This window comes from Alosa pseudoharengus, unplaced genomic scaffold (assembly GCF_046254945.1).
Source record: "Alosa pseudoharengus isolate Yale_2024_CS ecotype anadromous, Long Island Sound unplaced genomic scaffold, YU_APseudo_1.1 YU_APseudo_1.1_scf_4, whole genome shotgun sequence".
Classification (NCBI taxonomy): domain Eukaryota; kingdom Metazoa; phylum Chordata; class Actinopteri; order Clupeiformes; family Clupeidae; genus Alosa; species Alosa pseudoharengus.
Genome location: NW_027468774.1, coordinates 27,439,177 through 27,511,265, shown reverse-complemented (window position 1 = coordinate 27,511,265; position 72,089 = coordinate 27,439,177). Strand labels below are relative to the sequence as shown.

The following is a 72,089-nucleotide window of genomic DNA, read 5'->3' as shown; positions in this document are numbered from 1 at the left end:
GCCTTCATGAAATGCGTTGCGAGACTGCTCATACACATTTTAACGGGCAAAGTTGAATAGCTACTGTCCGTTATTGTTTGTGCAAATAATATGCTGATTCATGTTCCCTTGCATTTTGCAACTAGGTCCATGGTTAAGCTCAATCTTTTGACGCAATCTTTTGATTTTCACCCAGCCTAGTCCATGGTAGGCGCCCGATAGAAATATTGTTTAATTTTGCGATTGAGATATCCACGCACTGGCGCCCCCCCTGCGACGTGTTCGCCCCCCGGTTTTAGAGCTATTCTAAATGCTAAAATGCATAGAGGGAGTTATGACAAAACCGTGACTGTTAACAAACTATAAGCTATATAAGGTAGGCCCTATGCTAGGCCTATTACACAAATTGTCACTAGGCTATGCTGGCGACCCAAATAAAATCTCCTTTGGAACCAATGGCTTACAGTAGGCTATCAAGCTGCCACCTCTTGGCGAAAAGTTAATAGTTTTGCATATCAGTAGTAATACATTTCAGGTAGCTGTGTGAATCACGGAAAGGGCGAATGAAGTGGACACTTCTAAATGGAACCCAACCCACTGTACAGTAGCTCAAGGTCTGTGGCTAAAGCAGCCATAATGAAAGCGTTATCATTGTTTGGATACTTCACACACACGTGCTTTTTAATCACATAGACTACAACTAAGCTGGAATCAAAGCACATCGACTCCCCTCTCACACCCTAAACACGCACTTCGAGCAAACAAAAAGCGCCTCAGTCTCACGGAATAGCCATAGGCAAAACTGTATCTGACCAGTGTAACGTTGGTACTAAATCATCCATCGCAAAGAATGATTTTTGTAGCACGTGCAACAAATATGTGTAGGTACAGCCCTGCCCTGAATACATCTCAACGTGCGCTCTAAAACATCTGGTTTAAATGGAGATGTAGATCATCACTACCCTGGAAATCCAGAGTTCTCGCGAGAGCACAATTTGAATTGTGCCCGCAAGATACTCTGGCCACGAGCAGAGCCATAGAGAGAAAGAGTTGCGACACTCTTTGATGTCACCGCCAGTGCAGTCACGTGGTTTGTGTAAACCGCTATAGTTCCAAAACATACGCTGGCTGTCATGTTCTTCTATGGGACAGACAGCAGCGATTGCGTTATTTAACGGTAAATATATATATATAAACATACACCCTACTACTTTTTCAGCTGTTATTGCATGATTACATATTTGTTAATGTCAGTTTTGCATTTTGAGAGGCAGGGTGACAATGAAAAAGCTGTATATTACTTAGATACGTTTTACATTTTTGGAGGGAAAAGCTTATGTTCATGTTCGCATGGACAGAAGTACAGGCTAGAACGGCTCTAACTTAAGTTTTCTTTTCCATATCATTCATGTGATGACAGATGTCTCATGATTTTCATTTTATCGCAACTGGGCTGTATTATTGATTACCGTGATTTTGCTTATAAATTCCGATTCAGCCAATAGCTTACCTTCGTGGTAGCGTTAGGTCTGCCGTGGTCCATTCAGCATTCGCCTAGCAGCTAGCTCACTTCTGATAAGTGGTCACCCCCAGACCACAACGTGAAACATGATCATGTTAAGACTAAGAATATAATTTTAAGATTAAGCCATTCACATATTATCAAAAGCATTATGCTTATATGTTTGGGTCTATAGGTAAGTGCAGAGCTATTAAGATTTTTCTCTACAGCTCTGGGTTAATGCAGAGTAAGAGTAAGGTTAGCTGCAGAGAGAGTGATAGAGAACAGTGACAGGTGACACTCCCATTGGACTCCGTTGTACCTTTTTGCTTTTTTGAAAAAGAACAGTCCATTCAGCATTTACACCCACTTCTTCTGATGAGGCAGGAGTTGACCACACAACCATGATAATTTTAATACTAAGCCATGCACAAAGAAACAAATATATTAAAGAATAACAACTCATTAAGCTTGGATGAATGAATCAAATATTGTTTAATAAAAAAAATACTGAGTGAGACAACAAGATGTGTGTGTGTATGTGTGTAAATGTGTGTATCTAACTGGAAAAACAAGAACAAAGTGAAGGAACAGGGAGGAATATTATAAGTGATTAATACATTAAAAAAAATCCTCCACATACATCAGGCTTCAGAGTGCATCAGGGCTGAAAGGAAGGACAACATTCATAATAAAGGTACCTGGCATAAGATAAAAATGAACAGTGTGGAACAAAAAAAAATGGGAACAAGCATGAACAAGGAACAAGCATGAATAATATCAACAAACATACGTACAGTGGCCACAACAACGATACTGGTGGTCCAGCAAGATCTGTTGAGACAGGGGCACAAATATATTCTAACAAGCCAGTTCACTCAGGACGGCCTAGAAAATACTTTCTCTTGCATACATCAGACTCACACCTGTGGAGTTCCACTATGCACTATGGCCAGTCACTGTAGGGCAGTTCCTCTCGACAACGCATACTAACATCCTCTTCATCTGTGTCCTGGACACTAAAAAGCAGATGAAGCGAAATAGGGCGACAATAGATTCAACAATGGACACAGCAGGTAACACTATATATAGGGCAAACCATTCACAACATATTATAACGTCGCAAATATACTATACTTTAACACACTTATAAAAGCCCTGAGCAAATTCAAAAGTGGTTGAGGAGAGAGAGGGAGGGAGGATCCTTGGATGTATTCGGCCTCTCCATTCCCGGCACACCGTCAGCAGTCGCCACCAGCAGCCACTACCTGCAGACACCACCAGCAGCCATGGCCAGCACCAGCCACCATTACCAGCAGCCGGCACCAGCAGCAGCAGCCGCCAGCAGCAGCCACCACCAGCAGCAGCCGCCAGCAGTAGCCGCCACCAGCAGCAGCCACCAGCAGCAGCCGCCACCAGCAGTAGCAGCTACCAGCAGCAGCCGCCACCTGCAGCAACAGCCACCATTACCTGCAGCCGCCACCATTACCAGCAGCAGCCGCCATCACCATCCTTCGCCAACACCAGCCAGCTCAAGCAGTCATCGCCTCCAGCAGCAGCCGCCTGCAGCAGCAGTGTTTGGGAAACAAATTAGTCACGCTACTGTCTGAGTAATAAACATTTTAAAGCTCATTATGGCTTATGATAATTTTTTGTGTAAAATAATTTGTATTCCTACATGCAATCCAACAGCCCTTTCAACAAACCTTATTTCTACTAGCATCAGATACACAGTACTCAATTTACAAAAGATTCACTGAACAAAAATGCTGATGTGGTACATGAAAATGCAGCTAAAAATGTGGAGAATGCAATGCAATCAAGCATTTTGGACGATATATTGTCACAAGCTGGTAGTATAGGCAACAGGCCGATGTGCGTTTTATTTGGAGACTGTTTTGCGAGACAGAGACTGAGTTTGCTGCTGATATTCTGGGGATAGGCTACAACATAGCCAATGTACGACTTTAGCCTTTTAATATATTTGCTGCATTGGATCAGTCTTCCTAGAACAGGCAAGGGCTTTCTAGCCTCACGTCAGCAGCGCTGCATCACCCATATACATAGGTGCCAACTCTCACGCATTGGCCGTGAGACACACGCATTTGATTAGTTTCACACGCTCACACGCCACACCCCCGATTTCTCACGCTGAAGTGTCAACCCGGTTGGTCAGATGCCTGAAAAATGAGTTTAGCCTATCTATAGATCTACCTGTTGAGCCACGGTTATGCTTTCAGAGACGGTGAGAGGGTTCAAGAGCACCCCCTGTCTGTGGAATTTTCAAAATGTTCTCTCATTTGCGATGCTACTTCAGAAGCCATCCCAGGCGCATCCCCCCCGCATTTCCCCGGCTTCAGGTATGCTTTGAGTATTATTGAGTATTTTTCACGCTGTGTCAACCTGGTAGGTCAAATACCTGGCAGATGAGGTTCAACTAAACTAAACCTATACATATGATATCACACATCATGTGAACGTGCGGAATCTAAGCTTTCCAATGATATCAGCGCCAAGTTGCTGTGATAAATGGTTCGCGAGAGAATTAACATTGAACCGACGTGCAATTTAGGCTAATCATATTTGCATTTACCCATTACTCTCGGTTTAATATTTCACTAACCCTTCACACAACACGTGGAAAACCCTATTTCACAATAAACAGCAAACCTACCGAATACGAGGATATAAAGCATGCCTCTGTGCAATAAGTGGTTCCTGAGTAATCCGGTTTTGAAATTGCAACACATTTCTACATAGCCTCATTGGGGCAAAATTATAATGTATTCTAATGTAAACTATTTGTCAGTAGGCCTACATACATTTTTGTAAATTGCTCAGCCATAGATTATCCCACTATCATGGTTCTTATATTGTCAGGTTCCAGCCAATCCCATTACAGATAAATTAATATATTTATATTGGCATGCTTCCTAGTGACATTAATACAAAAATATGAAGAAAATCAAATAACGAGACACAAATATTGATATAAAGCCTGACATAAGCCATATGCAAACATTCACATCATGCAGATATGGGTACATCCTGAAAAAGGAATAGCATGTAGGCTATAGGCTATGGCCATTACAATGACCAATATATTATCTTAAATAAACTAGCTGAATAACACAGGTGACCACTTCTGCATAATTTCATGGAGTGCTGAAATGTACACAAATTTTTGAACATTTCTGAACTGTGAAATGTAGCATATGTTTTTGTGGTTGTGAACTTATTACAATATCACTATAACTATTCCACCTGTGTGTGCATGGTTATAATTCTGAAGTGCAAAATAGCTTAGGCTACAGCACAAATATTTCCATAAAAATAAGCAAGTCTGACCTCTGAATTTATTTTGAAAGTGCACCTGATTGATGCATTTAAAAGTTAAAATATACAAACATTTCTTAAATTCTTACAAAACACCCACCCACTTTTTAAAATTGTTAGTTTGGACCCCCCCCCCCCCCACACACACACACACACACTTTTGCCGTGCGAAATACCAGTGCTGTTTTCAGCATCTGTTTAGTGCTTCATTGTCATTTTCATTGGATTCTCCCATTTGCGCGTAAATCGCTCATAAACTTTTTTTTTTTTTTTTTTACACGCATTCTCCCATTCCGCTTCGGTCACACACACAGTGACAAGCGCCAAATCCCCCGCAGTGTTGAAGAGATCAGTCGTCCCCCTCACTTTTGATAAGGTAAAAAGCCTTATAGGTACGCCAAATAAATAATAACCTATAGGTTTACACTAGGCTATGTAAAACTCCCCATTAACAGCATCACGTCACTAACCACAGCTAAGACTGCACAATCTCTATTCACTCTGTTTGATATCTGAAGCCAGTTTGTCTACTTAGATACAGTAAATCCTCAAATTATGGCCGGGGTCTTAAGACAAAGTACAGGCCTTTAGGGGCAGGATTGTATTCGAGACAGCCCTTTATTTCTTATGCGAGTTTTATTTTGAGACATGCGTTTCTTGGAGCGGCATACTGGTAGGCCTTCAAAAGCATGACATTTTCGGTTTAGTTTGATATTTAATTTACTTTTGGACTGTTTGATTATATTGTTAAATGTTGGGACTGATGGGCACTGAAATCTGGGGAGGTATTTGATGATCACTATTACGTTCCATGTAGTTGAAAGAGTGTCGGGATTTCAAACAAACCATCCGCTTTCATGCGTTCATTGAACGTCCGCGGTGCTGTAATGGAAACTTTATTGCGTACCCAAGTAGCCTATTGAGTTATTTTTAAATTATGCATGATTTACTTTTTATTAATTTCGTAGGCTGGCTTTATTTTGTTATATAGAAGTATCTAAATAACCTGTTAAAATGTACCAGAATTCAGGAAATTGCATCTAGTCCAAAAAAAAATTTCTGGGGGAGGACCCCCATACCCCCCGCTGAAATATCCAACCCACTTTCACAATGCCTCCGACGCCCATGGTCCTAGTAGTAGTCTAGATCGATCCCTTTGATACCAATGTTCATATAACTCTGGGACCCTGGTCCCAGGGATGGATTACTGCACGGGCCTTCCGGGCCCAGATCCAGGGGCCCAAGGTGTCAGGGGGGCCTGAAGCCCAAGCCTTTGCATGGAATCAGGATGTAGGCTATGAATCTGATTGAATTTAGTATTGCCCATCCCCAAAATGCACCAGAATACAGGAAATCACATTAAACAAATTTAAAAAAATCTGGGGGAGTACCCCCAAACCCCCCTTCCACATATGCGACAATTAGTGGGGAGCCCTTAAGGGGCCCGAAAGCTCATAATCCGTCCATGCCTGGTCCCTACACCTGAGAACCACTGATGTACGTTTTTTTTACTGTACGGTATAATGCTGAATGAACAAAACAAAAATTTACGCAGCAACATTTTGGTTGGCCCCACCAAATCTCACTCCAAGGTTTTTTGAAAAGTTGGCAGCCCTGCATATAGCCTACATTAAAACAACCAGCGGATGGTGGGCGGGTGCCGTTTAGAAGATTGGTCAAAAAACTTTGGTGTTGATGGATGGCTGATGGATGATAGTTTTGCTATGCAGTTATGGTTGAAATAATAGCCCATCAGCGCATCTCTAGTGTATGTGCCTCTCTCTCGCTCAGAGGCTGAGGGTCGATCCAGCATGGATTCTAAACTCTGTGGTGGATAGGATCTACAATTAGGTGTTAACAATACACTCTCAAAAAGGATGTGTTGGAAACAACACATTTTTAACACATCAATGTGTTTAGGTAAGGACAACACATTTTGTGTTATTTTTTGTGTTAAACCCATGTAACACAGTTACTGTGTTGATATTTTAACACACCTGTGTGTTATAGTTGACACAATTTGGTTATGGTTAACACAGTTACTGTGTTTATATTTTAACACACCTGTGTGTTATAGTTGACACAATTTGTGTCTATTTGGTTATTGTTACTTTCATTTGGTTATGGTTATGCTTTTTTCCGAAGCCACATACAAATACAAGACAATATAATACTTAAATTTAACAGGGAGCAAATTAAGATGTTGGTCAGACTATTAGAAGGATAATAGCAATAATAAACAACAATGTCAATTAAATCACAGCATAATGAAGTGCATGTTGTCGTTTTATTTATATTTTTAGTATATTTATGGATCTTAGCAGATAAGAAAATTATGAAATTATTTAAACCAAATAGTGTGTGCAATAAAGATGAATTCCTGACAGCCTAATGTGAAATTATGTATTATTTATTACAAATATTGTACACATAAACATTACACAAGTTCATAGCGAGGGTTTACAAAAATATCATTGTTAAAAAATATCAAATGTATTGGTCTAAAATCAATTAAATCTCTTATACTAATTAGTTTAAAGTCCTCTGTTCTCTGGACAGCAATTGCATGGAAATGGTTATGGAAAAACTTTGTAACAAGTATCCTTAAGAAAAACATTTTGATTTTCACTTTCTGGTGAAATGTGCATAACTTCTCAAACCGTTTTCCTTAAGAGTAATGGCAAGTTTGTCGTTTTCTGCAACAATGATGTATTGGGCGGAGGAGGAGGGATCTCCAATGCACACCAAGTGGGGCTGGCGATGTTCTACTGATCTATCAGGAGGATTGTTCAGCACACTGGAGATGCTGGTTCCAGTCTGTTATTTTAAAGAAAGAACAAGAACATAAACAAATCATTAGACATATGCAGGGTTTCAAGCAATTTACAAATTGACAATACTCATTTTACATTATACCAGATATAACATTGCACCATAAAACATACAATATAGGCGTTCCGTACTATAAGCACACAAAAGAAACATTTACTATAGGAGGGGCCTACCGGTTTTATATCCAAAAGGTAGCCCGAAGCTGACTTCACACTGCATTTGGTGTTCCCTTTGCCCCTGCCTGATGCAGTGGGGGGCAGCAGATGGACAAGCTTATGAAGAGCTCTGTAACATGAAACTATAAAAACAAACACAATTTAGTAAACTCTTACTTTCTTGTTAAAATCAATTGCATTCATTCACTGTAGCACAAAAGCTTAAGAGAGATAATTCCTCCTACCATCAATCATCCTCAGGAACTGGTGGCAAGGCAGCTGCAGGTTCACTTGTGGACATTCCCTCCCATTTTCGGATGAACAGCAGCTTTTCCAGGAAACATCTTTCCAAATTCTGTGTCAAAGTACATAAATGGACAAAATACAGTCATTTGAATAATTAGAATGATATCAGAGGGATTAAAGACAATTCATCCAACTTTCATTATTTTCATTGTCCCAAAACAATATGCACTCACCATATATGGCATGTCCACAAAGCGTGTAAACTCTGCAAAAACCTCCAACGTTGGATGTCTAGCAGCAATCCACAACCTTGTAGCTGCAACAAAATAGATTATTATAAATTTGATTTCACACCATATTGTGAACACATAACTTATTTCAACTTCCATACTGTTTATTTTTTGAATCATTCAGCATTTCCAAAATAAGAACACACAATCTGGGTGACTAACGTTAGCGAACTGGTCAGAAACGAAATGTTACTTTAGGTTATTATCAAAATGGCAGCATTGATTACTGTTTCATTTATGCGTCACATTATTGCTTAACCTGCACCCCAAAAAAGCAAACTACACACTCTATAAACTATAAAAGATCATCATAACATTGTGCATAGATGTAGAAGCTAGTTCAACACTGGGTCTACTAACTGCACGCAATATCGTTTCATCAAACCGTGTTCACTAACGTTAGTGTCGCGTTCGGAATGCAAATGTGTTTTCCCTTGGCAGCGTGGTAGCTTCTAAATGCATTAAGTTCATTCATCATCGTTAACTTGCTAGACTATTTGTGAACATGTTCTAATGTTATGTCGTGGAGCAGAAGAGATATAAGTGCATAGGCCTATAACAAAAACGACTACATTCACGTTACCTGGCCTTATGTCTATTATGGCTTGTAACGTTAACCACCGATTGTTCAGAATAAAACGGTCACCGTTATCTATGCAAGTAAAAGTGAATTAGCTGCTAAATAAATAACGGTGGTTATCATGATTTATAGTAGTTATAGTAAGTTAGATAGTGTTGTAACTTATCGTAATTTGTAACGTAGATAGTAGTTTGTAGTTTTGACATCCTGAGCCATAACGTTAGCATTTCATACCTTGTTAGTACTACAAGGTCATACCATTTCCCACAAACCTTGCTAACGTTAGCTGTCCATAGCTAAAACTTTAGCAGCTACCCAAAATGCGGATTTACCCACATAGTAATACGAGATGACGTAACGTTAGAATATTTTAGTTTCTACATGTATGCCAGTGTTTTTCAGAGTGTGTTAATGTAAGGTCAGGATTGACTTAACATGGACTAGCATAACGATTGCTAATCAATAACCTAACGTTAGCTAGCTACTTGGCTAACAATCGATGCTGGACTTTATTATCATTTAACCTTTACAATATTGCAAGTTGCAACAGTCTTTAAAATAAACATAACAAATACGTCTGAAGACATGGGTCTACCTTACCTTTTATTCAGACATTTAATTCCACTCTATGTGCCACTTGCAACTTCTTCCAGTGCGCCAAAATGAAGTGCTGAGAAAAGAACCTCTCCTCTCAGGGTAACGGCTCATCCAGGACACCAGGGATTGGCCAATAATTTAACACATTTTGTGTTGGGCAGTATATTCCAGTAATATAACACAGTAACAACACAAAATAACACAAATTGTGTTAAAATTGTGATAACACAAAAAATGTGTAATTATTTAACACATCATTTTTGAGAGTGTACTACTACGCTAGGTCGAAGTACTCCCAAGTGCTATTGCGCCACACATTGTAGTTCTCCGGTTTATTCGCTTGGAAAATCGCCACGTTTCATGTTGCGTGGCCGTAGCATTTCTATCAACTACTCGTGCAACTGTATTTAAGTCGGTAAAACGTGGATGTTTTTGATTACTTCTACGCTTAGTTGCCGTCAAAGCCCGCTAGCATAGCAACATGCTAACACAGTCCAGCCGCGCACCAGAGCGTTTGAGTGCACGTACGGACACGGGAGAGGTATGACTCAACTCGTGAAAGTTAAGGTAAGAACATATATTACTACTGACATTGGGTGGCGTGTTCCTTTAAGTTTTTCCCTTAAAACTGATTTAAGGGTCCCTTAAAATAAAAACGGTTGCACAAACACCCTTAAGTTTTCTCCTTAAGGGTTCCTCAACATTTTCCCTTAGTATTTAAGGGTTTGTCCTTATCTTGTAAGAAATCCCTTAAACTGTTGCACAAAAGACCTTAGTAGTCTAACTAAGGGGAAAACCCTAAGGGACATCTGACTCTACCTTAACCATATTATTAACTGAATTGATGCTGATAAATTAAGTTTATTAAGTACTTTTGATAAAATAAAACCTCTCTGTTAATATGCTTCCTCTGTCAAATAGAGAAACATGCCGTATTGTTATTGTTTGGTTTACGTAGGCTAACGTTAACAATTCACGTGGATGTCTTAGCCTATGAGCTTCGGTTCGGTTCGCTAGGCAAAACGTTGGTGCACTGATGACAGTCAGGATCATTTCTAACTTGCCAACTAGTATTGTTCAGTTCATGTTTTACATGAACATGTTTTACTTGCTACCTGGATAATTTCCGCTAATATTATTAAGGTAAGATGAATGATAAGATTGCACTGTGTTCGGTGGGTTAACTAACGGCATCGCGGCAAAGGAAGTTAGCTGTAGGCTACAGCTGTTGAACAATCTCCGTGGAAACTATAGAATTTTCATGCCGGAAAAACCCTTTCAGTGCAGTAAATCCCTTGACGTTTCTCCTTAACTAAGGAAACATTTTAAGGTGTTCTGTGCAACACCCTTAAGTAAATCCCTTACCTGAGGAGAAATTAAGTCTTACGGGTCATACTTAAGGGAAAAAACCTAAGGTGCTTTGTGCAACCGGCCACAGACCCTTAATCTGAAAGATTCCAGGGTCTGGTTTACCAGGCTAGATCATCACGGGTGCGTTAATAAATCTACATTGCGGCGAGTTGACACAAATTATTCACTTTGACGAATTGATGTAGTTTCAGTTACTTTACTTTGAGCCATGCTCTTCCTTACTTGAATCACCTTTGAAAATAGAGGATTGAAGTAGCCTATATGGGTGTTTGGGAATGAACGTTGACTGAGATGCTTTTTGAGACCTTGAGCAGAAATGTCCCAGCCCGTTGTTTAGGATGCATCATAGACATAGACATCTTTCAGGTAGCCTATATATTTTCCATTAAAAAACCATCACGTAGCGAACGTGTTGTGGCTAACTCACTTAGCTCCTGTTAGTAGCCTAGGTTATGGTCATAAGCAAATGAGATGACAGTCGAAAGATACAATTAGTGCTGTTATCGATTTGCTTGGTAGCCTATAAAGGCATTTATGGTTTTCTCGAATACATCAATAATCAAATTGGCCTCCATCACTCAACCATGCTAACGGTACACTGTAAAACCTAGGAAGTTAACTTAACTCAAATTATTTGAGGAAACCGGATGCCTTGAACCATTTGAGTTTGGTAACTCGTTTAAAATAAGTGTAAATAAGTCATTAATCTGAGTTATGAGTACATGTGTATTTTGTGTTGGGATAACTTACAGGAGTCAAGTAAACTATACTAATTTTATTCACCTAATTCAACTCGAGTGAAATATTTGCTTTCCACTCATTTCAATTAAGTAATTATGACAAGTAAGAATTACATAAGAATGACAGAAATTAACTATCTGAACACTACCTTTTCTGTTTGAGCAGTGGCTAATATCAATAGAGTGAATGTACTACTCAATCCATTTAACAAAACTGATTGCCTTAAACCAGGGGTCGGCAAATAGTGGCCCGCGGGCCAATTTTGGCCCGCCATCTATTCTATCTGGCCCGCGAGATGACGTTAATTTGCTGTTTAAATAATAAAAAAAAAAAAAATGAAATTTTTTTTAACCCCATGTTTTTAAAAAGAAAAAAAGGCCTACAGCAATCCCATCAATTTCAAAACATTTATTGAGGTATAGATGATAGTCCTACTAAAGTGACAAAACAACAGGTGGAACATCCTTGCAGTTATCCATGACGCACAGGTCGGAACGGTATTGGCACGCGAGTGCGCGTAATCTTGTGCAAAAAAAAAAAAAAAAAGTGTCCTGTCTCCCTCTTCCAGTGGGCAAGGTCAAAAATAGCCTATGTTTCGTTAAATTAATAGGCTTGGCATTAATAAATGCAGGCAGGCTCAACACATACCTCTGCTTCCATTCTTCTTTGTAGGTCCTGCATTCTGAATCAATTTTTCTTTTCAAGGCTTTTGACAACGACATTTTGCATCGATAACTAGCATATAGCAATGTTCAGCTAATCATTTACACGTCATCCAAAAGAATAATATTTGTACACATTAGTTACGGCAAGTTGCTAGGCAAGTCGCCTGTTTCATGAGAGACGACAGGAGATGCAGCAGGCGGCATAAAAACAGCGCACATAAGCAAATAAACGTTTTTAATGGAATTAAATTAAATGCATTTTAAAAGTTAGATGATGTTTATTTTAATATAATATAATAATTCATAATTTAAATAGTAGGCCTATAACCCCCCCCCCCCCCATTACAAAAGCTATGGCCCGCGATGCCATTGTCTGAAAAAAAATTGACCCGGGTCCAAACGTAATTGCCGACCCCTGCCTTAAACCATTTAATTTACTGTAACTCATAAAAAATATGTATCAGGAGACGGAAATATATTAAATCCATTTATTATTTGGATAATTTGCAATACAAAAACACAGTTGATGACAGATTCTGTATTTAACAACATTTTACATTTTCAATAAAAACAAATCACAAGTTGTTTGTTAGTAAAAGTGTTTCTTTACTCAGAATGAGGTAGGGATACAAGTGAACAGAGCAAAAAAGAAATGCAACTTTGTCTGCATCCTCCTTTGAGTGAGTGAATGAGAGTGTGTGTGCACACGCATGATGTCCTGTGTGTGTGTGTGTGTGCGCATGTGTGTGTACACGGATGTCGTCCTGTGTGTGTGCGCGCGCATGATGTCCAGTGTGTGTGCGCATGATGTCCTGTGTGTGTACACGCATGTCGTCCTGTGTGTGTGTGTGTGTGTGTGTGCGTGCATGATGTCCTGTGTGTTTGTGTGTGTGTGTGTACATGCATGTCATCCAGTGTGTGTGTGCGTGCGTGCGTGCGAATGATGTTGTGTGTGTGTGCGCGTGCGTGTGCATGATGTCCTGTGTGTGTGTGTGCGCATGATGTCCTGTGTGTGTGCGCATGTCATTATGTGTGTGTGTGTGTGCGTGCATGATGTCCTGTGTGTTTGTGTGTGTGTGTACATGCATGTCATCCAGTGTGTGTGTGCGTGCGTGCGAATGATGTCCTGTGTGTGTGCGCGTGCGAATGATGTCCTGTGTGTGTGCGCGTGCATGATGTCCTGTGTGTGCGCATGATGTCCTGTGTGTGTGCGCGCATGATGTCCTGTGTGTGTGCGCGCATGTCATCGTGTGTGTGTGTGTGCGCGCGCATGATGTCCTGTGTGTGTGTGAATGATGTGTGTGCGCGCGCATGATGTCCTGTGTGTGTGTGTGCGCGCATGTCCTCCTGTGGTTGTGTGTGTGTGTGTGTGTGTGCGCGCGCGCATGTCATCCTGTGTGTGTGTGCGTGCGCGCATGATGTCCTGTGTGTGTGTACACGCATGTAATCCTGTGTGTGTGTGCGCATGATGTCCTGTTGAGCACAGAAAGGAACAAGACCTGGTGTGTCCTCATCTGTGATTGCCAACAGCGCGACTGCTCCTCCTTGGTTCTCATTAAAGTCTTCTTCCTGAAAATGTTGCAAATACACATGTTGTACATAATTATCAAATACACTATTATTCAAGAAGTGTGAATGTGTGTGTGTGAGAATGAATTTGTATGTGAGAGGAGGTAGTGTCTGTCTAACGGTTCCTACACACAGTTGCGTTCCGTCAACGCATGCCAGCGGGTGTTCCCGACGGTAGCTATGCAATTGACTTGAAGTATAACCGTAATTTCGTAATTTGATTGGTTGGTGCTGTCAGTCGATTGGCTTGATTGGCCGGTGCAGCAACAGCTGAACTTCTCAACGCGAGCGGCGGGAGAAACGCGACACAACGGACCCACAATTCAGTTCGGCTGACGGGAGCCCATATAAAGTGAATGGGATGAGTCTCCGACAACGCAACGCACGCAGCTGTGTGTAGGAGCCGTAAGTTTATGTGTGTACATGAGACACTGTACGTGTGAGTGTTATGTTGTTTTGGGAGAGTGGCAGGAAAGGAATGCACAGGTGAAAATTAGTGGAAAGCAAGTGAGGTCTGAGGCCTTTGTAAAATCAGAGCTGAGAGATATAGGCCATACCTTGCAACTTCTGAATATCTCGGAAGAATCTTCCCGCATGTAGAGCGACAAACCGAATGGTACTGCTGTTCTTGCTGCCTGAATATAATTTTTATCCTGTTGGACAGAAAGGTTATTTTGTGAATTTGCACACAGTATGTAGTACATAAAATAGAACAGTGTAGATTAGTGCATACATATTCCATAAATTACAATTAAGTATGGGAAAGAGACATAAGAGAGAGGATGAGAGGGAAAACAACGTTTCTGTATCAGATAGACATATAGAGAGAGCTAGTGATGGGAGAGAAAAGAAGATGCTGTTTAAGATGGATGAACAGATAGATATAGGAGAGAGGAGAAAGAAGGAAAGACGTTTCTGATGGAGAAAGACAGATGTAAATGTTTCTACTAGATGGATAGATAAATGTATAGCAGCTAGATGGGAGAGAGAACAGAAGGGGGAGAAAGAAGCTTCTGTATCACAGATATATATAGAGTACGAGTGATGGAGAGAAAGGAAGATGTTTAGGTTAGATAGCTAATTAAAAGTATCTGCATAACAGTACAGTACAACCTACCATTCATCAACCCTTGCATAATGTTTACCTCCATACTGTAGTCAGACAGAAGTTCAGCAACCGCGAGACCGTTTCTGCTTTAACAGCCGTGGTGTATGTTTATCCAGCGACCCAAAAAACGAGAATGCCAGGTTCTGGTTGGTGATGCGATGAAACTCCTTGTATAGCTGTGTAAAAACAACAAACATCAAACAGATTAGACAACAATTCCAATAATTCATGACTATAATTCTAACAGATCATCAGCTCTTCACTTACTTGTCATCACTAAACAGGGCAAATGTGAAAATAAAAAATATTTAGTAATTGTTCTAATGTATAATGTTCTAATGTTTGACTATATAAATGTTCGCAATCTACCAAGCTAAGCGCTAGCCGAAGGTTGGCTCAACATGTGGCTTGCCCATTAGCTCAAGTTCATGTTGAGTGCTGGTTGCCAGCAACACGTGTCGAGTAGAAGCTAGCTTCTACAAGGAAAAGTTAGCCTCTCTGTTCCCTCCACTTTCACGCTGTGCCTAACGTTAACACGCTTTTCCAAAATAAGTGTGAACTACGGTCTCTGGGGGCTTATTGCTTAATTCGAACTCTAACAGGTTCGCCTGCTTATTATATGTTTTGTTATTCAACAGCGGGGGGGTTTTCCGTCGTGTTTGACTATATTAATGTTAACGTTAGCAATCTAGCTTCTACTAAGCTAAGCACTAGCAGAAGGTAGGCACAGCCATATACAGTACATAATGTCTATTATCTATTAATAATAATATATTATTTCTCTAGCATGTCTATGGGCTCATTATGTGGCTTACCCATTAACACAAGCACATGTTGAGGCTAGGTAATGAATATCGTTTTTCTCTCAGTTTCATACCGACATACCTTTACGGCAGGGGTCGGCAATTACGTTTGGACCCGGGCCAATTTTTTTTCAGACAATGGCATCGCGGGCCATAGCTTTTGTAATGGGGGGGGGGGGGGGGGGGGGGTTATAGGCCTACTATTTAAATTATGAATTATTATATTATATTAAAATAAACATCATCTAACTTTTAAAATGCATTTAATTTAATTCCATTAAAAACGTTTATTTGCTTATGTGCGCTGTTTTTATGCCGCCTGCTGCATCTCCTGTCGTCTCTCATGAAACAGGCGACTTGCCTAGCAACTTGCCGTAACTAATGTGTACAAATATTATTCTTTTGGATGACGTGTAAATGATTAGCTGAACATTGCTATATGCTAGTTATCGATGCAAAATGTCGTTGTCAAAAGCCTTGAAAAGAAAAATTGATTCAGAATGCAGGACCTACAAAGAAGAATGGAAGCAGAGGTATGTGTTGAGCCTGCCTGCATTTATTAATGCCAAGCCTATTAATTTAACGAAACATAGGCTATTTTTGACCTTGCCCACTGGAAGAGGGAGACAGGACACTTTTTTTTTTTTTTTTGCACAAGATTACGCGCACTCGCGTGCCAATACCGTTCCGACCTGTGCGTCATGGATAACTGCAAGGATGTTCCACCTGTTGTTTTGTCACTTTAGTAGGACTATCATCTATACCTCAATAAATGTTTTGAAATTGATGGGATTGCTGTAGGCCTTTTTTTCTTTTTAAAAACATGGGGTTAAAAAAAATTTCATTTTTTTTTTTTTTATTATTTAAACAGCAAATTAACGTCATCTCGCGGGCCAGATAGAATAGATGGCGGGCCAAAATTGGCCCGCGGGCCACTATTTGCCGACCCCTGCTTTACGGGAACAGGACAGTCTCTGGCATCTTCAGCGATGAACCAACGTTGATATCTCACGGGGATGGGGAGGGACTCTTCTTCACCGTACGGCCCAGCTCCAATCAGTGCAAAACCTCTACAACGTTTTAGATTGACAGCTGAACGCCAACACAATGGTATTAGTGAGCTGGGACCGGCTGGGACACACGTCGTAAAACTCGCCTCCTACAGACTTTACTGTAATATAATAACAGGATTTATGGACTATGCAATAGCGGTTTCTCATCTCATAAATAAAGTCTAATCGTAAAAAGCCGAACTTCAAATACTACACGAACATTATCATCTACCGTTGTTTTTCAAGATGGCCGCCATGTTGGAATATTTCTCCCTGTTGAAAGCTTTGGCATAGGCAATCTGATTGGTTGATGCACGGATCACGTATGCGTAGGCAGAAGAACTTCACTCATTTCAATCAATTGTTTCCTACTCAAATTTGAATGAAACAAAAATGTAAACTTTATTTGTTTAAGTTATTCTCACAACCAGTCCCCTAATGAGTTAAACATACTTTTAAGTCATTTCAAATTTCTGCTGTTTTTGATTACTCTTAACTTAGTTTGACTAGTAAGATACACTGTTAGGTTTTACAGTGTAACATTATTTTACCTACATTCTGCTATTGATAGGATTAACGTAGCCTACCTGCAGTAAAAAACAAGCATGTCCGATAAACATTCTCAGATTTATTTCGGCTTCAAGAGGAAATGGGAATTACATGTCATGCAGAAATCATCCTACCCTTAGACGTTCTCTGCGGTAAACTACTGTAGCCTACAGTCTTGTCCTTGTAGGAAGCGTAGTGTCTTTCCAACCCACTTTAGATTAATATAACTTCCAACAAAATTACGTCTCACTGCAACGATGCGCCATCTAGTGGACAAATGACTACTTATCGCCAATACTGGAAATGCAGCCATGATGATGATGAGAAATATTATTTTGGCTTTGTTTTAATCCTACTGAATTTGTAATTATGTATTGGCCGTTCTAATACCGATAGTATGTGGGTGCCTGTGTGTGTGTGTGCATGTGTATATGTGTGCACCACCCTCTACAGGCCAATGAGTGTACAGTCACTAAATGTACACATAACTTAATTTTTTAGACCCCCCCCATGGATGAAATTCTACGAAACTTGGCATACCCCCAGAGAATGTCAGGTTAATCATACACATAAAATTTGGTGCAGTTCTGAACGTCTTTACTGAAGAGTAGGGGTGTAACGGTTCATGTATTCGTATTGAACCGAAATGGTACGGGCGTCACGGTTCGGTGCATGAATTTACACGGAGAATACACGGTATAAAAATACATAAAACTCGTGTGCGGATTAATTAATGTCATGCGCGAGTTACGGGAGTTCTTTAGCGACACCTGTAGCCTCGCCTTAGCTCTGAAGCTCTGATTGGCCTATGTTTTTTTTGTCAGGTCGTCGGTCGAGTCCGTCAGTCATTAGCAGCACTAAGGTTAGCATCTAGACCCACAAGAGTTAGAGGATCCGCTGGTCTCTTTAAGATCGCAAGTTTGAGAACTTCAGTTACAGTAACGTTAGTACAGGCGAAAGAGTGGTGGATAAGATGAAACTGTGTGTCGGCGTTGTTCAGCAGTTGTTGGGTATGTGAGTGGAAAAAATGCTACACATATTCGAAGCCATCACCCAGATGATGTAGGCTACCAATCACTGAAACGAGGGGAAAAAACTTCCCCTGCGCTTCAGCAGCCTTTGGATACACATACAAAACCAAAACCTATGGCTTAAATTAAATGATTTCGTAATGACAGAAAGCTATGTAAATCGCGTGGTAATTACCTTTATGTTGGGGTAACTTGTAACTTCTCATATGAGGTTCTGGTAGTGTTAAGTGCGTAGACAGTAATATAAAGTGACAACGCTAACCAGGCTAATAAACAAACCATGCTACGGTGAGTTAACGTCAAAGGGCAAAGTCACGTGACTTCTAGTTGTAGTCTGTTTATGAAATGAAAGGAGCCATTTCGTTTTTTAAAAAAAAGGCAAAATAGTGTGATATTTTCACAGTTAGTAGGCTAGATTATTACTTTACACACAATAAAAAAAATATTGAGGCAAATTGTAGACCCTTCCATATACAACTAAACACAGATGTTTAAGGTCTTGCTTAAGTGGATTTTTAAAAATCATTTTTCTATGTAATTTGCACTTTCAGAATTAAGAGATGCTGTAGGCCTATTTTCAGTTTTATAGCTGATTGTCTTATTTTGTTTACAAGTTACAGATGGAGTCTGGGCACTTATTGTACTGTTTAGCCTACATCTTACACACTTCAGGCTGTTGCAGATAGCTCAAGGAAGAGACTGTATGACACTAGGTGGTAGCCTACAGCCTGAGACATGTACAAAAATGCTTTCTGCATTTCTGTTTTGCTTTTTCCTCCATTGTACCGAACTCATACCGAACCGTGATGTCCGAACCGAGGTATGAACCGAACCGTGACTTCTGTGTACCGTTACACCCCTACTGAAGAGAGGGGCGATTAAAGCAGAATGATATTGCATTTTCATTTTTTACCGGGGGGGTGCAAATCACAAATGAGTGATTATGGGCTAGGTTGATGTGGGCCCTTGAGACCAACATACCATAAAAATTTCTTCATCCTCGGTGCCACGGTTCAGGTAGTTATTTAGGAAAAACTGCATTTTTTGGGTTTCGGGGGGCCCAGCGCGGAGGGGGAGTGGCCCCCGGGGACCAAACGAAATTTTTCCGTAAAAGTCTAGTGGGGCTACATACCCACCAAATTTCATGTGCCCCGGTGTTTCGGTGCCCCGGGTATCGTTGACCAAAATTTCAGGAAGTAGATGACGGGGAAAAACAGGTAGTTATTTAGGAAAAACTGCATTTTTTGGGTTTCGGGGGGCCCAGCGCGGAGGGGGAGTGGCCCCCGGGGACCAAACAAAATTTTTCCGTAAAAGTCTAGTGGGGCTACATACCCACCAAATTTCATGTGCCCCGGTGTTTCGGTGCCCCGGGTATCGTTGACCAAAATTTCAGGAAGTAGATGACGGGGAAAAAAAAAAAAAAAAAAAAACTTTGACAATCCCTATATGACCGCTTCGCTAGCGGCGGTCATAATTATGTTATTGACCATTATTACATTATGTAAGGGATAATGTATAGAACGCCGGTCATTATTGGGAAAATAAGTCCCGACAGGGCGAACCCCGAACCGGACCCCGACGCGCAGCGGCCAATAATGACCGGCGTTCCATACATTAACCCGCTTATTACACGGCTACTTGCCAAAATGAAATAATAAACTCCCCACGATATGACTTTAGCCTACATAGCCTAGCCTATTTGTTACCGTTCATCGTGGCATTTGCTGAGAAACAAATAGTTCGCATCAACACACGCTGAACTTGAATCAAACATTCTTTAGAACACAGCTGATCAACCGTCTGCTTTCACTTTTGAATGTTCCAGTCCTTGCGTAGTGATATGAAAGACGTATCAGTAGCACAAAACCCGTTGCCATTGACAGCAGTAATTATATTGGCTGCTACATCTAGGGCCCATGTGTGTGTACATATGACAGATTGTCTATGAGTGTGCTGCCAGACTTAGTCCGGTGGACAGCCCATAGAGCCCCATTGTGGACCCAGAAATGTTGAGTACACCAAAGTTTTATGATGGAAATATATAGTATGGGTTCCCAGCATGCAGAAACTGCCGGATGCTAATTTGCATATGTTGGGCAATTTGTGTAATTGAGCTAATTAGCATAAATTAGCATAATAGCCTATATTGATCATATTATAAGAGCTGCTTGGCCAAAATGGACAATGTTAGTATGTTTTTAGGGGTTACTGGAGATGCTGAGTCCATATCTGACATTTTCAAGATTCAAAATCACTATTTAAACTTAGTTTGGTCACACTGAGTTTTTTGGTACAATTTAGACAGATTTTTGGAGGATAGGGCTGTAGCGATATACAGTAGGGCTGTAACGATACACCAACCTAACAATTCGATTCGTATCACGATTTTTGACCCATGGTTTGATACGAACCTCGATTTTTCTTTTTTTGGATGGGGGGGCTAGAGATTTCAATAGCCTACCTTAGAATACCAGAGGATTACAATGTAATATATCTGTATTATTTTATATCTTGATATAAAAAGAGAGAATACTGAATGTCTGATATTTATGACAGCACACTTTATGCAGATTAGCCTATAGCTTAGGCCTACTATTTCTATTACAACTCTACCACATTCAGCTGTCTGGTTGAAGCCTGGAAATATTGTAAACAAAGTAGCATAGTTGGCTAGCTTATCCTAGTCTACTGATTGGACTGTTCAGTTTCCTCATGTGTGTTTAAGGTAATACTGTTCTCCTTGGGACAAGCCTTTTGGGAACGTTGGTATTGAGATGATCATTCAGTTCTCCCAGAATCCCCAGCGCGAAACATCATGGGAATCTCAAGCACAGTCCAGCACGCTGGCATTGCACAGCTCCCCCAACAAGCCATTGCCATCCTCGGCGCGGGCGTTCCCACATTCAGTCCAGCAATTAGTCTCTGGCACTGCCACACAGCAGGTGGGGTGCACACACCGCAAGAGCCCTACTCACCCTGGGGAACCACAACCACCAGCGGCCCAATGTGGGGCGTGCTAGCAGTCACCTGGTCTGTCGCCTCTCGTCCCCAGCTCCCTTCAGAGAACGCCCTCAGGTCGCACTTTCGCAGTGTGCACCACTGCAACATTCCTCCAACACCTGGCGGTGCCTAGCCTCCACTGCCACAGACTCCCCGGAGCTGAGCACCGTAACTGGCACTGCACCTCCGATGCTCCACTCCGTCGTCTCACCAGTCGGGGTAGCAGACTCCAGTTCCATCACAGCCGGACCACGCTGCACACAGCTACAGCTACCGACGTTGGCGTCCCTCCTCTGCTGCCTTGTCGCAGAGCTATCCTCCGCTGTTCCGGCCACTCCACACCGCCACGATCGCGCCAAGGCCTAGACCTTCTCTGTGGCTCGTGCCATCGGATTTCACACAACAAACTTTTCCCCCCCTTATTTTTCTAAAGAGCACCGGCGAACAGGCCAACTCGAAAAGGCTCCGCCAACCGTCCGTCCTCAAGGCACCACCTCCTTGCCACTCCCCCTCTGCTCTGCTCCGCAGCCAGGGCCACCGCCAACTCCAGCCTAAAGCTGTCCGGCGGAGGCAGGGGCTCAAGGTCTTCTCTCGGTGAAGTCAGTGCCCAGGCCAGCGTCACTACCTTATTTTCCAAGGCCGCTTCCTCAGACCGCTCTCCTAGTAGCGTGAAGTCCTTCTCCGCCGTGGCCACTGCATCAAAACCCTCTTCAGGCAAGCATTTCTCCCGTAGCTCAGGCGACGGCTGGTCTCCTCCTGCGGCTTCTACTGAAGGCCTCTGTAAGCTTTTTAGTACCCCTTACAAGGGTTCTCTTCGGATCCTTTTGCTTGGGCCTCCACCTAGCGGTGAGCATGGACGGATTATGAACTTTCGGGCCCCTGGGCCCAGATGTATTAAGGGCCCCCCGTTAATTGTCGCATATGTGGAAGGGGGGTTTGGAGGTCCTTCCTCAGAAATATTTTAATTTGTTTGATGTGATTTCCTGTATTCTGGTGCATTTTGGGGATGGCCAATACTAAATTCAATCAGATTCATAGCCTACATTCTGATGTGTTGATATTGAGGCAATGATTTCATGCAAAGGCTTGGGCTTCAGGGCCCCCTGACCCCTTGGGCCCCTGGGCCGGGCCCGGTAGGCCCGTGCAGTAATTCATCCCTGGCACTCCCGGCTCCTCCAGCACTGAAGAACGCAACTTGCTCCTCCATGGAAAACGTGCCCATCTACAGGTGCTGCTTTGGAAAGCAGCAGACCGTCCTGATCCACCGGCTGTGGATATAACCGCGTTTGGAGGGAGTTAGAAGACAGGTTTGAAGAAAGGAGAGGAACTTGCCCACCCTCGATTCAAGTCCTGTTGCTCCTCCTGATTTGTTAGATGTTATCAGCTGTAACTGCAAAGCTGGGTTAAAACTGTGTATATGTATCTGGAAAGTGCAGCTGTGCAGCTGGCCCGTTAATAATACTATAATACTAATTATTGTTTCTGCAAAGGCAGTGATGTTACATGTGGCAATATATTTACACAGCAAAAATAGCAGAAGGACAGGGATGAAGAGTCTGGAGAAGATGGCGACAGAACAACGGATGAGGACAGTGAGGAGTAGTAGAGGCTAGTTCTTCCCTTTGTTACTCAATTGTGAGTCACAGCAGAGGGCCAGTGAATAGCTATTTCCAAAATGATTGTGGAATTCAGACTTCAAACTTGAGGATCCAAATTATTCCTAAACACTGAACATTTTTATCCTCCAAAAATCCGTCTAAATCGCCCCCAAAAACTCAGCAAAATCAGCTTAATGAGAGTAAAAACGTGACCAAACCAAGTTTAAATAGTGATTTTGAATCTTGAAAATGTCAGATATGGACTCAGCATCTCCAGTAACCCCTAAAAACATACTAACATGGTCCATTTTGGCCAAGCAGCTCTTATAATATGATCAATATAGGTGATTATGCTAATTTATGCTAATTAGCTCAATTACACAAATTGCCCAACATATGCAAATTAGCATCCGGCAGTTTCTGCATGCTGGGAACCCATACTATATATTTTCATCATAAAACTTTTACTCAACATTTCCGGGTTCACCTTTCTGTCCACTGGACTAACTCCATAGGCTTTTGCTTTAAAATGAAAAGCCGCTCTTATTGTGAAAAAGGAAGTGGAGACTTTACAGTTCTTACACCAATCAAGAAAAGGAGGCAGAGACACTAAAGAGCTGATTGAACTGCAAGCACATGTTGTGTGAGGGCCCATGCTGTCCAAGTTGGATGCAAATTGGGGACAGTTTGATTTACTGGCCATATCCAGGGATGTGTCTGGTGGGCAAATGGTTTTCTGTTATCAATTAATATTTTGTTGGCTAGGAATGACAATTATGTCAAGCTTATCTACAGTAGATAAGCACTCATGACATGCGCTGTATGTAAGCTTATATGCTGATTAGCTCATGCAACAGCATGCGAGTAGCTAAGTAGCTTCTGCTGCTGTGTTATTTAAATTAAGTTGGAAAAATAACTGTATGTGCTGCAGATGTTAACAAAATTGGAGGTAATTGCTGTATTTTGTGTTGTTATTTTATCTTTGTTTTGTAAATGGTTTGAACCTAAACTAAACTAACTTGAAAATACAAATGATCTTCAGTAAAACAAAAAGATGATGATTGTTTGAGTTGATTCATTGAACCCTGTAGTTGGCCAAAGCCTTTTTTCAAGTTTGGACAGAAGTCAAGTAAAACTCCTGATAACTTGACAGTTGAAAACCATTGCTGTGTCAATAAATGACCAAAAAGCAACAAATAAATTTGCATCAGAATAGGAATATGGACTGCTTCGTTAAGTTCAGGGACTTGTTGCAGAGGAGAGTTGCTGAACAGCAAGATCATTCCTGAGGCACCAGGAATTAGATTAGTTTGTCTGTCGACAAATACTGTAGATAAACTGAAAGATAAGAAATCTCACAGATCAAAATGGCAAAACATTGGATCAGTTAAAGAAAGAAAGGACAGTTGCTTCAAAGAGGTGCTTCCTCAAGCGGGCTAACTACCTCAGATGGAAAGCAAGTGGTTTCAGGCTGGTGCTAAAAGTGGTACCGCCAGACTCAGAGAATGGCTGGATGAACTGGAGAAAGGTAAAAATCAATTGTTTAACTCAAGGGGAGCTGGAAAATTAGTGTAATTCCCCAAATGGTGGAATATCCCTTTAACTGAGTTGGAGCTCAAAGATGAATTTGCAAAGCTCTCTGCCAATGTAAGGCGAATCATTGAAGGAAGTGATGATTTCAGGGCTGGGCTATTGGCAGATCTCGAAGCCAAGGCAGAAGATGGTGAAGAGGCTTCATAAGGAGCAGATCAGAAGGCATCCAGCGACTGTGACCAAAACTTTGAGGAGGTAAAAACTATTGTTCACACAAACCTTTGGACCAGGTATGGGCAAGAAGTGCTAGAGGCTGTTTTTGAGCAGAAAAGGCCTGTAGACATGCATACACAATACCTATGGAAAGCATCAATTGTGAAGGCTACAAAGTCCATCTAACAGTAGTGGTGGAACTAATCAAGGAATCCTCCAAAATGAATCAAGGAATCTTCAAAAGGGCTCTCAGCCAAGCAAGGACCTAAAAGTAGCCTACAATGACCTTGAGATGAGAAAAGCCTGTGTGAAGTGTGAAACCAGGTACGACTGGACAGATAACAGTAAAAATTAAGCCAATTATACTGTTGACATTTAGTGGCACAGTAAAAGAGATTTCCATTGCTGGAGGACAGACTGGGAAAGCCTTCAAAAGCAGCCAACCGGCTCACCAGAGAGGTCAAAAAGATCCAGCTTCTTGACAGCGTGGATGAGATGATTGCTAAAGACCTTAGACTGTCAACTAATTGTACAGCTGATGACATCCTTAGAGTGCTGGCAAACAGGTATGGTAATAAGTAAACCATTTATTTAGGAATTGCTGAAGAATTGGAGAAAATCCCACCTGTCAGAGTAAATCAGCCAAGGAAAGTAGCAGACTTAATCAACAAGGCTCTTGCTGATCTTACAGATTTAAGAAGTACCTGTGCAATTAAAAATCCATTGGTGGTATAATCCAAAACGAGCAAACTTTTTGAGTTTGTGAAGAATGTCTGGTTTGTGTTAATGGTGTAGCCCAGTAATTGGATCACACAACTCAACTATTTTTACATGCTTCTCACATTCATGAAAAAACAGGAGATCTTTGAGAGGCTGGAGCACCTATGGATCATCATTGACAAGTCTGAAAAGTCAAAATATGCATAAACTAAAACTATAAAGAAAGGGGATGCCAATGAAGGATGCATTATCTATGGAGATGAGAAGCCCAAAGACTAAGACTGCAAAAGGTTTAAAGGATTGAAGCTGTGCATGCAGAGCTGTGCTTGCAGAGAGTGCTTAGGGTACCATAAGTATGATAACTGCTGCAAAGACATTTACCTGTACTGAAATAAATACTGCAAGAAGGGTGGCTCCTCAGTGATCACCACGTCTTTTTTATGTCCAAGAGAAGTCAAAAGAAGTGACTTTAAGAAACCTCAGAGCAACAATTCATCCAAGGTAAACTGTCCAGCCAAGTCCCAGGTGTTCCTCCTGAGGTCAGGTGGACTAAGAGAATGTCCTGTTATCATGATGTTGCTTGAAGTTAGAGCAAATGCAGGGCAAAAAATAGGAACCCTGATGAACCTGGCTTCGGAAAGTAAAGGTCGTTCCATGAGGACAGCTGCTGTCAAATATTAGGAGATCCAAGCCGAGAACCCCTGAGAAACACCATGGTTAAGGCCAAGCATACAGCTGCTAGTCATTGTGACTTCCTGAAGTTGTGGAGGTGGGAGAGCATCGGTGCAGCCTGTGTGCAAAATGTGGTGGATGCCGTTGTGGGAATTACCAATCTGGAGGGAAAGAGATGACTTGAGCCGAAGAAGAGGAGCTTGAAATCATAAAGGGTGACCTCATGTCATAACAACATACTGGGATGCTAAGTACCTTTGGATTATGGATCCAGCTTGCCTTCCCAGAGTGCCTCACTGTTTATACAGCTCAAGTCGAAAAAGATAACTGATAACTGGAGAGGACCAGTATGGTACGTGAGCCATTTAGTAATAACACCAAATCTTGACTCTGTCACTATTCCAGTGCGCTAAATACTTATACCAATACTTAAAAAAAATGCCCGATTGGCCACTCAAAAATCCAAGATGGCCACTAAAAATTGACCCGAATAAAACATTTTTCTCATAGAAATGCATTTCCTCAACAGTAACAGACAGAGGAGGATCCAAGGATTCCAACAGTACCTAATTTTTGAAAGCTGGGCATACGAGTCAAAAGCCAAAAGGCATGTTTGCTGAATGCAGTGCCCCCTAGGTCAAAGAGCACCAAATTATATGTCCGTCCTCGCGATGAATTCACCAGTCCACGTACCAAGTTTGGCTTTGATACATGAAAGTGTTGCTGAGATATGACCTCACTTTCTGTTTGGCGGCATTGCAGCCACCTTCTGACTCTTTTTTTTTCAACTTTTCTTTCACTCACACATAAATTCACCAACCACCAAACGTTCTGCCCGTTTGCGATTGAGCATTAGAACTATCCTATCTAGAAACCCGAAATCCAAGAACGATGGTTCTAATTCCAAAGATTGCGACGGAGGTTAGCTACTTCCCTTTCTAGAAACGCACCCCTGGTCGTTGGGAATGAGGCCCATGAAGATGCGCTTCTTAGTGAAAGTAATTGTAGGTGAATAATTACTTAATATTGATCTTAGACTGGCGAACTTCAGGAAAAACTCAGGAATCAGGTTTATTATGTTACAAGCTGAGAGAGAGTACAAAAAAAGGTCTATGGTCTATGTAGGCCTAGCCCAGGCCTGAGGCCTAGGTTGGCCTGTAGCCAACTTATCCTCTCTTCCGCTACATCCTTAGTCCAAGTCTAGAAAATCTGATCTGACAAACATTGCAGTTTAGTTACTTTTAAATGCTTTAAACAAAGAACAAAAATGGCGCCAAGAACAATCCCACTATTGGTTCTCCAGTTGGCATCAGACACACCTACTCACACCTATGAATTCTTATCAGAATAGCATGAGGAGAGATATCTTATATATCAGAAATATCACTTATAGAATGTTCCAAACATTCTCACAATCACATCATTACAATCTTTGTAATGAGACTATCAAAATGATACCAGACATGAATACATTTACATTTCATGATACATGGATACATTATATCAAGGTAGCATCCTTTGTCTTGTGTAAGTGATAGGCCTTAAACCAGCACATTAGCATTCCATTGGGGGAGGGGATGGGGTCTTTGTTTAAAACCATGAAGGGTTACATGGCTAACTAAAAGTAGTCTTGAAGTTAAATTATTATAAATTTAACCATAAATTTATTGCTATCAATTCCCCCTTTTCAAGTCTGAATGACTTGAATTTTAAAATAAGATTCCATAACATGAGCCTTCTTGAACAATTTTACAAATTTTTTTTTTTTTTTTTTATAAAGTCCATAATCAGTCCATAATCAATGTAAGTGTGTGCGTGAGCAAGGAAAGCAGCGTTCAGCATACATCCCTTCTTGCGTTTCTCTTCCGTTGAAGAAGGGTCCTCTTATGAAACTTGAACGTGTCTGCATTGTTTCAGTGTAAGTGTATGCGAGTGCAAAGGGTGTGCATGCAGGCCGCGTTCGGCGTGCACCCTTGTGTCAGTCCAAATATGTCCACATGTATTGCGGGCAGTGAACAATGTGCCATGAGTGTCTTTGATGATGCGGGAGTGAAAGGCTGCTTTCGGCACCCCCTTTTGTTGCTTTCAGTCAGTACAGTTTTGTTGCTTCCAGAGTAGAGGGTGACACGGGAAGCAATTTTCACTCCCGTCCCATCCCGAGCCCGCACAAATACTCCCGTCATATCCCGTTCACGTGACAGCCCCCCCAAAAAAATTCTGTCCCGCAAAATCCCGAGAGAAAGACTCCCGAATCCCGTCCCGCTCCCTATGTTGATGTCTAAAGTTATCCGACTGTTAGGCTACAGTAGCGTGCGGTGATCATACATTTTGGTAGGGCAGAAAGCCTTGTCTAACTTTTCTTTAATAGCCGATCATTTTGGGCTACATTAAAATTACATATTTTACAGTACTTTGCTGTAGGCTATGCTTAAATAATTTCTTAGTTAGATCTCATCCCATCAGTTAAGTTTGCACCAAAGATTCTAGAACAGAGCTCTGTTCTAGAATCTTTGGTTTGCACCGTTCTCATCACGTTAAACCAGCGAAGCATAGCAACGTTGTTGCTATGAGTAAACAAAACTATTTTTTGCGTTCCGCCAGGTTATGCAATAGATAGGCTAAATATATTGAGGAATGCGATCGTCGAGGTGCCATGCCCCAACATTGCATGACACATTAAACTCAACGAGAATCGCTTTTCCCGGACAGCTCGTGCAATTGAATAGAGCCGTCCTTTGCTGACACTTTCGCCTGTAACTGTTTCTTTGCATCCATTTAGCCTCAGGGCCTATCTGAAGCTGATTGATTGTGAACAGGGCAGCTGCTTGTCTTGCTCTGATAGGCTACCAATCAACAACAAACGTATTGTGGGTTGTAATTGGTTATCTTTTCTAAAACGAAATGTCTCACGTCTTTGGGCGCACTCACTGCATTGCAGCGTCATTTTTTTAAGTTAATAGCCTAATTTTTGGCTTCCCGCCAGCTCCCGTTTATTATTTCCTGTCCCGTCCCAATCACGTTACCAACAGTGAAATTTACTCCCGTACTGCGGGAAACCCACGGGAATACCGTGACCCGCGGGAGTCCCGAAAAATTGTCACCCTCTATTCCAGAGTCATGGCAGTTGCTTCTGCCACAGGTTCCGTTGGACATGTGGTTCCTGAGTCTCGTCCAGTCTCGTCTCATGACTGGCCTGGCCCCCACCGCTGCTGCTGGCTGTACCTGAGCCCAGGGCAGAGTTGTTTGGTCCATCAATCTCGTCCAGTGGCATGGCCTGGTCCACACTGCTGCTCTGGGTTGTACTGGCGTGGTAGCTGAGGCTGGTTAGTGGAGCCATCCGCCATCTTGAAAGGATCTTCTTGAGATGTTTGCGTAGTGGTAGTCGAAGACAAAGGCATGTCACACCTCCCTTTGTCCCTTCTGGCATGAAAGAGATTCTGGAGAGACTGGAGAGTGGTTTCACAACAACTTGGGAGAGACATTAGCATGAGTGTAAACAGAGTCAAACAGTGTCTCGTGAATGCAGATTCACAAGTCAACAACAGTATGCTAATGTATTCAGTTTCTCAATTGGAGACAGTCACACCTTCTAACATAGCAGGGCTATTTACCTCCAAACAGACATTTGCATCTATTGGCAAAGGCCAATATGAAGAAAATAAATAAACTTTTGGTTAAGTTTAGATGTTTAAAAGGGAAAAAAAATCCACAGACTCACGTGGGTAGGGTACCCCTGCATGTCTTTTAAAGAGATTGTGCACTAGAAGTGAGGGTCAGTAAAACAAAACAGTAGGCATTTAAAAAATGACCATTTGAGCAATAAAACCAGTAAACTTAGATGGTATTTCAAGTCAATACCATCTATCTCCCCCTTTTTATAGTTTCTTAACTATAACAAAAAAATACAAACTAAAAACAAATAAAAGGTCATTTCAAACAGAAAGAAACCCAAGTTGTGGGTATGAATCCATTCATTTGAACATTTGCCCACATCAAACAAGGCGTAAACATGTAGCAAACATTTCCCATTGGCATACAAGCAAAAATAAAAAATATGTCTTAACATGTTAACCCCAAAAGATGTCCCTCAAATGAAAGAAAGAAAATGGTTGAAATCAACAATGGTTTCCCATTATCACTCCTCTTAGGTTCATATCTCCCCAGTGAAGTTGCTTTTGTGTCCATGGGGGAGAAGCTGGGGGGTTGGTTATAGTATACAGTGATGCTAGAACAAAGGCAGTGAGATAAGATAGCAAAAGGTGTGAAAACTTTTGACCCAAGAAAACAAAGAAGGACTTGAAACAAAAAATGGAAACAAACACATATAAAGAAATAAACAAATTTCACACACACAGGGCCGGCCCACACGCGCATTCATTCATACTGGACACACAGACACACACAGCTCCATGGAGCTGGAGGACAACTTTAAACGGGCTGCAGGAAGAATTTCCTGCTTAAAAGAACAAAAGAAGTTTAGTCAAGCCTTTTCAGTTAGCTCATATTAGCTCACAAAGACATCTAGACGCCCCTAGCGGCAGTTAGCTCAAGCGTACTTAAAAGAGGCCTAACCATGCTCTCTTGAGCTTATGCTGTTTGAGCTTATGCTGTTTGCACACTTGAAAAAGATTACGACAAAAATCCTGGATTCAGATGTAAAACAAAACACCACATCTATTCAAAAACAAAACAAGACTAGTGTTAGCTTAACACTTTGGATTCTAGCCGCTCATACGCTCTTGGTGATAAAAACAAAAACAGCAGCGCCAAGTTCTGTCTAATATTCTGTTTTGGTAGTGAAGGAATAACAATGTTCTGTAAACAAAGAGGGGCATAAGCTACGTAACTTCTTAGGACCTGTCGTCCCTAAAACCGCGAAAAATAGGTCGCTCACTATACCACAGTGATTAATATTGAGTTGCCTAGCACACTCGCTAACCTATTTACTCTTTATATCCAATAAAGAGGCTCTCTTATCTGGATTGGGTTTCAATCCAACACATATGTTCGACGCTTTACAAAATATGGATTAATTCGTCTTGTGCGGCGTTTTGCCAAAATCGGGGAGGCACAAATTTATGTCCACTATTAAATTACGGTTTTGCCAGAATATTGCCAAAATCGGGGAAGCACAAATTTGTGTCCACTATTAAATTACGGTTTTGCCAAAATGTCTACTCACTCAGAATGCCTTTTCCGATATCTTAACGCCCGTTCCAAACTGTGGTTAGCAGGAACCGCCCGGGTTTACAGATCCACCTTCGTTCATCACCAAAGAAGAAATGCAGATAAAAAGCGTCCATACCTGGGAGCTGACACCAAAGCGATGAGACAAAGAAAAAAAAACTGCGGCATCTTTAGAATCAGCGACAAAAGTATATTATCTCTGCGGTTGGAACCTCCATGAAAGTAATTGTAGGTGAATAATTACTTAATATTGATCTTAGACTGGCGAACTTCAGGAAAAACTCAGGAATCAGGTTTATTATGTTACAAGCTGAGAGAGAGTACAAAAAAAGGTCTATGGTCTATGTAGGCCTAGCCCAGGCCTGAGGCCTAGGTTGGCCTGTAGCCAACTTATCCTCTCTTCCGCTACATCCTTAGTCCAAGTCTAGAAAATCTGATCTGACAAACATTGCAGTTTAGTTACTTTTAAATGCTTTAAACAAAGAACAAAAATGGCGCCAAGAACAATCCCACTATTGGTTCTCCAGTTGGCATCAGACACACCTACTCACACCCACTTCACACCTATGAATTCTTATCAGAATAGCATGAGGAGAGATATCTTATATATCAGAAATATCACTTATAGAATGTTCCAAACATTCTCACAATCACATCATTACAATCCTTGTAATGAGACTATCAAAATGATACCAGACATGAATACATTTACATTTCATGATACATGGATACATTATATCAAGGTAGCATCCTTTGTCTTGTGTAAGTGATAGGCCTTAAACCAGCACATTAGCATTCCATTGGGGGAGGGGATGGGGTCTTTGTTTAAAACCATGAAGGGTTACATGGCTAACTAAAAGTAGTCTTGAAGTTAAATTATTATAAATTTAACCATAAATGTATTGCTATCATTAGAAGAGTAGAGCAGCATCAGGACTCACACCTCACATGGAAACGCTGTGGGGGAAATGCACACTATTCACATAAAAACTCAACTTTACCCTCTGTGTCTGGGACTTATATTGTTGAGGTGTTTAACTTGCTGGCTAGCTGAAACAGACATTCTGTGAGGCCAGTACAATGCAAAATACAGTCCACACGCATGCACACATAATCTAAATGTTTAGTGAGTATGCATAGCTTTGGATTCGACTTCTATGCATATGCATATGCATTACTATTGGGATTCATTGAGAAGCACCGATAAAATCCTTTCAGAAAATACCACTTGAACAACACAAGTGTATTTTAATGGTGCAGAAATCTGTAGAGGAAGTCTGAAAATGTACAGTGACATATCAAAAATGTCACACATAATGTGGAGTCTATCTGAAGCAATCTTGCTGAAGAAAAATATTCCCAAGCTACCTGTGTCAAAACTACAATAACCAATACCTATTCCTTTTCATTATTCTTAATCATGCTTAGTAAACCAAAACATGATCTATTTACTGTACCTGCAAGGAAGGATGTTCATTAAAATGTTCAGAAAGCAAGTTAAAGTAGCTAGTGGACCCGACCAGCCTAAATATTCCAAGTGTTTGGCCCATGAAATAGCAATACATTCAGTTCAACTATGTGGCTTAAAGGCCAATTAGCTTTGTCTTACGGTTCAGTACGGTTCAAACCACTGAACTGTAAATTGACAGCGTTGTAAACCGAATGTTTTAACTGTTTTGACACCATTATTTGTTCATTAACCTAAGTATACAGTTCAACAACATGGATTTATGCAACAATAGCGGTTATTTGAGATCATTTTTTCACCATCACAAATCTATCATCTTGACAGCCCTAATAGCTGCATAAAAATCTATGCAATTAAATCTGAACAGTTCTATATTTATAATCTGATTCTTTTGTAGATCCAGGACCCAGATTCATCTGACAAAAGCTTGTAATTTCAATCCCATATGCCATTCTCTGTATCAACAACGTATTTCACACGACATAATCCAAACCAGACCACAGATACACTAGAGCCTGTCAATTCTAAGCCTTTAAACCATATCCATTATGGAACTATCCTTGGTGATCTACTCCCCCTAATGGCACAGTGGGTTCACTGCAGAGTCCTGAAGTCACAGGAGTGCAGGCATTGCCGAAGCCCTCAACTCTTGTGGGGTCACTGCTGACTCTTGAAGTCAAAGGAGCGCAGGCATTGCTGTTGCCCTCAACTTTTGTGGGTGGAGGTCAACTGTGAAGCGAGTAGAAAACGTTCCCTACCTTTGGATTGTCCTTCATACTGGGCCACTGATCTTGAAAAAGGGATAAGTTGCATGAAAACCTTTGATCAAAACCATAAACTGTGCCCTCTTGTGACCACCTGAGGCAGTTGCAGCTTCATGTCTTCATGTAAACCAACTCAAAGCAAAGGCAACATGAAGATGAATGAGGCTCAACACATGTAAAACAAATGTCTCTAGAAAAGTTGTGCTCGCCATTTTGCAAAATGTGGTATTTATTGGTCTTTTGATGTGTACAATGGAAAACAGTGGTGTGTGTGTGTGTGTGTGTGTGTGTGTGTGTGTGTGTGTATGTATAGAAGGGCAACATTCTGTACTCACAAAGCCATAGGCCATAATGCGATAGAGGCCTTTCAGTGACTCCATGTCTTTGTTGGTGAACAGAGACTGCACCATAAACACGTTTCTAGCTCAGCATCGTCTTCGATGTGGAGAGAGTGTGATTGAGTGAGGATGATTAAAACGACTGTGTGAGAGCATCACTCCTGTAACACTGTGCAGTTAGCCCCAGGAAGAGTGTAGTAATGTAAACGCATTACAGTAGTGTCCTATTCAGAATATCAGCTGTTTTGTTATGAATTTAACTATACAATTGCAGCAATCCACTGCACACTACGGTGTTCAATTTAAGTATAAATAAGTATAAGTATATATACTCTTTTGATCCAGTGAGGGAAATTTGGTCTCTGCATTTAACCCAATCTGTGAATTAGTGAAACACACACAGCACACAGTGAACTGAAGCACACACTAATCCCGGCGCAGTGAGCAGCGGCGCTCGGGGAGCAGTGAGGGGTTAGGTGCCTTGCTCAAGGGCAATTCAGCCGTGGGCTCGAACCGGCAACCCTCCAGTTACAAGTCCAGAGTGCTAACCAGTGGGCCACGGCTGCCCACTTAATTTTCTCCAGTACCAAAACATGCAATGCAAAAGAATGAATACAGGGTGGCAAGTCGCTTCAGTATATCAAAGGTCTGTGGTTATTTCACTGTTACAAAGCTGGATAAAGTAATAAAAAAAACATTCTGTGAAATCTATGTGACCCCAATCCGATTAGGGTCAATTCTGTCCAACACAAACCCAGCATTCACTTGTTTACATAGTTTACAAATACACACCCTTATTATTATATCCTCTTCACTGCCATCCTATCTTCTTTATCAATCGTTATAAAGACAATTCCGTCTTTTGACCTAATGGAAGGAGTTAAAGGCTCCTGGTTAATGACAATGGCTTTGAAGTTCAAATGTATGGTCAGAAATCGTTATCTGCTTTTCTGTTATATGAACTTGATTTTTCTCGAGTAAGTAAATGAGTGTAAAGTGTACAGACATGGGTATACATGAAATGACATACTCTCAATGGAGAATGCTACAAAAACAATAAACACAGCTATTCACAGTAAAAAAGCCTGGTGTTTCTTTAAAAGCTACAAAAGCTTTAAATATTTTTCTTTACTATCATTAGTATTTCTTTTACCAGTAGCTGCTATGGGATGAGCTGCATGATCAGCTTCTGTGGCCACTGGTCAGTGTTTCTGGGAGGAAAAAAACAACAGAAGATAGCAGGTCACCTTGGGCATTGGCTATCAAATATTTGTCACACTGGCATCAGACAAGAGCAGGTGGTGATGTACTCACAGGTTTTCCCCCTGGTTGACTTGCACCTGGCAGGGCAGGGAGCGTGTGAGCTTAGTATTGGAGTCCATGGAGGCCTTGGGCTTCTACAGAGGGTGATACAGACATGTTAAAGCAAGGTGTCAAAAGGCATGAAGAAGTTAGCATTATAATACAAAGATGTGACCTCCGCACTGACCCCTGAGGTAGTTATGGACGTGTATGATTTATGCCTTAGTGAGGGGTTCCGGAACATGAGCAATCACCCTGGCAACAGCCAAGCACAGCATTCCAAGGGAGGTCGATAGAGTACAGCCTATGGGAAAATAAACTGACCTTTTCATCTTCTCCCCGTCAATGGTAAATTGATACTGGATCCATACCTGATTAAGCACACCAAGGAGGCAAAAGAAAATGGGCTTCCTCAAGAACAATATGGCCACTGAATTTATAGGAAGCATACCTTCATTAAAGAAACACATGAAGTGAAAGCAACATGTACAGCTTAGCATTTCCGAGCATTACTTACTTACAAAACACTTATTGGTAAACTGATGAATGAATAATGTAAATTTTCATCTTTCATCTCATCTCTCTTAATCAGTTTAGTCAGTGCTTGTCAGACTCTGGCCCATGATTATTTTTCAAAGTCAACTGTCTTTGTAAAACTGTTTTTGTATTTCATGTTCCAGTTAAATTACAGAGCAATTGTTTTAAGCTGAGCTGAGGTGAGCTCTCTAATGTTTACTCATTGTTGATATTGTTTGTAATTTGATTATAATTTCACATTAGATTATATTTGTTTCATTTCTTTGTATCATGTGCAGTCAGTTATGTCTTGAAAATGTGATTGTATTTCAATTGGATTCTTTAAAGATAATTTTCAGATTTTCCCTGATGTTTGGGAGGGCCACCATGCAATATTGGTCTGTCCAGATGAGTGTTTGTCCCCACACACAGCAGGTGTGGCCTGAGATGTCCTTGGGACTCTGCAACCCCAAATCAATGGATTCCCATGGCTCCTCCTGACATAAATCACTGGATAACCGCCTTAAGTCAATTAGCCAATCAGTTTTAGTGAACCTCCAACCCACGCCTCCTCTGAGGGCCAGGTCATATATCAGGAGGAACACACACAGAGACATCTTCCAACCAGCTTTTCCTTTCAAACTAATAATGCAGCTGGCAAGATTAATCAGACTCCAGTCAATCAAGGCCATTGACAGTAGGCCTATACAGAAGAATCTCTCACCCCCCTGCTCCAGGCAACAATCGTATTGGCTCATTGCAGCTGGCCAATAGGGCTGGCGCCAACCTGAGTCACAGCCACACCGGGCTGAACGAAAGAAAAACACAAATAGACAGAGGGGACAGGGGTGGAATGAGGCTAAAAGGATAGCTAGAATAGAATATAGATATAGAATAGGATAGATAGATAGAATAGCTAAAAGGGAGCTATAGGCCTAGGCTACCTGGAACAACCCAATTTTAATTATACTAAGCTAGGCTAACAGTTTCGAACCGGGTTATTAAATCCTCTTATCTAACTCTGAGGTAGACAGCAAATAAGCTAATATCCCAAAAAGTTGGCCTATCCCTAGCATGACATTGTCATACTCAATTCTAGTCTAGAATATGAGTCTGATACTGCTCCATTGGGATGTGATATTGGTGCGTGTTTCAACCAATACAGGGTAGCTTGGAAAGTAATGCTTGCCCAACACTGCCTGGGGCAAGATGGTCTGGCTGGAGGGGGGCAGTCTGACTCCGCCCACTGAAGGAAGCGTGGGCTGATTGCCAAAGGGGGGACCGTATTCATCATCCCAGGGATGAAGGGGGTTTCTGCAGGATTACAACAAGGCAGATTACAGATATGATCATATGCTGCAATGTCATAGAGAAGGTGGAAGAAAAATAATTTCTTCCATGTGACCTGGACAGAGAGAAAGTTGGAGTGTCTAAGAGTCAGAGTGTGTGTGTGTGTGTGTGTGTGAGAAAGAGAGAGAAGAGAGAATGTAGGAGCGCAATACCAAGATAATTAAAGAAGGAAAAAACTCTCAAGGGAAAGAATGGGGAGAGACAATTAAACAAAGAGATGGGAGTTGGCTGTCTACTCTGATCAAAAGTTTACCCTAAATGTTTGGCCTGATACACACCCTGGTTTAATTGGCTATTACGGGTAAGTTTCGACACCTGTGATATGCTTGATTGTACTTGTGCCTGTGTATATAAAGTTGTGCCTGTGTATATAAAGTCAATGAGTTTCGTATCGATAGCTCTTGTGAAACTTCTGCATATTCCACCCTAGGCTGCACTGACTTTGCTGGGTAAAAATATTTGTGAGAAAAGGTAGTGCTGTATAAATCAGAACAAAGATATACAAAGGTATAGTAGTGTTTTCAGTATATCAGAACTTCTACCGCTGCACCATCGAGAGCATCCTCACCAACTGTGTCACAGTATGGTATGGCAACTACTCTGCTTCCGACCGGAAAGTACTAGCCTCGTGAGACCATCCTGATCTCGCGAGCTTCAGGTTTTCACTCGCAGATCAGTCTGGCAACTTTCCCATAGAGAAAATTTGGAACAGTTCACCAAACGAACAGCCAATCAGCGTTGGTTTTGAGGCGGGTTTAGGTGTGACGCAATGAACCAACATGACGGCATCCACAGATGAGATGAGCATAGCTATCGCGCAAGTTTTATTCAAATTAGAAAGTATTCCCGGGTAAGCTGTGAAGCTATGAGTCTCAGCCATGCAGCTGGAAGGAATGAACGACACAGACATCCTCCACAGCCGATTACAGTTCATAATGGAGGAATATACTTTCTTCAGAAGTATAGGGCCTACCGTAAAAACTTGATGGGAATTGCCGTTGATTTCATTTAATTTAATTTCATATTTATTATACAGGAAAGTATTAAAAGTAACAAAGTTACAGTTTAAAACGGGCCTAAAACTGATTTCCAGCAGGTTCCTGTTCTGCAGCACAAATAACAAGTAACAGGGACAGGGCACATCACACATCATATTTACATACAACACAAAGCAAGATATAGACATCAGACTTAGCACAGACAGTGATAGATAGAGGTCAGCGTTTGCAAGTGTATGTATTGAGGAGTAGCAGTTTATAGTTTTTTTTTAATTGTGTGCTGGATTGTAATTCTCTGATGTGTTGAGGAATGCCGTTCCAGACTCTGGTAGCAGTAGCAGAAGGACCTCTGGCCAAAGCCATTGTTGTATGAGGGCACTTGGTGGAGGGCCATGGAAACTGACCTAGTGACACGCACTTGAGGCATGTTATGTGTTGATAAGAGAGAGATGAGTGTTCGTGAAGCGCTGTGTTGGGAGTTGAAAATAAAAAGAAATAGCATGACTGTAGATAACATTTTGAAAAGACAGAGCATGTGATTGAGTGAGCGCAGTGCAGTGGTGTGTCCATTTGGGAAGATTACTGTGGATTTTCAAAGCTCGGTAATATAACTGTGCGATGGGTTCAGTAACTTCCTTTGTGGTGAGGGACCATATTGGTAGACAGTATGAGATGGTTGAGAATATAATCGCTTGCAGACAGTAAAGAGACAGTAAAGGATAGGTATGATCTGATCTTTTTGTATACATATAGTTTCTGATTTAAAGGAACCGTATGTAAGAAATGTAATTCAATTAATCATAAAATGGCCCTGATTTATCACTAGACATTAGGAAATCATGCTAATTTCAAATACTTATATCACTGACAACAATAGTCCGGCCAGGATATCGTCATTTAAAAAAGTGAAGTTGCAGCCCTCAACTGATGTTGATGTTTACATATTTGTGTTTTAGCCTGATCCGCCACCCTCCACCTATCTAGTAATCACAAAGTCAGTAGTGTTTCGGCATCTGGGTTGCCAGCTCTGCTCTAGTTACCACATCTGCGGTGTACACCGCTCTACAGTATTTTGAAAGTGATTGTAGTACCAGGTTTGGCCAAAATCCTACATACGGTTCCTTTAACTTTTTAGTTAGCTTGGAAGTGTGTTCACGGTATGTAGAGGGAGAGCAGCTTCACAGAAGAGAACTTCTGACGGCAAATTTGACGGTAAACCACCCTTCTTACCTAATTTGAGGGTGCTGATCCTGAATATTTTGTTTACCAAGCTCAATTCTGAGTTCTAAGCCGCATAATCAGCATTTTAACATAAAATAGCGATTATTTTTGCTTATTTTTCCCTAAATTGGGTTGATTTCAAAAGTAATCACTAAAACCAAATAAAAGTGTTCTCTAAATACATGTTGTCACAATGTTGTCACAATACCAAAATTATGACCTCGATACAATACCTGCCATAAATATATTGATACTCGATACTGAAACGATATCCAAATCCTAAAATATCTGGAAAAGAAAGGACACAGGCCTCCTCCAAGTGTATTGAGTCATTTGTGTTGAATTTGGTGCACTTTTGGTCAATTCTGGAATTTAAACTTCTAAACTTCCTACATAATTATTATTTTTGTAGTTTGTGTGTGATTAAGTCATTTATTGTTTGTTATAGCTCATTTATATTGTGATGTTTTGGCAATAAATTATCTTTAAATAGCCAAAGTAGGCTAGATCAAGGTCAGTGTTCAAATTACTGCATGCAAATCACTTAATGCTATGCAGAAGAGCCTAATCTTTAGGCCATCTGATGTAGGCTACCCTAGTCCTTCCTGTGTTTATGGGATTTCTTTGACAGTTGCAAAGGGAAAAAAGTAAAGATAGTCTTCTTTGCTCCCAGTGTAATTTAATTAGTACGTTTCAACCACTCTTTGGGTCTTAATCAGATAGGCCTACACCATTATTACATTACATTACATTACATTTGGCTGACGCATTTTTAACCAAAGCGACTAACAACATGGTAACAGTTTTAGGTAACAAGTTTTAAAGCAATTCTCTCAACAATTTTAGGACAATTTAAAAATGGTAGAGTACAGTAAGAATAAGTGAATGAGTGAGTGCTGTTTTTAAACAGTTGAGTGTCAGTTCAAGTGTCAGTTCGGGTGGTAAGTGCTAGGATCAGCAAGACTTGTTTTAAGTGGTGCTATGAGAGGATATGTTCTCTAAAGAGCTGGGTCTTCAGGAGTTTTTTTGAAAATGGAGAGGGATGACCCTGCCCTTGTAGGAACTGGCAGTGTGTTCCACCAACGAGGAACAACAGATGAGAAAAGTTTGGATTGGCCTGAGCGTATCTGTTGCTATATCTGTGTGCATTCCTACTGTACATTAGGTCTATTTCTTTGATAGTCAACATCATTTGCTACCACATAACAAATACCAAATAACAATACAAAAGTTTCTTACAAACTTTCCTGCATACTTCTTAAAAGTGCTGCAGTCAGATGGGTGTCCTAAAGACATAACTAGATCTTGAGATCTTGAGCATCTATTATCAGTGTTGAATGAGCAGTTTTTGCAGTGATCACTACTGGACATTCCTCATTGCTAGACAGCACTTGAGTGAGGATAGACTTATTTCCACTTCACAAATAACCATCACTAACTGCAATAGCTACAGTACAGGGACATTAATCAGTTAGCTGAGGATTTGTCCTAGGTCCACTTCCCTTTCAGCATCATATGCAGTAATGATGCACTGGAGAATGTTTCTTTTTGTTGCACTATAAAGGATATCTTGTCTAATTTTTTTGCAAATAATGCAATCTCCATAGCACTCTTCAGCAACCCTCAAACATGCACACTCTTCCATTTTTTTGCATTGCTGGAATTTGAATGATAAAGAGCACCAGTGAGATGTTTTAACTAGGCAAGTCGCCTTTACAGTAAAAAAAAAATACAGTGTAAATCCTCTGTAAAGACTGAAAACTGTTCATAATAGTTAGTGACAAAGTACTTTCTACAGAAAAATGAGCAGTCACCTACTATTCTATCAATTTATTATCAAGGAATCTATTTTGCTTCTAAACGTCATACTGAATTTTAGCTATTATTTCAATTTATATTTTAATTTTAGCTTATTTTCATTTGCTACTTGAGGGTCATTGGGGTAATTCCTGTCCTGTCCTACAACATATCTGATACATAAAGAGTATATTAATGCCTTATTTTTTGCAATTCCTACGATATCTGATGGCAAAACCAAAAAGTATGTTAATTATGCTAATTATGCTAATTAGCAAGCTTAAAACTCAAAATTGAGCTTGGTAAACAAAATATTTGAATTCAGCACCCTCAAATTGTGTGAAATTTTACCGACTGACATTACCGACTTTTCCTCAAATTTGCCAACAGGACTTTTTCTGAATGTTTGTTAGCTATCTGCTCTCCCTCTAATGTAAGGTGTGAGTCAAGTAGTACTCCCAAATACTTATATGATTTGGCGATGACAAGAGTTTGATTAGAAAAGATTACAGGACTGGTGATGGATAACATTAATGGTTAAGTGATTGTCATTCAACCACTTATGTAAAAATTGAAGGTCAGATGACAGTTTGGAGTTTATCATATCAGAGTTGGGGTCAGATAGAAAGAGCACAGCATCATCAGCATACATTAGGCATTTAGAGTGTTTACACACAGCTGGGAGATCATTAATATATAGAAGAAAGAGTAAAGGCCCCAGAATGCTTCCCTGTGGGACACCCATACCACATCCCAAGGGCTGAGATATTGCATGGTCAATTTTGACAACTTGTGATCTATCATTTAAATAAGAAAAGATCATGTCTAATACTGAGGGCGATAGGTTAAAAGAGTGAAGTTTGGATAATAAAATCAGGTGGTCTACTGTGTAGAATGCTTTACGAAAATCGATAAAAATTGATTAGGTTCATGTCACATACAAATGGTAAGTTAAACAATCTTAACGTTAGTTACGTTACCTAACTTAATTGTATGTTAAATGAAGGCATTAGAAGAACACTTTGTTCATCTAATTGGTTGATTTGGCCCGTCGATAACCAACATAGGTGGTGATAGACAGATGGTTTATCCAATCAGCTAACCAGTATTTCCGCCCCTTCCCAAAAGTTCTCCAACGGAAAGTTCCCAGATGGACATGCAGAGCAAATGCGATGCGAGTCAGGTTAGGAAAGTACTGCAGAGGGTGGTGAAAACTGCCCAACGCGTCACCGGTTCCTCACTCCCCTCCATCAAGACCATCCAGGGCAAGCGATGCTTGCGTAAGGCGTGCAGCATCATCAAAAACTGTTCTCACCCCAACCACAGACTGTTTAGAGTAATGAGACCAAAATGGAACTTATTGCTGTGTTTGGAGAGGAGTGCACCAATCTCTACTGTGAAGAATGGAGGTGGATATCTGATGTTTTGGGGGGGGGGGGGGGGGGGTTAGTTCAAATTGATGACAAGATGAATGAATGCAGTATGTTATCAGAAAATATTGGAGGACAGTTTGCACTCATCACCTCAAAAGCTGCACATGGGACGTTCAAACATGACAATGAAGCACAAGGCCAAGTCACTAATGCAAGAAATTATGGGACCTGAAGGCGTTTTGTCAAGAAGAATGGGCATCTCTACCGTCTGGGAAATAAAGGTACTCATCTACAACTATCACATAGCACTGCAAGCCTTCATTGATATTAATGGAGGCAATACAATACCCTGGAAATCCATAGTTCTCGCGAGAGCACAATGGAATTGTCTCTGCGAGACACTCTGGCAATGAGCAATGATGCACGTTACTTTTACCTCTTGAATCCCTGGGAACCAATCAAATCGGCGGATCTGATATATGCGGGCCAGAGGCGAGCTAAACTGATGAGGACAGCGCTGCAACGTTGGAGGTCAGTAAACATTGGTTGTAGTGTTATCCAATTGCGTCGAAGTCCGGAATCATTCAGAGTAAACATTGGTCTAGTGTTATCCAATTGTGTGCAGTGAGATTTTCAAATGCATGCTTGGTGCCGCCCCTCGAGTTGGGTCATTACATTGTTCGTGGCCAGACCCTTAATCTTTCTAGATTACCAGGGTCTGGATTTTCCAGGCTAGCAATACAAAGTATGAAGAAGTAAAGGCATGGGGATCATTATTTTAATTGCTATGCTTTGTTTGATGCTTACACTATTCTGTATACCTTATCCCTTTAACTGGCACACCATGATAAAAGTGATGAAAATGTTTTTTTTTTTTTTTTATCTTGCTCTATTAGGCTGTAGTATGAAAAATCTGTGATTATTTTTTTCAAAGGACTCTCCCATTCAATTTCTATAAACCTCTACCAAACGGTTAAAGTGCCTGTTAATGGTAAAAGTTATCTGACTTTGGCATGAGATTATAGTGTTTTACTGAAAGAAAACAGTTTTTCCCCAAAAAATCTTGTAGCCCTGGTCCCAGAGTTTAAGAGAAATCATGTTAACAAGAAATAAACGTATTCCTGTACCTGCAGACCACTTAAGTAAACTTGTATTATGCTTGGGCAGCATACTAATAAGGAGGGTGGGACATGTCTCATGTCATGTTAGATGAGGGTCTAAGCTTTCAGAAAATATATGGTTTATGGGGCAGAAAGGCTAGGCATTCAAGGACATGGGTAGATAGATGGAGGAGAAATCAAAAATAATAAATAAAAAGCATAGCTAATAAGCGTATTTGATATATTTAATGCGTATGCATGCTTAAACATATATGCTAAGTACAGTAGTAGTATACATTTGAAAACAGTATGGTTAATATGATTAATTCATAAACTTTGTCATGTTTTCTAGTATTATCTATACGGACCTGGCTTTTACCATAATCAACCGTTTGGTTGAGCATGTTTTCAAAAAATGATTTGACCATGAAAATATGTATATATTTTTAATATAAGTTAATACATGTGTTTTCCACTTCATTTTAACATAATCATGAAGAAAAAAGTCTTACTTTTGAAAACTTGGTAGATGACTCCACAAAATATGGCTGAAATCGTGTAAATTAATTTCTTAAATCGCGTATGATGAGAAGGTGTGGCCTTCAACATTACAGAGGTACTGAGCTTAACAGTAGGCTACTCAAGTGGTAGATATGGCTCCATATGTTTAAACTCAAAACAGTTGGATTTTTTGGTAAGATATGGTGTCTTAAAGTGTGCTCTACCAAACAGTTGAGCAGGCAGTTAAAGGGTTATAGTTTTATTTTAATCCCATTAAAATAAAAGTAATTAAAAATAAAAGTTGCCTGATCACTTGTGCTTTCTTAAAAAAGAACAATACACAATTTACAATTTCTGCCAAGGTATGTTAACCTATGGCGATGCATGATATGATTTATTGATTTACAATAAAACATATTTTAATTGAGCTGAAATGAGTGAGAGGGAATGAGAGAGAGAAAGCAAAAGACTTACGGTTCTTCTGGTTATTGGCAGCCTCTACAGCCATGGCGGCTGCTTTGAGTGAGGGGCGATGGTGGGCACCAGAGGGGAGAGGAAGGAAGGAAGGAAGGAAGGATGGATGGATGGATGGATGGATGGATGGATACTGTATTGATCCCCAGGGGAAATTCAAGATTAGCGGCACATTACACAAAATAATGGACACACACCTCCCCACTTGAGCAAATTAAGCTATCCACAAAACAAGCTACATCGTTTGGCCCTCCTACTTCAATCAATTAAGCCACTAACCCATTTAACACTCTAACCCAACTTCTCCACTTCTGCAGCTGCAATGCAATTCACAGATCTTATAGATCTTGTAAGTACCTGGTATGGATAATATGGGTTGATTTGTTCAGGAGCTACCCTCCCCCTCACTGTCCAGAAAGCAGTCACACAGTTAATGTGTTTTATTTCATTGATGAGGAATGCTATTTGCATTTTTTCTTTTGGGAATTAAGAATATTGCACTTTGTTTTGGTGATTTAGCATATGGTTGATTCACTAGTTGACGCCACTCTACAAATGAATCGTAGTGATATAGGGTAATGGCCTTCCCCCCTTCCCCCTTCTAAAAGTCAAAATGCCATAAACATTTCATGATTTTTGGAAAAACTGTTCATGCTATTGCCCAAAAAAGGCTTTGAGCCTTAATCCCATTCAGAAGGAGCTAGCAGGACAGTAAATTCACACTTACCTACCACCTTATATGTTGGGGCTTCATAGTTTAATGTATAAAATAAATCACGTTAACCAAGTCCTCTCCATGCCTTAATCCTACAACTCCTTGTAAACTGCATGTCATACATCTCCTCCCCAATACAACAATGTACACAGTCTGAACTGCTTAACGTGTTGAACATGTGTGTGTTTGTGTGTGTACAAACTTTTGTGCACTGATTCACTAAGACAGGTCTAAAGGGTTATTCAAGCACTAGATTCTTTCACATATTGTCAGACTAGTGGAATTTATATTGGTTTTGTTCCATGCGTTTCCTTGAAGTGAAGCTTTCTTTTAAAAACATACAGGCACCAGGAGACATTCCCGCTTCTCTCTATCTACCTGATTGTCTGAAGTCACTCATCTCTTTTCAAGGTTCACAGGATTTTTTTTATATCTTCACCTTCTTACCTGCTGGCAACAATATCATTTTTGCACATCGAGGACCTTTATTGGGTGAAATCAAAATAGCCTCGAGTAGGCTACTGTGCTAAAATGCCATAATAATAATAACAGTAGTGGCAACAATATGAATGTTTCTTCATCCATCGCTATTTAAATATCAGATGAATGCCTGCTCCCTCGCCTTCACATACACATGTCCCCCTCTTTCTCCCTTTTTTAATTTGCCTTTGCCTCTATGTCCTCTCTTTCTCTTTTCGCAATATGTATAAACACATAGACCTAGGGGGTATTCCAAGTATGTGGTTTAGTGACAAACCTGGGTAAGTTAGCTCAGAGTAAGTGGTAAACCTCCTACAACAACAGCCCTATAGCATTGCTTTGTTTGGAGAATGAAGCCATGCAGCTCTTCTATTAGGAGGTTTACCACTTACTCTGAGTTAACTTACCCAGGTTTGTCAGTAAACTGCGTACTTGGAACACCCCTCTGGTGAAATGGGTTTCTAAAAGAGTGAAAAACAACTGCAAGGAGAGAGAAAAATTCAGCGCTTGCTCTGAAATCCAAAAGTATGCATGACTGGAAGAAGCATCTCGGTGGATTGACTTTATTAAACCTAGAGTTTACACCGTATATGGTCTGATGTGGAAAGTCATCGAAACACTGTGCACTGGCAGATGATATCATTCTGAAGATGACTAGTCGTTTTCATGATGGCTCTTAATGTCCCAAGCTCATCATCGAAGCAAGCACTATGAAACAGTACATGTGTGAGAGAAAGTATGCATCAGTCTTTTCCCATGAAGGGAGCAAAAACACATCTTGATTTTTTTTTAAAAAAAGAAAAAAAAGAAGGAAAGAAGAAAACTATATAAAAAAGGCCTGATGGGCATTGAAGTCCATAATGTTTCTGCTTTAGATAAGGTCCATAAGAATCTCCTCATCCATGACACCAGACACTGGTGGTATGCCAGGACCTTGCGAGACAGGTCCACGAGGTCCTGCCGTCATCAACATCTGACCTGAGAAAAAGAAGTAAAAGAAGTGAGAACAAGTGTGTAGTAACATGTTTAAGAGTGTTATGCGTTTATATATGCTTAAACTGAGGCCAATGTGTCGAGTGAGACCTCGCCGACTGTCTCCTGAGATACCTTCAGACATTAGGTGAACGACTCTCAGATCAGTTCTCAGATCAGGCCCCCATCCAGATCAGAGCACTTAATCTAGTGCTGGCTGAGCTGGACTGAACTGAGCTGAACTGGCTCTGGACCTGATTCAGGATCTGTTTCTGGCACTCAGGGCATTTTCACCACCAGGGCGCCCAAGAGGGGGTTAGGTTAGAGCTGGGAGAAGCAGGTGCTGATCCTAGGTGAGAGACTGCAAGCTGACTGCCTGTCTCTGTGTGTGTGTGTGTGTGTGTGTGTGTGTGTGTGTGTGTGTGTGTGTGTGTGTGTGTTTGTGCGTCTGAATTGTTCTAATTTTACCTGGGAGCTGCTGCCTCCATTGGGCCTGCATGGGAGCGCCCCCTCCTGGTGTGGGGTGGACCATCTGCTGGCCCAGGCCTGACAGCCCCGGGAGCATGCCCTGCATGTGACCCACTCCAGGCTGCTGTAGAGGGGAACAGAGAGGGGGAGAGAGGGGGGGGGGGGAGAGAGAGAGAGAGAGAGAGAGAGAGAGAGAGAGAGAGAGAGAGAGAGAGAGAGAGAGAGAGAGAGAGAGAGAGAGAGAGAAGCAGAGAAAGAGAAGGAAAGATGATGAGATGAGGGAGAAGGTGGGGATTTCAGTTTCTCTCAAACCCACTTCCCAAATGTGCTTACCGGCTGTTGTTGGCTCAGGAGGAGGCTCCGAAGCTGTGGATTAGCTCCTGGGTTGGGGAGGCGGAGCATGGCGCCCGGCTGGGGTTGTCCCTGAGCCACCTGGTTGGGCGGGGCGCCGCTGACTGGGGGTTGCTGATTGGCTGTGGCCGCGGCTCGCATTGTCAGCTAAGAGAGGAATGGTGAGAGAGAGAGTGTCGGACAGAGAGAGAGTTTAGCCCCAAAAGAGTGGCATACGAGAAAGATAGCTGAAAAGGGCCAGCGCTGTGCAAGGCGGTGCATTAAACAGGCCTGATAAGCACACGAGGCGGGTGGACGAGAGTCCGACATGCAGCCTGAGAGGACTGGGGGCAGGACTGGTGTTGAGACAGAGATAAGAGTGATTGCCAGGGTAAGCTGGTAGCCACTCACTTGGTGTGTGTGTGTGTGAGGATGCATTAAAATACAAAGCACTCCAAGCCTGGTTGTATATGCGCATGAGTATGTATGAGTGTGTATGTATTTATGTGTATGTTTGTGAATGTGCATATGTATGTTTCCTAACTTGTCGGAGTTACCACTGTGTATGTTTTTTTTTTTTATATATTCTGTATATATGTGTATGTCTGCTCTCTGTATAATATATACAGGAAAGGGCACTGGTCAGTAAACCTCAGATGGTATGGAAATCAACGAGTGGGAGAGAAAGTGAGAGACAAAATCTGTCATTGAATCATATTATTTATACCAACACGATTCCCTGTTGTAACAGCCTCTGTTAACCCTTAGAACCCTAAGCTGTTTTTAAGGCATTTTCACTACCTTTATTCATAAGGATTTATTCTGGTCATTGTAAGTGCCACACACACATATTATATATTGTTTTTTTCAGCAGAGTCTAGGCTATCCAGACCTGCCATATTTCATGTATTAGTACTAGCATTGATTTAAAAATCATATTATAAAAATTCTTATATTTTGACCTGTATCTTACCACAGCAAGCTCATAGCTCTACATCAGGGATTAAAGTTAAAAAAAAATCGTTTGACTGAACTTTTTTTAGGCCATAAGTCATATGTTGTTTATATCTACCTATAGAGATAGCACCCCTTTTGCAGTCGCGACCTATTGGTTTATAATGTACAAAAAGATGCAAACAGCAAAGTAAAGGGAGTATTCGCCTTATTCACACGGCGGCCATTGTTTAAACCAAAACGAGGCTACGGGGTACACTTACTTTATAATTAATGCCACCTACAGGTGAATGCATAGAACATAACAATCCTATGGTTTGTGTACCCTGTAGCCTCGTTCTAGCCGCCAATGGCCGCCATGTGAATAAGGCGAATTGAGAGTGTTCTTGATTGAGATTGAGTTTTCCTGATGAACAAAATAATATTTCAGTACCATCCCTGACCATTGCTGATTAGCCATTGCTGTTCTTTTCTAGTGCAGCAATATTATAGAAAGGCTTTAACTTACACTCTTATTTAATTAATTCAGGCCAAAAGTATTTAAAGGGGAGATTTTTTTCTTGTTAATATGCAATTCAACACCAAGTAAAATCTATAAAATCAAGTTTGCAAGACTTCCCATTTCCTCATCAAAGTAACGAATCAGAACATTCTAGATATTGTTCATATTTCCATTTGTTGCCTCATCCGCATTTAATGAAAACATGGTAATATTGAGTTTTACAGACAACTCAGTTTTCCAATAAGCAGCAATACTGTGTGTGCTCATGCAGGAGGTCTGCACATTTGATAACGACAATCTGGAGAGGGCGCTTGCCTTCAGCAACAGATTGTATAAGGTTGACAATTGGTTGCGATATGGTGAGAGACAGGTCGTGTTGCGTAGCCTACTTTCTGAGCGCAAAAACGGTCAGCCAAAGATAAACGTAGCCTACCTCTGTCGTGGTGGCTATAGTTGCACCAGGTAGGGAAGATGTCCTGAAGTGCACGAACGTTAACCTTATGGCGGTCTTCTGATTGTTGGCGTGCTAAAACATTTTCCTATTGCATCCATAAACAATTTTCTTGCAGCAAACCGCGCAAAAGCAAACCCCTGGCACTTTAATTTCTTTACACCATGGCTTAGTTCTCCCCCGTTTCCAACAGCCGCCCATCTCCATTATTATTTTAACTTTTGACACCTGCCTTCCTTTAGCAACAACGCATCCATGACAGGCCTTGCCAAATAGACGCACACAAATCATGATGCTAATATGCGAGGTTCTGGTAGGCCTACTGGTTATGGTTTTGTGCTATAAATTAATAATAGCAAAGTTTTAAGTTGACTATTTTAATTGCATGGTTATTTTTTGTCAACATACACTCACAACCTACTGTCGTTAAGCAAAATAGGCTACAAGGCTGTATGTGCGTCACAAACACGACTGACCCCCTTACTCAACAGTTCGCGATGATGACATTATTATTATTTTATGTGAACACGCTCAGTCAAAACCTTCCGTCGCAAATTGTGAAAAACATTGTTGTACATGTCATAACATACGGGATAATAAATTGCATAGGCTACGTTTTATATTGCGTCGCTACACAATGTTAGTTGCATTGATTAAAAACTGTAACAATAATAGTAAATAGGGTGGCATAGCAGGCTATCTGTTCAAGTCATAGGTGACACCCAAAATGAATGACCTCCCCTGACAAGAGTTCGCGATAGTAATTACTATCACTATAATCCAACTTTTAGACCATTAGTCCTCCAGACGTGTTCTTTTTTTTTTTAAGCAAACGCCCCAGGCCAATGAGACAAGCGTGTAGCTACAACATAAACAAAGCGAAACTCATGGCTGACGTATCTTCTTGAGCGGTCACTGATTGAGACACAGAAAGTTCTCAAGAACACTATTAGGTCTTTAAACATTTACCATAACACACATTCATTCATCGGACCTAATATTTGTAGTTGCCTTAAAAAAAGGAAAAGAAAAGGTGATATAGCCCCCCCCCCTCCTATTTTTTTTCTCATCGGATCTGCATCGATCTCAAATATGACATTTCTAAAATCAAATTGACGGAAATCCGTCATACGACGGAGAACTTTAATCCTTGCTCTACATGCATTTCATGTGTGTGTAGGGCAGGCTGTCCTGAATCGAGCAATATAATTGCCATGTTGGAGGGATACCCACAGAAATATGTGGTGTGTGATTTACGGAAATAAATGCCTTTTTTTATTTAGCGATGAAAAATGACCATTCTGCGCTCCATATCTGTGACACGAACTGATCTGACCTGACTTGACCCAAGTTTGCCTGTTAGCATGTGTGACTATGCACTCATGATGATTCTCAACTTTTTACTGCATTGCCATGAACAAAGTAAAGGCAAAAAAGGTGTTTCTTTGTTGAACAAATTGGGATGCAATGTGAGCCTTGAATGTTTTGCCATAGAGAAACACACGATAGTGTTGGATTATAAACATGATTTGCCACAAAAACAGACAAAAACGTGGGGTAAGTCCAGCTATATGAAGTTATTATTTTGCTGTCACTTCGTCTGTTTTATAACCCAGAAGGATGTATTTGGTATCAAATGATAGCTCTGTGTCTCCTCTTTCATCTGATATGCTTGCCATATCTATGCGATCACGGGTTCGCGAGTAATTCAAACGAGAGTAATGGGTGCGCAGGTGAACGCAGAGAAGTATAGACTGTAAATATGATGCAATTTGATTTAATTTCATGATTTTTTTTTATTTTCATACTTGATCGTACAGACAAGTGCGTAGTCTCTTTGGAAAGCCCCACTTCTTCTCTGTCATGCAATAAAGGTTTCATCTCGTTGCGATGAACAGTCACAGAGCAATTTAACAGAGAAGAAAGGGTGTGTTTTTTTACGTACTTTGCGTCAATCGGGTTCTAAGGGTTAATGTAGCTGCATGTTAATGCACATTTTCATAAAAAGATACAGCTTAAATAAAATAATACTGTTTTTAGGACCAATTCTTCACAACAGCTAGTACAGTGTAGCTAAATCTCATCTCTAATTCGCAGCGATGGCAGTGTCAGCTAGTTTGAAGAAGACAATGTTATCCACAGCAAGAACACCACACACTAGTTGTTGCAGATGCACATCAGTTTATGTACTCACAACAGTATTCCTGCTAAACTAGTACACATATGTTTTGGGCATGTGTCTGCTTTTATGGCTTTTTCGTTTGTGTATGTGTTTTTGTCTGTTATGTGTGTCCATGCGTCTATGTTTGTTTGTGTCTGAGTATGTACGCAGGTTCTGTGTGCGCATGCATACGAGTGTGTGTGTGTGTGTGTGTGTGTGTGTGCGTGTGCGTGTGTACATGCACACATGCTCTATCTCACCATGGTATTCTGTCTCTGCTGGTCCTCCATCATAGTGACCTGACTAACAGGCGGCATGCCCACCACCACAGACTTGGGTACGATACCGGAGGAGAGAGGAGAAGAGGGGCAAGAGAGGCGAGAGGCATGGTGAGAGGAGGGGGAGGAGGAGGAGGGGGGTTAAGGAGTGGCAGGGAGAGAAGGAAAGAAGGGAAGAAAAAGAGGTGCAAAGTGAGGAGTTAACAAAAGGCATGCAAGTTCCATCCCAGGACAAAAGGGGGGGGAAAACAACGGCTGATGAGACGTGAGAATCCAGTGAAGGGGTGCAGCACGCGGCAGAAGGGAGTGGAAGAACTTCAGAACGCGTGAGGGGGAAAAAAAAAAAACTGTGGAACTGTGGAGAACTCAAGAACGCTGGAGAATGCATGAGAGAACAGTGGAGACATGCAGAACATGTAGGAAACAGGGAAACTGGCATGTGATCAGGTGTGTGTATGTACATGCATGTGTGTGTGTGTGTGTGTGTGTGTGTTGGGGGTTACCTGCTGTTGTACGTTGCCGTGGGCACCCTGGAGAGCACCAGGTGCACGGTTGAGGAAGTTCTGATTGGGCGGCACCTGGCCCTGCTGCATCTGTGCCGCTGGATTTAAACCCTGCCATAGAGAGGCTCAGTCAGTAACACAGGTGTGTGTGTGTGAGTGTGTTTAACCAATCCATATGCTGTGTGCACACATGCTAGAGTGAACAGGTTTATCTGAGAGCACAAACATATAAATAAGTATGTATTCATCTATACAGGTGTATCTATTTATATGTGAATTTAAATGAACACCAGTGTGTGAAGGAATGAGCACAGATGAGAATGTGTGTGTGTGTGTGTGGGCTGTCACTTTACGTTCGAAAATCGATTGCACAATTGACTCACAAACAAGCAGAAAAAGAAAAAAAAAGAATTCCAAAAGTGCAGTAGGCATTGCAAAAGTGCAGTAGGCATTGCAAAAGTGCAGTAGGCATTGCAAAAGCTAAAAAGAACATGTCCCACCAATTGTACGCATTGGAAACAGCCTATAGGCTAGTTTCAATTGTTTTGCTGGTGTTATGCCAAAAAATGGAGGACAACGGCAATCAACCTGTGTGACATGAGAGAGACGAGTGATATCCCCTAATAACTTGAGGAGTTCGATATGGAGGCACTTTGGGTTTTGGACTGTAGATCAAACTATGGAGAAGGAGAAAGTAGTATGCAAACTGTGCAATCGAGTTCTTACGTTGGCGAAATTTGTTTGACATTTCTAATCATAACACAGCCAAGTTGAAGCCTGCAGTAATGTTTTTCATTGGCAGTCCACTCTGCTTATTGTTTTTCGAGAATGTTGCACTCCTGTTTGTGATTATGCACGAAACTTCATGCCAATAAATCATCAGAAATATTGCTGGCTTGTGCGTCTTCAAGCGTCCACTTTATGTTTGTCCTAATGCCTGTTAGTTGCCTGTGGATTGGCCTATATTTTTTCACAAAAGTGACAGCCCTAGTGAGTGTGTCTGTGTGTGTGTGTGTGAGTGTGTGTGTGTGTGTCCTCACCACTCTTTGCTGCTGTTGCTGCTGGTGGTTCTTGTGGTTAGTGATGACCTGGCGGATGCCATTGACGAAGCCGCTCTGGTCGTTGGGGATGAGGCCCATGAAGATGCGCTTCTTAGAAGAGTAGAGCAGCATCAGGACCCGAACCTCACATGGAGCGCTGTGGGGGAAATGCACACAGCCCGCCTGCACGCACACACACACACACACACACACAATCAAAGGCTATATTCACATTACCAGGCCAAACCTGAATTTTTTTGTTAATATGACACATATCTAATTTTTTCATAACGTCACGTGAAATCAAACTTTTTCATTTCTAATTTGGGCCACTGACGAAAATATTTCCAAGCTACCTACATCACTGAAAATTTATTTAATTTATTGGCTTCATCTATGCTATAGTATTCCTTGATCAAGACTTGATATGTGCCATCTTCTGTATCAACAACATTTCACACAAGTGACATAATCTGAACCAGAGGACAGGGACATACATAGAGGCTGTCAATCCTGATCCTTTATGCCAGGGGTCGGCAATTACGTTTAGACCCGGGCCAATTTTTTTTCAGACAATGGCATCGCGGGCCATAGCTTTTGTAATGGGGGGGGGGTTATAGGCCTACTATTTAAATTATTAATTATTATATTATATTAAAATAAACATCATCTAACTTTTAAAATGCATTTAATTTAATTCCATTAAAAACGTTTATTTGCTTATGTGCGCTGTTTTTATGCCGCCTGCTGCATCTCCTGTCGTCTCTCATGAAACAGGCGACTTGCCTAGCAACTTGCCGTAACTAATGTGTAGGCTACAAATATTATTCTTTTGGATGACGTGTAAATGATTAGCTGAACATTGCTATATGCTAGTTATCGATGCAAAATGTCGTTGTCAAAAGCCTTGAAAAGAAAAATTGATTCAGAATGCAGGACCTACAAAGAAGAATGGAAGCAGAGGTATGTGTTGAGCCTGCCTGCATTTCTTAATGCCAAGCCTATTAATTTAACGAAACATAGGCTATTTTTGACCTTGCCCACTGGAAGAGGGAGACAGGACACTGTTGTTGTTTTTTTGCACAAGATTACGCGCACTCGCGTGCCAATACCGTTCCGACCTGTGCGTCATGGATAACTGCAAGGATGTTCCACCTGTTTTGTCACTTTAGTAGGACTATCATCTATACCTCAATAAATGTTTTGAAATTGATGGGATTGCTGTAGGCCTTTTTTTCTTTTTAAAAACATGGGGTTAAAAAAAAAATTCATTCAACAGCAAATTAACGTCATCTCGCGGGCCAGATAGAATCAATGGCGGGCCAAAATTGGCCCGCGGGCCACTATTTGCCGACCCCTGCTTTATGCCATGTCCACTATGAAACTAACTTTGGTGACATACTCCCCCTGGTGGCACATTTAAGTCACTGCAGCAGTGTCCTGAAGTCACAGGAGTGCATGCCTATCATGTGATCCCATTGTCCATCGAACTCGTCTTACGAGTAGTAAGTTGTCAAAAAAAAACGGAAGTTTCACAGTGGGTCTGTGAGTGTGTCATAAGAGTGCAACAGCTGTACTCACAAAGCCATTGACCATAATGCGATAGAGGCCTTTCAGTGACTCCACATCTTTGTTGGTGAACAGAAACTGCACCATACGTGAGTTTCTGAACAGTGGCCCCAGCGTTGTCTGTCAGAGAGAGAGAGAGAGTTAGTAAAAAAGACTGTATTGAGGCATGTGGCAAGGAAACATGGGAATCAGCCCCTGCAACAGTCATGGGAATCAGCCCCTGCAACAGTCATGGAAATCAGCCCCTGCAACAGTCATGATCACTCCCTGTAACACTGTGCTGTAGTAATGCCCCAGAAACAGTGGCCTATTCTGTCAGATTCACAATGTTTACATCCAAAAAATGCCACAATGCACTGCAAACTATTTCTCCAGCATGCAATGCAAAACAAATACAGGGCTGTAATTCGCTTGTTTACAAAAGCTGCTTGAGTTCCATCAAAGTCTACATCATCTGACAAAGCTGGCCAAAGTAAGACAAACAAACAAATAAATTGTAAACAAACAAAAATGAATGTATAATGCATGTGCATCCATGTAATTAAGGTTGACCGTATTGTCCAACACAAACCCAGCATTTACTTGTTATAGTACTTTAGTCATGCATGTATGGCTGTTAAGGCTTTTATCATTATATATTCTTTATCGATATTTATTTATAGAGATAATTACTGCTTTTGACCTAACAGAATGAGTGAAGGGCTCTTGGTTAAAGGGACACCAGGCAACGTTTTTGTGTTAATTAATCATCTTCGTAAGTCGGTATATGGTTAAATGACTCATTACAGGGCGAATGAAGACTCTCTCGTCCACCCCTACTGTCTGTAGGAAGAATATCCCACTTGCAAGTTCAGTGTATCGTACCCGCCGACCTTCAGTCTCACAAAGTCTCAGACAACGTGAGAAGCAGGATCAGTTTACACCCTGCATCCACAGCACAGAGGCAGGCTAACGAAACGCAAGCGATTGTTGCAAACGTGTGTATAATGGCAGAGCCGCTGAAGAAGCAGCGAAAACCCTTGACGGAAGATGCAAAGAAAAGGAAAAGAGCTTCAGACCGAGCGAGGGCTCGCACCTGTATCGACACGTACAGACGCTAGGGGGAGTTTCGTAGAGAAAAAGCATAAGGCTTGCCTGGTGTCCCTTTAATAACAAATAATGGCTAGGTATGTATGGGCAGAAATGGTCCGCTTTAAAGCTGCAGTTGCCAAGATTTTTTTGATCATATTCACTGAAACCGACACTATGCTCCGACAGAACAACAATCCGTCAGACTTGCCAACTGCAGCTTTAATATTTAAGCTTCTACATAGTGAACTTGATTGATTTTTCTTTCAGGGAAAGACTGAGTGAGTAAGCAAGCGTAGGTGTACAGGTGTGGGTTTACATACACATTAAATTACATATTCTCAATAGTAATAACGAGCATGGAAACATCTTTATCATCTTTAAATCCAAGCGGCAAGTACATTATGAGCTCATTAGCTATGTAACTCAAATGCTTTTTTATCACCTCAAAAACATTGCAAATGCATAGCCTTTTCTCTCCCAGGCTGATACTGAGAGATTAGCTAAAAGCGAAAATCGAATAGCCTAGGCTACCCTGAATATCAAACGTGAATGCTATTTTACCGCAGTTCTTGCCCTCCTCCTGCAATGTATCCATGACAGTCACTGTAAGCTGCTTTTAGCACATGCACAAATGCATTCCCTTCTCTTTTCACTGCAGTTTAGCATCGATTTAAACATTGCAACCACTCCACGATTCACCTACCAGCCAAACCATGAGGTGGTCCGTATAGATCAACTATGGTCCACTCCACCCCTAGTATTCATTATGCCATATTGGTCTCTATTTTGTTCATTTTTATCGTAAATAATCCCAGGCATTTCTGAACTGTTTTGCTGTGCTACTGTTAAACACCTTGTATTGCAGTTTAGCACTAGAAATAAAATGTGACTGATTGACTTACACCCATTGATTGAATGGTTGATTTATTAGAGCCCTATTACATATTTATTGTTGATATCTTATTTTACCAGTAGCTGCTGTGGGATGAGCTGCATGATCAGCTTCTGTGGCCACTGGTCAGTGTTTCTGGGAGGAAAAAAACAACAGAAGACAGCAGGTCACCTTGGGCATTGGCTACCAAGTATTTGTCACACTGGCATCAGACAAGAGCAGGTGGTGGTGTACTCACAGGTTTTCCCCCTGGTTGACTTGCACCTGGCAGGGCAGGGAGCGTGTGAGCTTAGTATTGGAGTCCATGGAGGCCTTGGGCTTCTACAGAGGATGTTAAAGCAGGGTGTCAAAAGGCATGAAGAAGTTAGCATTATAATACAAAGATGTGACCTCCGTCTGCACTGACCCCTGAGGTAGTTATGGACTTGTATGATTTATGCCTTAGTGGGGGGTTCCGGAACATGAGCAATCACTCTGGCAACAGCCCAGCACAGCATTCCACAGTGCAGGGCACAGCCTCCGGCAAAATAAACTGACCTTGTCCATCTCCTCCCCGTCATTGGCAGATTGATAATGGATCAATACCTGATTAATTGCCCTCCTCAAGAAAAATATGGGCACTGAATTTCTGATCTACATGCCTTCATGAAAGAAGCATCAGGCAAAAACAACATATGGTTGCCTAGCATTTCCAAGTTATTGTTTCGCCATCATTTTTGAAACGGTGGACTGAAGAAAAGCTCCAACAGGAATTAAAGAAATGAAATGAATTAACCGATTAACCAAATTAATGTAAGAATTAGAATTAAACAAAACTGGTTCTCAAGAGTGAAAACGGAGCAGTTTAATAAATAATAAAAAAAATACAATTAAAATGTTTGGGTTGGTGTTCAGCACACACAGCAGGTGTGGCCTGAGAGGGCCTTGGGACTCTGCAACCCCAAATCAATGGATTCCCATGGCTCCTCCTGACATAAATCACTGGATAACCGCCTTAAGTCAATGAGCCAATCAGTTTTAGTGAACCTCCAACCCACGCCTCCTCTGAGAGCCAGGTCATATATCAGGAGGAACACACACAGAGACATCTTCCAACCAGCTTTTCCTTTCAAACTAATAATGCAGCTGGCAAGATTAATCAGACTCCAGTCAATCAAGGCCATTGACCCAGTTTTGAAAACAAATTAAGATGCAATTTCCCATGTCATAAACAGGATGAAAAAGTGTCAACTATGTAAAATAAAAGTGTACTTCAGAGGAACTGACAAGTGATGTCTATTTCAAGACTAAAAGGGTATTTTCACTGTTAATGTACAGTAAATCTACAGAAGAATCTCTCACCTCTTGCCACTCCAGCACCCCGCTCCATGCAACAATCTTATTGGCTCCTTGCGCTTGGCCAATGGTGCTGGCGCCAACCTGAGCTGCAGCCACACCCGCCTTAACAAAAAAGACACAGACGGATAGAGGGGGTGGGGTGGGCAGAAGGAAGAGATCACAGTGAGGATGAGAACATGGCGGATAAAGAGTGCTGGTTCTCTCTCAGAGGAAGGTGCTAGTGAGGAGCGCTGACACACTGACCATGCTCATGGCTCCTACCATGCCAGGCTGTGAGGAAGGAGGAGTCTGCTGATTGGGCCCCGGCTGCTGTTGGGGAACTGGCTGGGGCTGCTGATTGGGCACGGGCTGCCCAGGGGGTGGGACCTGCGGCTGTTGTTGTTGCGGAGGTGGGACCTGTTGCTGGGGCATCAGAGGCGTGGAGACGGTGGTGACCGTGGCCAAGCTGGGCTGGCTGGAGGGGGGCAGTTTGACTCCGCCCACTGAAGGAAGCGTGGGCTGATTGCCGAAGGGGGGAACCGTGTTCATCATCGCAGGGACTGCAGGATTACAACAAGGCAGATTACAGATATGATTATGTCCGTTAAGTGTTTGAATTCCTTACATGGAGTATGGAGTTCACTCCTATGGTATGCTGGCTCTTATACTCATCTTCTTCCACCTTTTATTTTCTCTGTGCCACTGTGTTAAGGCACCATAGGTCCAGCATATTTAATAGATAATGGGGGTGAAGCCTATCACCATCTATCACCCTATCATTTGCTTACTAAAGATATAGAACTTCAAGAAAGAGAGAGAAAACGTGTGAGTGAGCGAGAGAGAGACAGTAAAACAGAGAGAAAGACAAAAACAAAGAGAGAGGAGAGAGAAAGAAAGAAAAAGAGAGAGAGAGAGAGAGAGAGAGAGAGTTAGTAAAAAAGACTGTATTGAGGCATGTATATACTGTCGTATGCAAAAGTTTGGGCACCCCTTACGAAAACCACTGCATCAGTTTGTCACTTGCTGAGCTTTTGAAGCAGCAACTTTATTTTAACATATGTTATACCTTATGGTAACAGAAACATCTCAGTAGTGAAATAACTTTTATTGGTCCAACAGAAACATGTTTATGTGCATTTAAAGAAAATTAAGCATGTGCATAAATTTGGGCACCCCTAAGAAATAATTCCATTAATATTTAGTATTGCCTCCTTTTGCTGCAATAACGGCCTGTAGACGCCTCCTGTAGCCAATGACAAGTCCCTTAAGTCTGGCAGGTGGTATAGAGAGAGAGAGAGAGAGAGAGAGAGAGAGAGAGAGAGAGAGAGAGAGAGAGAGAGAGAGAGAGAGAGAGAGAGAGAGAGAGAGAGAGAGAGAGAGAGAGAGAGAGCGCGCAAGACTTACAACGGTTCTTCTGGTTATTGGCAGCCTCTACAGCCATGGCGGCTGCGGCGGCGGCAGCATTGAGTGAGGGAGGTGCCTGAGGGAGGGGCGATGGTGGGCACCAGAGGGGAGAGGATGATTAGATAGATAGATAGATAGATAGATATATACTTTATTGATCCCCAGGGGAAATTCAAGACTAGCGGCACATTACACAAAATAATGGACACACACCTCCCCACTTGAGCAAATTAAGCTATCCACAAAACAAGCTACATCGTTTGGCCCTCCTACTTCAATCAATTAAGCCACTAACCCATTTAACACTAACCCATTTAACACTAACCCTCTCCACTTCTGCAGCTGCAATGCAATTCACAGATCTTATAGATCTCGTAAGTACCTGGTATGGATGATTTGGGTTGATTTGTTGGGGAGCCTGGGTTGCACCAATAGGAGGCTGATTTCCAGCCATAGGCTGAGGGGGTAAAACTGGCTTGAGGGATACGGCCCCAGCACTGCTTCCAGCAGCTACTAGAAAAGGTAAAGACAACATAAACAATTTCTGAGAATTAAAACCAACATGTGGCTATTAACCTGCTCAGTCAGTTTAATTGCTTAATTAAAGGCTTACAGCTTGATTTACATCGGATAAATATTGGAATGGAAATTCAGATAACAAACAATTACCCATGCTGATGCAAATCATAGACGGCGCAGTTTGATAATTCTTTGAGGGGTTGTCATGCATGGTAATGAAAACCCCTGCAATGACTGCATCAAGGTCTACACATATATTCACACTAACAGCTTCATTAGACTGAGAGAAGCTTTCTTACAGCTAACTAGCTAAATCAAGTTGAAAACCTCTTCACCAAAGGCAATCTAGTATTGCATTTTAAAATTACCAACACAGTGGGATCCAATACATAACTAAACATCAATTTGTAAAACTGTCTTTTTTTCTTGATAGAATGTGGCCATGTGAAGGACAGCTATGGGGCCATGAATACTTATTTGCTGAATTCGTCAAGCCCATTTCTGAATCACCCAAAACCCAGAAAGCAATCACAACCGCTTATCAGGCAAGGGGCAATGACAGACAGAGGAGCACGATTAGAAGCAATGTTGAACACAACCAATGGCTGATGGCAACAGTATTTAATACAGAAGTGTATCTTCCTTGGAATTGAGCAAACAACTGTATTTAAAACCTTTGGTTGAAAGAAAGCTGTATTGGCAATACTTCCATAAAGGTTTGGTAATTTCCCGGCTGGTTATGCCCCTTGAAAATCGGAAGTGAACAAAGGGTTTCCTCATTTTAGAAAAGGTCGAGTTTCAGCCAGGCCAATATAAAATGTGTTTGAGCTGTAAACTAGATTATGACTGAACTGTGATGAAACACATCAATGCAAGTTTAAACACTGACAAAATTCACAGTTTTTGTTTTCCGATTTTAAAAAATCACATATCATTTAAAAAAAAAAGATCCACAGTTAAAAGTACCCAAGGTCAATGCAATGAATTATGCAGTGGGTGGAATTAGGCTTAAACTCTAAGGGCTCTATCTTGCACTATAGCGCAATTGACTTTGTATACTCGCGCTTTTGTCTTTCCTATTTTGCAGTCAGCGCATATTGGAATTTTCCCTCCACAGCTACATGTGCGCCCACGGGGGCGTTTTAGCGAAAAAAGAGGGGGCGTGTTCCGGCACAAACGGTCCCGGTTGATATTTTGCAGTTTCAGAAAACAATTCCGCCACAGACCAGGAACCTCCTGGTCTAAAGTCAGTGGCGCAAATTCAGGTGCTATTTTAAGGGTGCATGCATGGCCACAGGCCTGCAGGAATTAATGCTATGCACACCGATCTACAGACACCCTGTGCACAGATGGAATAATTCAATCCCTTGATAATATTTGTCCGTTTCCCGGGTTTGTTTGTGCATTGGTCAACTAAAAATTTAGTAGCCTATATAGTACATCTACATGCAATATCTTTACAACAACAACGCCTAATTACGACCTATTAATTTGGACAACTTTATACAGCCCTATAAAGGCTAAAGTTACCTTTAGTTTTGTTCCAATTTACCGTTGTGTATGGCTTTAAACATCGTGTGCGCTTTAAAATCAGCCTATAAGCATTATTCCAGCCAGGGCTCCAGACTAACTTTTTGCACTGGTGCGCCTAACTTTTTTTCTTAGGTGCACCAGCACAAAAGTTAGGTGCACCCAAATTTTCAACCACATCGCATTTAACACCGCAGCAGGTTCACTTTTTTTCCTTAATTACTGTCTTATATAGGTTGTCCTATAACTTACAATTCTACAAGAAAAGTAACTTAATGAAGTGTTGGTGCTTTAAGTGCTTCACTGAGCTGAAATTTAAACTTAAAACATCTTAAGATGAATTAAATAAAAATAACAGTGAGTAAATTAACAGTGCACGTCTTTTAAGGGCTTCAAACTGCACATCTCATGGCTCAATGTCTTACATACTATCCTTTATGATCTTTAGGCCTTGGCTAAACCAGCTCGCCATGCTAGCATCTTCCATAGAAATGTATTTGAGCACAAAAAATGTTCCAAGTAGCCTGGGGGATTTTTATGTGATTTTGCAATGATGATAGCAATAATCATTTGACAGCCCCACAATGCAATTAACTTTTTAATTTTAGTATTTTTACATTTTCAATAAGAACATCACTATGGTTAATGCAGTAACGAAATGGTAGGCCTATTATTATAGGCTATTGCAAATGACTTGCCATGCTCGATCTAAATGTGTCCATTCAATTCACCGTACACAATGACCACAGTTATACATGCAGGGAATATTCGGGCTTTAAATGTAGCAGCGATATTCGGTTAGCGCCAAATACCGGATTAAATTGATTGATGCCATCAGAAGGAGTTTACACAACTCGCGCGCAAAACGAATATTGCTGTTGAAAACCGGGTTACTCCCTGCATGTAACTGCGGTCAATAACGCACTCCTTTTCGGCGATATCTGTATCTCGGGAAGGCCTTGTATGCATTGTTCGAAATTTTAAGACGTCTTTTCATCTGCAATGACTCCTATACATTTGGCGCAAGTGGCATTCCTGTACGTCGGGTTTACGTTCAAACTATTTTTCTGGTGAATAATTATTTCAGACTGAACTTGGTGAAGGGAAGTTTCACTAGGCCTATCGTAGGCAACGATAAACTTGACCATCATCTCGGGCTCGTCTGATCGGTTTGCTGCTGCCAGCCGCCGAAAGGCAGTGGGGAGAGGGGACATCTCGGCCTATGTGACCACACTGTAACAACATCCACTCCGTTTATCTGACGGGTCTCTGACCTCTCTCTCTCTCTCTCTGCAGCACACGCATTTTCAACACAGGCACTGGGCCACGGCCAATCAGATGGGAGGTCCCGCCCTTCACTATCTGTGATTTGTTTAAACCACGATATTGGCCAAATATGTGTCTGTCATTTATGGGGGGGGTAGAAGAGGGGTTTAGTAGATTAAGTGGCAAGGGCTGCCTAAGAAAGGTGGGGGAGGATTGGGATTGGGGGGGGGGGGGGGCACCAACAAGGAGCACCAAAGAGCAATAGGGGCAAGGAAAAACTCCCTTACCAAGGAAGAAACCTTGGGCAGATCCACGGCTCAAGGGGCTAACCCAACTGCCAGGGGTCTTGGTGTGTGTGTTGGGGGGATAACAGGGGAGATGGGATAGTGTGCTGTGTATGTGGGGAGAGGGCAGTGTGCAGGTAGATTACATTGCAAAAATATCACCATGCATTCATAACCTCGTGATTCAGTGAGTGTGATCCCAAAACATCGGAAAGTGACATTTCTGTATTACATTTTGTCAAGAGGAAAAATCAATAGCAAACTGTTCCCAACTGACTATAGCGCTGTGAACCGTTCCTGGCTGCGCCTGGCAATTCCGCCACCATAATAGCAATCCGCTATGGAACAAGCGTGCCTGTTGTTAAAGGGAATGTGAGATGACGCTCCGATTGGTTTATTGCACGTTACGCCCAAACCACACCCATGAGTAATGTAGCTACTACAGACCACCCCATTTTAGATTTGCGTCGGGCGCAACAGTCATGATCCCGCCGGTAAAACAAAAACAGCGCCCAAGATCATCTCACAAAGCGATTTGCGCCAAGTCAATTGCGCTAAAGTGCAAGATAGAGCCCTAGGGCTCTCTGTGTGGTCTCACCTGGCAGCACTATGCCTCGCACCAGCACCATGTGGAAGGGGTCCTGGCAGTAATCAGGCAGTGACGACTCTGGAGGTCCGGTCACTGGTGACGCTCGCTCAAAGAGTGCCCTCAGCGCCGGAAGCTTCCGTGGTGCCACCACTGAGAAATGGATTCCTTTCTGTGGGGAGGTGGACAGACATGATCAGAATAAAACGACCCTGCTTCCATCAACTATGTCTATGTCAGCCAGCTATGTCAACTTATCAACGTCTGTAAAGCCTCTTTGGTAAAAGCAGTCAATAAGGTCTGTGGAGAGTCCACAATTAGAAAAATCAAAAACACTTAATTGAACACTTAAACACTTAAATGAAGGGGCATGCTATGTAATGAAGAAAAAGCCTCACGGAAACCCTCAAGTTCTTTCCCCCGGGTTTTCAAAAATGAATGTACATGAGTATATGACCTTATAAAGAAACACATTTAATCCATTTCTAATTTATTTGTTTTAAGAAAAGTACTTAAATGTTTAGGAAAAATAAATGTATCTTGTTGGAAAGGGCATCCATCCCACCTTCTCTGGTGTCATGCATTCAGATTACCTCACCAAAGATCCAGACTTATTGGTCTGGCAATCAATGTGAAAACTGTGTGTGTGTGTGTGTGTGTGTGTGTGTGCGCGTGCGCGTGCGTGGTCATAACTCACATCTCTGATGATCTGGACCAGGTTGTCAGCGGTGCAGCCAGTGTAGCTGACACTCTCCACAGCAGGCAACAAGTACGGCGGAGAATTACAGAGAAGCACACACACCTTATGGGTTGGCCCACTGAAAAAAACACACACATACGCAAGAGACACACACACACACCCACAACATCAAAGTCCTTTATACATAAGTATTTATAAACCGTAAATACTGCTGAAAGTGAATATGAATATGTGTGATAGATGTCACTGTACATTAACTTCTTACGTACATGCCTAGCGGCTCCTTGTCCTTGCTGTGACCAGGTGGATGGTGTAAAAGAAATTGAAAGATGATAGTAGTGACTAAGTGGGAATGGGAGTGGGAGTGTGTGTATGAGAGAGTGTGGGTGTGTATATATATATATATATTTGTGTGTGTGTGACACAAAGTCCTGTGGATGTGTCCCCAACACAAGTAACTCACATCTGTTCTCTCATCTTCTTGAAGTCGTCAAAGAGCTGCAGGGCCACAGAGAGGCCCTCGGCGATGAGACTGCAGCTCTCCGCACCTCCACCCATGAACCTGCCACAGGGGACACGGCAGCACTTATACCTCAACACATCCTACCAGAACGTTCTCCCACTGATGTCATGGGCCCTACTGTCAGCTCTCCACAGGGTGTGAAAAGACAGTCTCTGGGCACCTTCACAGCCTGTCAACCCAGTTAAATTCAGACCTCTCAGTATTGCTTGCTGACGCAGTACTGGGAATGCACTGAAACGGCATGGATTGGTTGAATCTGATGATCTGAGAGACATCATTACTATATTCTCTTGAACTAGTGCTCACCTGGATTCCATCAAATTTTACCTAATGCACAATCAGCCATCAGTCAACTTCTTAAACTGCAATTTGGAACAGAGTCAAAATTTAAACACCATAGCAGACATGTAGTGGACCCGTCCAGGAGAGTGTAAGTTCTTACTGAATGCTGTCGATCCAGGAGACAAACTCAAAGGCTGAGCTGGTGGGAGCATGACACTGGACGTAGGACTCCGGGGCACAGTCCACTGTATTGAACACCACAAGTCCATACTGTGTTCCACCATACTAGAAGAGAAATGTAGATAATGTAATAGTCATGCATGTGCAACTGAGAAAAAAAAGGAGGAAGGGGAAGAAGAAATGTCAACATACAACATGATGTCTTGAGTGATCTTCTTGAATTACATGATTTACTGAAATAGTGTAGACAGAATAAATACTTACATCCCCTCCAAAGTCTGTCTCAGCTGGTGGACCACCATTGAAATACCTGTAGTATAAAGACAATTTCAGTGAGTTTGAGGACAGCATGCTATTAACACCATGACAACAAAAAGCGTTGGGCTAGGGTTAAGTATACTCACTCAATTGCAGGTAAGATATAATTTTTCCTCAGGGACTCAAAGTATGGTCCTAGATTCGCCGTTCCCTCTATTACAAAGACCACGTCGGCCACCTGGTTCGCACCGGGTTTGGAGGGGGGCTCCATGTGTGTAGAGCCCGCAACCATGCGTCTTTAAATGAAATGGAACAAAGTTGTAATGTTGACGAAAGATTTCGAGTAAATGTATAGTAAGTAATAGTAACAACATTACACCTTACATCTGCATTTTACACCCCTTCTGTGACTAACGTCTAACTGACGTTAGTAATATTAGCTTGGGTATATTATGGAATATGTATTGAAGTGCGAGGCTAAACCAAAAACATATCGTTAACGTTACAATCAGCATTTTAAATTTGATTAAACTTTAATTTTAACTTAACTACCTGTCGCCATCCAGCTAACCATAAACATATCAACATTTTAACTTTGCCACCAGATATTTGAGTAGTCTGGGTAAAGTAATTAATCCACAGATAAAATGTTTCACTCTATAACGTTACACAGTAAAACAGCTGTTTATCCATTCCTAATAAAGTTAGCATATCTAACTAATATTAGCTAAATTGGCTAACATCAATTTGATAATAAGCTAGCCAACGGGTTATCAATATTAAAATTACATTACTAATACATTGCCCGCTAGTGGTATAGATATCCCCACGGGTCATAGTGTACCAATTAGTAAAATTATGTTCATAACAAACAATATATCATACTGCTTTTGGGAAAGCAACATTGCTATTTAGCCCATTCAATTGCCTAGCCAGCCAGGCTAGCTAGTTAGCTGGCAAGCCGCAATACTTACCTGGCGTTTATATTTCCGTGCTCAGTAAGAGAATAACGTAATAGTCTGTCTTCTGAGGGGATGTTGGTGGTTGGAAAAGTTATACTCGCCAAGGCTTATTTTCGCTTAAATGCGTACATTTGAGAGTTAGGAAGTTACTAACTAACTACATCGGCTTTCCTAAAATGCGTGTTGAATGGTGTTGACAAACAATCTGTAGCTTTCACTCTGTTATCGACACGTCATGCCTGCTGGAAAGATTGTTCAAGGTTGGTTAATCGAATAGTGATTGACTGAACACAAACACAGCTGGCGCTGGATGAGCTGACATCAGACTGTGAGAAGATGTTCAATCGTTACTTAAATGTAAACTTATTAAACAGCTTAAATGTATGACACTGCTTCAACTAGTATACTTGGCCAACAATTGAAAGTATTTTACTGAAATGCGCAAGGGCCTAGGCTAATTTTAACGAGGCCTCAAAACACTGGCACGCCAAGCAAGTCGTTGGAGTTCATATCAATGTGCAACAATCTTGTTAAACACTAGATGTCAGCAAAGTAGGCTAGACTAAATACATTTAAAAAATAGACACGGGACCATAAGCAAGGACATACAGTACTGTAGAAAAACTGAATTCCCCTTCTTTCCCAGCATACCAGAATGCAGAATGCCAGCTTTTCACTCATAGCTTTCTGAACAGGGTCAGAAAAGAAGCCGTTGGTTTTTAGTTCATACCGTGGACTTATTGTGTATTATTTAACAGTAGGCCTATATAATAAATAATATGTATGATAATCTGTATAATCTAATCTGAAATAATCATCATCTAAAGCTATCAGTCAACAGCAAATGAATACTGCTCCTGGTCTGAACAGCAAGGGACACTTTTGAGAATGACTGTGCATCATTTAGCCCTGTGACTTGTAAAGCCATGCTCTTTTAGCAGCTCTGAATAAATTATAATACATTAAATAAAGAGCAAGAATTCTGAGTGCTTAGTTATCAGACCAATACTGGAAGTACTTGCATGAATGCAGAATGACTATAATGTGATTTATGGAATAATGTAATTGTTTAAGGTTGTAGTATGGGCAGCACCCCCTAAACTGAATGCAACAGAAAGTGTTGTGTGTTCTTGATATATATATATATATATATATATATATATATATACTTTTTTGATCCCGTGAGGGAAATTTGGTCTCTGCATTTAACCCAATCGGTGAATTACTGAAACACAAACAGCACACAGAAGTACACACTAATCCCAGCGCAGTGAGCTGCCTGCTACAACGGCGGTGCTCAGGGAGCAGCGAAGGGTTAGGTGCCTTAGCCTACTCAAGGGCACTTCAGCCGCGGCCCACTGGTCGGGGCTTGAACCGGCAACCCTCTGGTTACAAGTCCAGAGTGCTAACCAGTGGGCCACGGTTATGATATTTTAATCTCATAAGAGTTATGTGTTGCTATTAATATTGCCATAGTTGGGAGAAAGTTATGGTACAAACAGCAGCATTCCATACCACATAAAAGACCCGCAGAGCTTGTGAGGAATCAGATAATTTCTCGTTCCCATACCCCATATCTCCTCCACTCATTTCCTGTCTAATCTTCACTGTCAATTAAGTCTAGAAAAGCATATAATAAATCTAATAATTTGCAAAAAGAGACACTGTGCCTTATTGTGCAACAATACTGTATGTGCAGACTCATCTTGAAATAAAGTTGTAGCCTATGCTACTGGTCCAGCAATGTCACCATTATTGGACACACAGATAAATGTCCAACTCTATTACATTAACCTCATTTTAGACAGGTTGGTTTGTGCTAATTTAATTTCTATGCCCCTGGGATTTCTTTTCACTCCCGTCCCCCAGATTCATTTCAGGTGATCCAGGCAGGGAAGTCTATGTTTAGAACCTGGCTGTTATGTGTTTGTAATACAATTTAGTAGAATTGATTCAGTGGCAAGAGAATAAACCCCCTTTGTATTGCTGTCACACATTCCGTTTTCCATGGTTTACCTCCTCATCCATTTTACTTTATTAAAATTATTTTTTTTAAATTTATTATTTAATTCTCGTGATGGTGCACAAGGACTAGGACACTTCTTGATCTAAGCCATCTTGATTTCATATCAGAGGATCCTGCAGTGAGCTAACCTGCCATCCGTCCGGGGCTCATGCTGTGATGTTTTCTCTCGTTCCAACAATAGAATCAATTCCCCCATGGCAACCCCACGGCACAGCCTCGGCGAACAGCAAAGAGCATCAAAGCTCATCACACTCAAAACCACCCACGGAAGAAAAGGATGCACCGCATCAGTTTAACCCAATTTCAGGCTCGGCATTAGGCCCCCGCTAGTACACCATACCGGCCACGCTGGCTCGTTGCTAACATTCTGTCAGTCAGTGGTCCGGCTCCAGCAGTGACCCAGCGAAGGTTTTGTGTTTTGTGTAGTGCTGAGAGAGTGCCTTGGGCTCCAGATTAAGAACACAACACAAACAACTGGACCGCACACAAGGGTCGAGTGCCAAATAAGATATCTCTCACTCTTTCTGTCCCCCTTATTCTTTGGCTCTCTCAGTCTCTCACACTTTTATGCATATGTTGAAACAGTGGGGATCTGTGTGACTCTTTGGATCTCCACATGCATGATTTACATAATTTAAAATAAAATAATTTGTTTATTTGTTTAGAAATGTCTGAAAGTATGATGAGGGTGTATTTAAAATTGATTGGATTGCAATACATTGTCATTGCTGGTTAGTGCAAGTTGCCCTTTCACTGTAAAGCACTTTGCCTTGAAAAGCTATATAAATGCAGTGTGTTATTGTTGTGGCTGTCCTCTTTGCTCGGCAAAACAAAGGCCAATAATTGCAATGCTAACCATTTTCTTGCTTATTACATTTCTTTTTTAATTGCTATGCATGAGAGCATTTTTGCTTCAGGCATTAGGCATGCAGTATGGTTAAGAGTCAAGACCCACATGGTAGGCTCTAGTACACGTGTGTGCATCTGTACGAGCTGTTATTCATGTCATGCTTGAACATATGAAGATGGTATATCAATCTTCTTGTTTTGTTTGAATGACCACACCACTGTGACCTATGACAGATTTTTACATGATTCACATACATGGCCATGAAGAACACAGATCAGCACCTGCTGGCAATAGCCTACTATAGAGAAAATTAAAATTGACTCGATCCAAATTGGTTGGTCATGTATCTTCTTCCATGTGATCAGCACTGACAGCATTGAGGTGGACAACACTGCAATCATCTTCAATTACAAGCTCTTTTTCAGTGAGCTTGTCTCTTGGGCACAGTTTCATTTTGGAGCAGGCAATGAAAAGCATTGGAGGTAGAATCGGTAAACATTACATACTGTACGTGAAATACCTCCAAATTCTTTTCTAAACTTGATGTAGCCAAATGAAATCACCTAAGCTTTAAATTGTAGTTTTCAGTTACAGACCCAGATGCTGATTAAGTGCGTGTTGTTGTTTGACCAACCTCAGGCAGAATATCACAATGTTCTCTTTTACCAAGTGCTGGTGTAACACATTTGCTGTTGGACTGGCCTCTCTTGAAATAATGCAGTTGAGCTACCTGCTGCTAGTTGGGAAGCAGCATAATGATTATTTCATTAGCTGCATTAAGAGAGCCTCTCAATAACCAGACTGTGTCTTCAAAGCTCAGCATTTGCTGGGATTTTAGTTTTGCACAATGCTAAATGCAGAGCAGTTCTGTGTGTCATGTTTTGCTGTGCCTACATATCAGGTATGTGAATTCTATGTGACTATCAGTGACTTTTAGGCTTTTATTTGACATGCTTTGATCCCATTATCAGAAGTTCTTTGGATAAACTTGTGAAGAATCGAGCAGAAACCTGCCTTTGATGGGGAACTTTGGATAATCTCCCCACAGGTCTAGTGTGATTGCCTCTTGTATTTACCTTAGTATTGAGGTGACTTTATTATTTGTGGTGTACTAGATGATCAGTCATGTTCACAACATGGCACTAAAACCACCTTACCCTCAGATCAGCTGCATCAAACAGAATAGTTTTATACGGCAGTGGCTATGGGTTTGAGAGACCAACACTTTGGCCTGCAATGTGAGATTTATTGTTGATAAATGGTCAGCCTATAATCACAAAAAGAATGGGACAATTCTTTTGTACAATTTTGTGGCAGCTTAAGCTATATTGAACATATAACTGCACTGTAATATAGGATGTGTCAAATGTATTAGGATATGCCTACACTGTAGTAAGTTACGCAATTACACCATCAATTAGTTAACAATTATAACTAGGATCTCAGACATAAAATGTAATGCAAGTGTAAAAAAACTGAATTATTATTAGTCAATCTGACAGACCTGGTGTGAATTGAGAAGTCAGTATATTTTCCAGTTATCATTTTATTTGTTCAACAACCAACCTCTGACATCTAGATAATATATTCAAAACATATTACCTTATAATGCTACAACATGCCTATTCTATGTGAAAAGACATGAATTTACAGTAAGGTGTAGTGTAGGGTAAATACAAATATGTGTCGACAAGTGGTGCACATCATTGTGTTACAGTAAAAGAGGATTAAGGACTCTCTTTGTGTGTGTTTGTGTGAGTGACTGTGTGTTTGTGTGTGTGTGTAAGAGAGAGAAAGAGAGTGTGGGTATTTGTGTGTTTTGAGATAGAAGGAGAGCGAGTGTGTTTGTGTGTCTGTGTGTGTGTGTGGGGGGGGGGGGTAGAGGGAGAGAGAGAGTGTGTTTGTGTGTATTTGTATGTTTGTGAGATTAGGGGGAGAGAGAGTGTGTTTGTGTGTGTGAGAGAGAGAGAGAGAGAGAGAGAGAGAGAGAGTCTATGTGTTTGTGAGATAGTGAGAGTGTGTGTGTGTGTGAGAGAGAGATAGGGGGAGAGAGAGTGTGTCTGCGTGTGTGTGTGAGAGAGAGAGAGTGTGTGTCTATTTGTTTGTGAGATAGTGAGTGTGTGTGTGTGTGTGCGTGCACACATGCTTTTAGAGCTTGCTTTTAAACGTGCAATCTGCTGATCCCAGGAGAATTCCTCCAGGTGGTGTTGCCGAAAACACACACCGTCCCGTCCGGCTCAGACAAGGGCCATCTGGACTCTTCACAACAGGTAATCAGCAGGAACACACCCATACACTCACATCAATAATTGGGTCACTAGAACTAACACACTGCACCAAACATTGGGTCAGCACACTGTAGCCTGCCATTTGCACAGAGGGACTTTTTTCAGCATGTGTACAGCACATGATTGTGGGGCCAAATAAAAGAGCAACCTGGTAACATATCTTGTTGTTGCTTCTCTGTTCATCCAGTGAGATCCTTA

General features: G+C 41.4%; 1 protein-coding gene and 1 long non-coding RNA gene across 7 annotated transcripts; both read right to left on the bottom strand.

Annotated features, from left to right (window-relative positions):
- Positions 1-8,067: 8,067 nt before the first annotated feature.
- LOC143103123 (uncharacterized) lies at positions 8,068-9,779 on the bottom strand. Its single transcript, XR_012982727.1, has 3 exons — positions 9,520-9,779; positions 8,283-8,365; positions 8,068-8,158 (listed from the first exon to the last, which is right to left on the bottom strand). It is a non-coding gene; the product is annotated as an uncharacterized LOC143103123 (long non-coding RNA).
- Positions 9,780-46,274: 36,495 nt separating this feature from the next.
- med25 (mediator complex subunit 25) lies at positions 46,275-66,963 on the bottom strand. 6 transcript variants are annotated; one of them, XM_076265694.1, is made up of 21 exons: positions 66,740-66,963; positions 65,912-66,061; positions 65,772-65,817; positions 65,488-65,612; positions 64,986-65,084; positions 64,792-64,815; positions 64,520-64,640; positions 63,835-63,994; positions 60,020-60,150; positions 59,641-59,713; positions 58,498-58,793; positions 58,258-58,356; positions 57,155-57,237; positions 56,994-57,051; positions 54,966-55,073; positions 53,385-53,567; positions 52,345-52,455; positions 51,824-51,895; positions 47,499-47,663; positions 47,166-47,289; positions 46,275-46,703 (listed from the first exon to the last, which is right to left on the bottom strand). In XM_076265694.1, the coding sequence occupies exons 2-21, from the start codon at positions 66,055-66,057 to the stop codon at positions 46,597-46,599; spliced, it is 2,331 nt and encodes a 776-aa protein (XP_076121809.1). In that variant the 5' UTR covers positions 66,058-66,061; positions 66,740-66,963; the 3' UTR covers positions 46,275-46,596. The 6 variants fall into 6 exon arrangements, with proteins under 6 accessions (XP_076121809.1, XP_076121808.1, XP_076121807.1 ...); XM_076265693.1 differs by having other exon boundaries at positions 59,638-59,713; positions 60,020-60,147; XM_076265692.1 differs by having other exon boundaries at positions 59,638-59,713; positions 66,740-66,962.
- Between the last annotated feature and the right edge of the window lie 5,126 nt (positions 66,964-72,089).

Coding starts and splice junctions, on each gene's coding strand:
- med25 (XM_076265692.1), bottom strand. CDS start 66,057: ATGGTTGCGGGCTCTACACACATGGAGCCCCCCTCCAAACCCGGTGCG. Junction 58,794..59,637: donor CAATAACCAGAAGAACCGTT/GTAAGTCTTGCG, acceptor GTAATCCTGCAG/TCCCTGCGATGATGAACACG. Junction 46,704..47,165: donor ATGGAGGCAGCAGCTCCCAG/GTAAAATTAGAA, acceptor TCTTTTTCTCAG/GTCAGATGTTGATGACGGCA.